The following is a 72,089-nucleotide window of genomic DNA, read 5'->3' as shown; positions in this document are numbered from 1 at the left end:
TCTTTATTTTGACTGTCCTTGAGGAACTTCTGCCATTGAGCTCCCTTTGGCAGAGGTATCTTAGCGGAGACTCATGTTCTGTACCCTGCTGTCCCACCACGCTTAACACGAGTCTGGGATTTGAGACTTGCCTCTATATACTTGTCCCAGACTGCATCCACTCTTGTCGTCTTGTCAATCGTACATCGCTGAATATGCTGGGGAAATCAAGCTTTCATCAATTTCAGATGGAACAGCCAGACCAGCTTTCACTAAGAACACTCGAGCAGGAGTGCCTGACGAAGCATGGCTAGACCATCTCCAAACGGTCCTGATAGAAATCAGTACATCAGGTATATCAGTACATCACTGACGAACTTCTGAAGACCACAGCTGGCTCAAAGTACCTCCTCCTCACAACAAAAGCTAACTTGGTCCTGAGCAACAAACCTACTGATCTAGAAGCATTTTCACCATGTCAGCAAGAGGAAGCAGACACACGAATGATGCTACATTTACGTCATGCTGCCGAACAGGGTCACACCAAGGCTTACCTATGGACAGTAGATAGTGATGTGGTTGTGCTGGCCATCAATCTGTTCCAGGAGTTAGGCCTCTCAGAGCTGTAGATTGGATTGGGATCTCAAAAATGCCAAGCACTGCCCCTCTTCCACGCATTCACAGGATGTGACGTTGTACCAGCAATGTATGGAATTGGCAAAAAAACTGCATGGAATGCAGGGGCAGCTTACCCAGAAGTCACCGACACCCTCATTGTGATCACCCAAGACCCAACCAGCCTCACACTGGAATCAGTGCATATGCGAGTTCTCGAACGCTGGACTGTACTCATGTATAGTAAGAACTGCGGTGTCAAGTCAGTCAATGAAGCCCAGAAGCTTCTTTTCACTCATGGCCTCAAGTCCCTGGATTCAATCCCCTCGACCCAGCATGCCTTATTCCAGCATGGGAAGCGTGCCCTGCACACTGCAGCTTTTGTCTGGAAGCAGTCCCTCTCCAAAACTCCAGAGATTCCAGACCCCAGTGAGTGGGGTTGGGAATGGAATGACAGAACCAAAGTCTGGGTGCCATATTGGACAGATCTGGAAGATGGCAGCAAGGGATGCTCACTCCTCCTCAACTGTGGTTGCCTGTAAGGGCAACTGTAAGTGCCAACGAGCTGGACTTCGCTGTACCACATTGTGCAACTGTGAGGGAGGCTGTACTAATAATGAAGAAGAATTATTTTATTTTTTTTGAATAAATACATGATGTTTAAGTATGTATTGTTTTTTTGTGTGTGTGTTATTTGACTAAAATGTAATATTGAAAAGCCTAATATAACTTTTTACTGTGGCATAGTTCTGAAGTTGTGTTAATTTAAAGCCTCAACAATGGTCCTTTTGGTCACAACATGTGATTTTTGACTCTATAGTGATAGTGACCTGTCCAATCAACAAAGAAAAGCATACCTTGGAGGTAAAAATATGGGTCTAGGGCCCTGAGTAATATTTCAATGTGACTTTTTCAGAGATATTGACAGTTTATTTGAGCTAAATATGACTATGATAATAGATTTAACATGGAAATGGACTTAAATAAGAAGAATATATCAGATTTCCTTGTATCAAACAAAGCAGAAAAAATTACATTATACAACAATTTAAGACTAAAGGAAGCTGAGATATAACCTTTTCTCTTTTCGGCGGGGGCCAATTTGGATTTTATGGATAACTGCCACTAGGGGGGCCACCCCAACTTGTATCCATGGATTTTTGAAAACCTTAGGCCCATAACTAACACCCTGCCAAAAATCAAAAACTTTTCCAGAAGTGCCCAATTTTCATGAATTGCATCCTAGCTATCTGAGCTTCCACGTTCGTCATATTACGTTGTGCGTCGGGTCAGGGGTTAGTCTTCCACCCTAAATCAATGCGTACGGCCATCAGGCGGAAGCTAGTGATTATAGTTTATAAAGTTTTAAATATGGGTATTTTCCTTACACAAACGCATGGAAGGCCTTTATTAACCTCCTGGAGTAAAAGTGGAGCACTTTTATCATGGATGGATGCACTTTTTTGGGCTTCAAATTTTTTCCAGCCATTCACTGCCATTATAAAGCTTGGAAGAGCCAGGACATTTTTTGGTAACACTTTAGAATAATGGTCCGTCATTAATAAGTAATGATATTGGCATCATTAAGAACTAATAGGTAATTATGACAAATTATAAAGAATTACTAATTAATTACTAATCACAACATTAACGTGTCTGAGACGTTAGCAATTGTCTTTTTTTTTTACTCTCAACGTGGTTATAAAATGCATCACTAACTACTCAAGGGCTACCTAGTCACTATGCAGGAACTACTTGTGATCTGGAGCATTTTTTTTAAAGTGAAAAACATCTTTTTTACTTTAAAATAATGGTCCAGATCACTGGTAGTTCCTGCAGAGTAACTAGGTAACACTTGAGTAATTAGTGATGCATTTTATTCAGAGTAAAAATGATGACTGATTACATCTCAGACACACTATAACATTATTAATAATTAGTCAGTTCGTTAATAGTTATTAATGAGGCTTATCTCATTAAGTAATTATTGATTAAATAATAATGAACTATCTCCTAAATTTGATATTACTTACTGATTAGTTAAACGTGTTTCCATATTTAATAGTAGTAGCTGAAGTGTTAATGTGCTACTCATTATTACTTAGTTACTTATTAATGACGGACCATTATTCTAAAGTGTTACCCATTTTTTTTTATATAACTCTGATTGAATTCGTCTAAAAGAAGAATGTCATATACACCAGGATGACTTGAGGGTGAGTAAATCATGGGCTAATTTTTCTTTTTGGGTGAACTATCCCTTTAAAGACATACATCATTCTTATGAAAATACCTGAGATAGCTTGATGAACACAGATAAATTATCGCTATCATCTGTTTGCCTTCATGTTTCATCAGTCAAAACGTCTCTTATTTGCATGTTATTATATCCATATATGAGGCATTTCCTGAAATGTCATAAGTTTAATACTTCTATGAATCTCACTTGTGGACTTTGTGCGCGGGGGATGAATCCGTACTGGGCTTCCAGTATGAATGAAACAGATATGACATGAGAGTGTTTAGCGCTCCATATCGCTATCATCTCCCCATTTTGGGTAAAAATAGAAAAATAATACTAAAGTAGTTTTTAAGCAAACTACTTATTTACTCTTACTTGAGTCATATTATTTTTCAGGAGGCCTACTTCTACTTGTACTCAAGTAAATTATTACTTAAGTAGCAAAACTTTTACTTAAGTACAATTTACTCTTTCCACCACTGAATATATTTCTAGTCACTATATAATTTCCATTCTTCCATTTGTGTTATTTTACAGTTTTGATGACTTCACTCTTAATCTAAAATGTGGGAAATAGCATTAATAGGCCTACATTATAATGGGTAAGAAGAAACAGGACTGGATGTAAATGTTCTAAAGGAGACTGTTTCAAGTAAATATTCAGCCATGGATGAGAACAGAATGACAGAATTAAAGGAAATAAATTCCTTTGCAAGACTTAAAGATTTAAAGAGCACTGCTTATGTCAGACAGCCCTGCCTTTCTTTATCTCTCTATATCCCTGGAGTGTCGACACTAGTCCAAATAAAAGCTGACCCTTTGTTCTTGAGAGAGTCGAGAGAGTCGCTGTCATCCACGCCCATGGACACCCACCATGCCATGTAGGGCTTTCCAGGGACAATCTGAGAGGAGACACTTTGATATCCGTCTGTTCCAGTGTCCATCCTGTCCTAATGATGTCAGCTGATCGTTTATCTGTGTTCCATGCACATGCGCACTGCAGCGGCCGTCAATACGCCAGCTGTCTAGCGCAGACAATACGTGAGGATATATGGTTCCTCTGCCCAATCAGGAAGCAACAATGTCACCGTGATTGCCTATATGCCTGAAAAATGCCCTCGACACGCCTGGACGATGCCTACGCTCACACGTGTGTCCCGCCCAAAGTGCCCCAATTACAGGAAATCACAGGAAGTTCATTAGCGTTATCGGTAAAGAGGGAGTCTGCAGCGGACCCCAGCGCAGTCACGTACGGCACAGGCCCTGGGGTGAAATGCCCTCAGAGGAGAAGAACTAGGCCTACGCTTTACCGGTTTCACATCACATACACTAGTCAGCACGTACACAACAACGCAAGTGCAAACTGAGCGCTTTCACATTAATGTCAATGCCAGTTTTACGTGCGCCGAATCTGACAACCAATCACAGTACGTCACAGGCTTCATTTGAATATTCTGGAACTGAATTAAATGAATGTGTTTGTTTACAATGAGTCCATTTCTTTGAAAGTGAAATATTCTGGCACAAAGCAGCTCAATCTCTGGAGGTGGTGATTGAAGAATAAAGCACTAAGCCAGGTTGCAATAAAATGATAACTGGTAAACACGGCCTTGAGTGGGTAATTGCTTTATTACAGTTGTCAGTTGCGCTGAAAAATAGCCTCCATTGTCTTTCCGTTTAATTTCACTGCTGTCCAAGAGAAACACTGTTAACAGATATCTTGTTTGTATTTTTTTCTGTCCTACTACAGGTAAATGCAGATATTTAAAGGATTAGTTCATTTCAAAATGAAAATTCTGTCATCATTTACTCACCCTCAAGTTGTTTGAAACCTGTATGAATTTCTTTCTTCTATTGAACACAAAAGAATATATTTTTATATATAACAGAATATATTAACAGTTGATGTACCCCATTGACTTCCAAGGAAGCCAAAAAACCTCATTAACAGAAATACATTGACAAGTCAAGAGGTTTTGTGCCCCTTTTGCTTTATATGCATTAAACTGCATATAAACATAGATCATAGGCCTATAAGCTCTTTTTATTGGGAATGATTATATGAAGGCATATTGAAACAAAACCAGCAGGAAACAGATGTTTGGACACTCTGATAAACTCAAGTGATAAATACAGTCCTTCTCAAAGATAGCAAGCTTAAAAATTCTTACTGACCCCAAACTTTTGAATTGTATTGTATAATGTTACAAAAGCTTTCTATTTCAGATAAATGCTGTTCTTTTGGACTTTTGATTCATCAGATACATTTTTTTTTTTACTGTTTTCAGCATTTTCAACATTGTCACCGCCATCAACGACCCCTTCATTGACCTGCAGTACATGGTGAGATTCGCTGAAGCACAAATGATCGGCATTGTGTAAAGCACCAGCCAAGTTAAACAAACATATAAACCTGCATGTAGTGTTTTTAGAGTGAGATTTTAGATGCTTTCAAACATGCAGCTTTTGCTGTGAATTTAATGGGATTTTTCAGCATCTACCATGAAATTGGACTTTTTTAAAGAATATTCCTGGTCTTATCAAGCACAATTTATTGGTGCACAACATTACTTTAAAACAAAAAGTAACATATAAAAATATCATGAATATATCAAAATTCTAATATATTGATAAAATAATTTCTGCCTCTGAAAGATGTCACAAACCCCTCTTTATAATTTTTTTACCATGACAAAATTAAATCCCAAAATGCATTTTTCCTGTTGTATATCCAGTTAAACATGTAAATATGTCAGATTACAATGTACACCGTTTATGTTTTGGGTCAGGAAGATCAATTTTAAAGAATTTAATAATTTATTATTCAGCAAAGATAAATTAAATTCGATCAAAAGTGATAGTAAAGACATTTATAATGTTGCAAAAAAAGAATCCTGAATAAATACTGTAAATATATATATATATATATATATATATATATATATATATATATATATATATATATATATTTATTTATTTATTTGATAAAAAACAATAAAAAAACTGTATTATTGTGAAATATTATGACAATTTAAAATGACTGTGGTATATATATATATATATATATATATATATATATATATATATATATATATATATGCTATATATCATGTGACACTGAAGACTGGAGTAATGATGTTGAAAATTCAGCTTTCATCGGAGGGATAAATTACATTTGAAAATATATTAAAATAGAAAACAGTCATAAATTGTCATTTAAATTGTCATAATATTTCACAATAATACTGTTTATATATATATGATAAAAAACAATGACTTAAAACAATGAATTAAAATGACTGTTTTCTATTTTAATAAATTATATATTTTATTTATATATATATATTATATATTTTTAATATATTTAATATATAATATATATATATATATTATATATTTTTAATATATATATATATATATATATATCATGTGACACTGAAGACTGGAGTAATGATGTTGAAAATTCAGCTTTCATCTGAGGAATAAATTACATTTTAAAATACATTAAAATAGAAAACAGTCATTTTAAATTGTCATAATATTTCACAATAATACTATATACAGTATATATATTGAAACTTATTAATTACTTAAAAATCATACAATATGATTTTCTGAATTTTTGTTTTAGATTCCGTCTCTCACAGTTGAAGTGTACCTATGATAAAAAATACAGACCTCTACATGCTTTGTAAGTAGGAAAATCTGCAAAATCAGCAGTGTATCAAATATTTGTTCTCCCCACTGTATATATATCCCCACAAATATTAAGCAGCACAACTGTTTTCAACATTGATAATAATAAGAAGAAGAAGAAATATTTGTTTAGCAGCAAATCAGCATATTAGAATGATTTATGAAGGATCATGTGACACTGAAGACTGGAGTAATGATGCTGAAAATTCAGCTTTGCATCACAGCAATAAATTACATTGAAAAAAAAAAATTCAAATAGAAAACAGTTATTTTAAATTGTATTTTTCCCCCCACAATACTGTTTTTGCTGTATTTTGGCTCAAATAACTGCAGCCTTGGTGAGACTTCTTTTAAAAACTTTAAAAATATTACCAATTTAAAACTATTTAATGGTAGTGTATATATATATACTTTTTGATTGTGAATAATTATATGAAAGTATATGGAAACATTTCTTATGCTTGGTGCAAATCCAACAGAAAATAGATGTTGGGATAACTCTGATTATCAAGTGATATTTCACTGTAAAAAAACAGTCCTTCTCAAAGATAAATCTCATTATTTTGCAGCAATACATGAATTAAATGTCAATGCAACTGACTACATTTCACTGTGTTAGTGCTTGCAACTTCACCCAGTGACACAAAGCAATGCAAACAGACGTCAGGATGTTGCATCCTCGGCGCCGTTATGTTGTAAAAACCAACACTGGTTTAACTGTCATAGACTTTAACATCTTATCATCTTAAGCAATCCCAACAGATCTTCAGGACAGCAGAGGACGTTGCAGCAATAACTCTTTCACGCTGTGCTGCCTGATGGGGAATGAAACCTTAAACTCGAATAAACAACATAGAAACCAAGTCAAGTAAACCATCACACATTGCAACTATGACTGTTTATTTTGATGTGCACTGAGATGCTATTACAAAAGATTCACTCATTTCTCATCCCATGGGAATCTGATGTTACTTCCTTTCATTTCCTCCTGAATTACAGCTGTGAATTTGGCATCAAGTTCAGGGCTGAAGTGATTCTTCCAGTCTCCAGCGATACCTTTAAATAAGCAGAATGGTTTCAGTCAAAAACATAAATGGGATGAACCAACGGAGCATGTATGTTAAGTTCATTATTAAAACTGTACATCTTTTTAAAGCTTTCAGTGTTTTAAAATGTGTCAGTACTGTTTAAATGCTTGTACCTTTTCTGAGGAAGTTTGACTTCTTCTTGTCCAAAACGACATCCGGCACCAGAGAGTAGTTTGACATGTTGTTTGTTTTCATATTTTTGAAAGTGCCGTTATTGACCACACGATCCAGAGCGTCTGCGCTGAGCTCCCGACCGAGGAACTTTAAAATCCGCTCCACGATTTCACGGAGGTCCTTTAATTACAAAAAGAAAGAACTGCAAGTCACTCATTCTCTCTGATACCTGAAGGAGTAATACTTTCCCTTCACTTTACCTGAAGCATTTCTTCATAGGTGATGTACAGAATTCTGTCCCCAAGCTCAGGGTTTCGCCAACTTTTCACATGGTCAGTCCACTTCCCAAAAAGAACTGTGCAAGCAATTGCAAATCAATTATTGCAATATTTATGACACACTCCATTCATTCATACTGTCTGATGTGTGATACTGTACTGTAAAATACTGAAATAAATATGCTTCAATAGTGATTTTAAAGCGGCAACATTAATATATCAAAACACACCAATGTTCAAGAACTAGTCAATAATAATCAGGATAGAACTGTTTTCAACATTGAAATAATCAGAAATGTTTCTTGTGCAGCAAATCAGCATTTTAGATCATGTGACACTGAAGACTGGAGTAATGATGCTGAAAATTCAGCTTTGCATCACAGGAATAAATTACATTTTAAAATAGATTAAAATAGAAAACAGTCATTTGTTTTACTGTGTTTTTAATCAAATAAATGCAGCATCGATGAGCAACTTCTTCATAAGAGAAGAATCAAAAAATTCATTATTTTTTATTTTATTAACGAGCTCAAAATTTTGCATGTTAGTGTATATTTGAATCCCTCACCTTTTCCTGACAGGAATTTGTCTGTGAATTCTTCAAATGTTCCAGGGTCTTCAAGGAAAGTTGCCATTTTATGAAAGTGGAAAGATGAGACAAGAACATCTTTAGGATTCCGAGCAACGTAGATTACCTAAGAGGAAAGAAAGATATCACGATTAGACGCATGCAACTGACTGACTGGCCGGACAACTTTCTGGATATGAAATCACCCAAAACACACACTGTGCAAAAATGCAAGGATATTGCCACTGATTCCTTATGATGCCATAATGTAATGAGAATTATACAGTGAAAGCAATGCAGACAAGGTCATTTTGCGTCATAACACACGCAATTGCTGTCAAGGATAACAATAATAAAACACTCTGTGATAATAGATTTGATAATAGGTTTAACTGTTGTGTTATTCATTTCTAATCACAATTATGGGGATTGTTTAGGTTTATAAGCTCAGTTTAGGGGTTGACTCTTAGGTCTGATTATAATTTTTAGTTTACACTATATGTGACAACAATGCACATTATAAAACAGAAATAATATATGATGTTTATAAACACTGTTGTGGTGAGCAGTGTAGTGTTCATCTTTGGTGAATGTTAAATATCACATCCATGCATGCACAGATATTACCTTTTATTTTCATCTCAAAATTCACAAATAGTCACAAAAACAAACAAAAAGACTAGTATCATCAGAAAGCTACAAAAAAAAAAAAAAATCTATAGAGTGACTTAGATGTGGCTGTCCTGCTGTTTACCTTGGCCTTGGAGTTGAAAAAGGAGGGAGGCATCAAATGACAAGGCATGTGGGAGACGATGGCTCGCGGTGAAGGGAATTTATCGAGGACCAGTGGAGCTCGGTTTTCCTCCAGCCATGGAACCCTCTCCCAGTTGGGGATGGTTTGCACTGAGGTCAGGTCTCCTCCATTCAGGAGCGGGGGAAGAATTTCCTGCATCCATGTGGTACCTGAAAAAAACAGGCAGGGGTTAATGAGGATGCACTGATCGCCTTCATGCATGTCACATTTATACTTGCATTTGATTTAGGAAACACATATCATCATGCATTATGCTGAATTTCTCAAAACATCTCTCCATAACATTTGCACAAGAGAATGCATTAGCCTGATGTTCAGTATTTAAATCTGAATGCTTATAATAGAGTTAGTGGAGTGATTTGCTGTCTGAGGAGGATCACAATGCAGACACTGTCATCCAAACAGTCAAAGGAAACAATTTATCAGTTCACAAGGAATCGAACTCATGATTGCTCTTTGTGGTTTCTGCATCGTTTCACTGCTGCACAATTTTAAGATGTTGATTTGTTTAGCAAACTGTGCAAGTAGATTAAGATGTGTTGCTGAATGCATAAGAGGAGAAATAAACATTATGCATTGAAAACAGTTGAACTTACCAGATTTTGGATAGGTTACAGCAAATATATCGTCATCTTTAACTTGAAAATTCTGGAGGTAGTTGAGACTTTCATCTGTGTGAGCAATCGTAGGCAGCATGAGACCATGGTAAAGCCGATACAAATCGCTGTCCGCCATCCTCTGCTGACCGGACTTTGGAAAACAAGGGCGTTTTGTTCACCGTGTTCTCTGTGAATTCAAATTCACTTGTGCTTGGAAGGGAGGAGAGAGAGTGAACGAGAGAGAGAGAGAGAGAGAGAGAGAGAGAGAGAGAGAGAGAGAGAGAGAGAGAGAGAGAGAGAGAGTTTGACGGTGAGAGCATTCATTAACTCAACAGGGAGCCGTATATTTGCTGCTGACATTCACAGGAGCGTTTGGGGGAAAGGTTACTTGGGTCCAAGTACACATACAAAGGAGGATTTTATGTGCACAAAACTGAAAGGAAAAAAGATAGCTGCAAAGTATTTTATAAGGACAGAAATAACAAGCAAACAAACAAACCATGGTACATATGCAATCAAATCGTTATATATATACTTTATGATTCCTATGCATAGGTATTTGTGTGATAGGCTACTTCAGGGAAATACATAGCATTTTAAAAAATATATTATAAAACTAAAAAAAAAAATTTTTAAATGGAGAAAGTATAAAACATTAGAAGAGAGTAAGAAAGAAAATTTGAGAAATAAAGTTCAAAAGAAAAAATGAAAGAGTCCAAAAGAGTTCAAAAGGAAGACGGAAAACATGTAAATTTCAAAGGACAAATCAAAAGAATCAAAGAATGTTTCAAAGAGTTTGAAGGACGAAAACTTTAAAAGGCAGTTTGAAAAAAAGTTCAATAAAACATTGTTTGAAAGAAAGATCATAAGAAGATTTAGAAGAAAGCTGGAAACCTGCCCTGCTAGATGAACGCATGTGAGACTAGAGAGAGTTTGATTGTTTATCAGCAGCATTGAGTCATCAGTCTGATAAAGAGTCTCTACTGTACAGGTAATGTAATACATGTGAGACAGTGACCCGTAATCCAAGAGTGAAACACCAACGGGTTTCGCTCTTTATTCAATTCTTTTCACAAATCGCACTCAGGTGTGCTTATGGGGAATAAAAACACTGCTCCTTGATTTTAAACCGACAGAACTGGTTTGTTAGTACGTGACTGTTATTGTTGCAGGTAGACTAACTTGCTAGATAGTCGATAAGAAGGCTCCGCCCACCTATGGGGGACAACAAGTTCAAGTTACCATAGTACACTTCCTATGACGACAAAATGAAGACAATGCACAGGTTTAAATCCACTTGATTGCATGCATCCACAATAGTCTTTTTTTTAAGGATTTTTTAATCAGTTAGCAGGCAGTTCTGGAGATTGAAAAATATAAAAACTTAAAATCTGAAAATAGCCAAATCTATTGGATATTTCACTTCATTTCCCCAAAATAACTGAATGTGTAATTATGGTAAATAAGTATAGCAGACTAGTATATAAAATCCTGACTGTATCTATGTGTTACAACCTAAAACCAGCATGCACGTGTCCAAAATACACCCTTATACTGGTCAAGAAGTCAGTTCTATGGCTATGAACATCATCAGTAGTGTTTTTCAGCAGAGGTAAATAAAAAACTGTGTACTAAGCCACTCCCTGTTCATTATGATTTGGATTTTTTATTTTATTTTTAGGATTCATCAAAACCCATTATTAAACCCAATATATTAGGAAATGTTGAGATTGACGAAGATTAATAAATGCTGTAGAAGTATTGTTCATTGTAGTTATTTAAAGTTAACAAATCATACTTCATTGGAGTGGTGGAAAGAGTACTAACAAATTGTTCTTAAGTAAAAGTTTTGCTACTTAAGTAATAATTTACTTGAGTACAAGTAGAAGTACTGAAAAATAATATGACTCAAGTAAGGGTAGATAAATAGTTTGCTTAAAAACTACTCAAGTAACTACGTTACAAAATACTTTAGTATTATTTTTCTATTTTTACCCAAGGAGATGATAGCGATATGGAGCGCTAAACACTCTCATGTCATATCTGTTTCATTCATACTGGAAGCCCAGTACGGATTCATCCCCCGCGCACAAAGTCCACAAGTGAGATTCATAGAAGTATTAAACTTATGACATTTCAGGAAATGCCTCATATATGGATATAATAACATGCAAATAGAGATGCTTTGACTGATGAAACATGAAGGCAAACAGATGATAGCGATAATTTATCTGTGTTCATCAAACTATCTCAGGTATTTTCATAAGAATGATGTATGTCTTTAAAGGGATAGTTCACCCAAAAAGAAAAATTAGCCCATGATTTACTCACCCTCAAGTCATCCTAGGTGTATATGACATTCTTCTTTCAGACGAATTCAATCAGAGTTATATACAGTGCTATGCATAAGTTTAGACACCCATGCTAAAGTTGATTAAAAGAGGAATAAAAAAACATCTTTTGGAAATTGAACTTAATGCCTTAATTAAAAAAATTAGGAAAAATCCAACCTTTGAGGACACCAATTTACTTTGTGAATGAATAATGTATCGTAAATAAATAAATGTTCTTCCTTAAAATACAGGGTGCATAAGTTTGGACACCCCTATGTTAAATTCCCATAGAGGCAAGCAGATTTTTATTTTTAAAGGCCAGTTACTTCATGGATCCAGGATACTATGCATCCTGATAAAGTTCCCTTGGCCTTTGGAATTAAAATAGCCCCACATCATCACACACCCTTCACCATACCTAGAGATTGGCATGGTTTTATTTCAGTTAGCCTAATAGCTGGTTTGATTTGCATTGAGAGATGATCTTATGGAAAGTACCCCATGCCAATCTCTAGGTATGGTGAAGGCTATGTGATGATGTGGGGCTATTTTAATTCCAAAGGCCAAGGGAACTTTATCAGGATGCATAGTATCCTGGATCCATGAAGTAACTGGCCTTTAAAAATAAAAAATCTGCCTGCCTTTATGGGAATTTAACATAGGGGTGTCCAAACTTATGCACCCTGTATTTTAAGGAAGAACATTTATTTATTTACAATACATTATTCATTCACAAAGAAAATTGGTGTCCTTAAAGGTTGGATTTTTCCAATTTTTTTTAATTAAGGCATTAAGTTCAATTTCCAAAAGATGATTTTTTATTCCTCTTTTTAGTCAACTTTAGCATGGGTGTCTAAACTTATGCATAGCACTGTATAAAAAAAAGTCCTGACTCTTCCAAGCTTTATAATGGCAGTGAATGGCTGGAGAAAATTTGAAGCCCAAAAAAGTGCATCCATCCATCCACGATAAAAGTGCTCCACTTTTACTCCAGGAGGTTAATAAAGGCCTTCTGAAGTGAATCCATGCGTTTGTGTAAGGAAAATACCCATATTTAAAACTTTATAAACGTGGAAGCTCAGAGGAAAGAGCTAAACAAAACCCTGGTCGTGAATTAGCAATTTTGGAGAGAAATGTCGGAGGGTTTCTGTATCATAAAAGAGGAGCTTCAGTTTGTTGCATAGACCTATTTGTTTAAACCGCGAGAGGCGTCTAAGCTTACGATACTCCTACATTCTACGTAAGAATCTACTCCAGTACTGTAACGAAAGTATTTGTAATTAGTTACCTTCCACCTCTGCTTCATTGTCAAATGTACCAATTAACATTTTTGTAGTCAATGCTTAAACATATTTAGTTCTTTACCAATGCTAGGTTTGGTTTGCTCAGAGAATATTTCATACTTGATATTTTATGATAACTAAATTCAATCATACAAAAACTTCAAAGGATTTTTGTCCCATCTGGTCTTTATTTATAAATTAGTTTGTGATTAAGAAGGTAAGTTTCACCATAACAGGTTTCTTTCCCAAAATCGTCCAAGCATTCCTTCGTATTGAAAGCATATGTTTATTTAGTTAATTGAGTTATGTAAAAACATGTTCACTAATAAAAGTTATACTATCACAGTCTCTTTGAGGCAGATACAAAAGTTCAATGTAGGAATGTGGAGTTGCTCTTTAAATACTTGAAATGCCCCGTGTGTGTGGTGGCACTGTACAGTACACAAAGCGATCAGTTGCTGTGAACGAGTGTGACGAACAGGAAGAGTGAACAGAGGGAGATGGCACCGGTGAGCAAGGCCTTCACGAGGAGAGCCGTCCAGCTGCCCAGGAGGAAGACATGTACGAACAGCCTGGAGGAGAGACACAAACGTGGAGTAAAGCCTCACAACAGAGTATAACAAGATTTTTTTAAGTGTCCCTATGATGCTATTTTAAAAGTTCCTCATGTTGTTTTGGAGGTCTCCTGCAACATGCTTACATGCATCCAAGGTTAAAAACACTTTGATTTTCTTTAAAATATACATTGCAAATCACCTCTTTTCTCACAGTGTCTGAAACGGTTCAATGAAGGATTCGGTCTCGCTAAACCCCTCCTTTAGGAGAGCCTACTCTGCTCTGATTGGTCAGATGATCCAGTCTGTTGTGCATGGTCTAGCGCACAGGTGTCAAACTCAGTTCCTGGAGGGCCACAGCCCTACACAGTTTTGTTCCAACCCTGCTTCAACACACACACACACACACCTGCAGTTTTCAAATAAGCCTGAAGGACTTGATTAGCTGATCAGGTGTGTTTAATTAGGGTTGAAGCTAAACTCTGCAGGGCTGTGGCCCTCCAGGAACTGAGTTTGACACCCCTGGTCTAGCGTTTACAGCCCATGTCTGAAATTGAACACCCATTACCATATCTGAATTTCAGCTCTGGAGTCTTCCTCAGCACTTGATACACAGTGATACAAACAGTAACAACGATGTTGGTTTTACCATATCAATTTGAGGCCAAGTCTTCACTTTTTTTGAAGTGCATGTAAAGTGGATTTGCTTTCTTAGCACAGAAAACAACGTCTTCTCAACGTTTCGACAACATGAACAAAACTCTTCCAGTCTCAGCTACAACTACAGTGTTTGAGGATGGGTCAAAGTAGACGTTGTTCGCGAGTAGCCAATGAAGACCATAGGCTGGCATTATGTAAATTTGTTACAAACCTACGTAAGTTTGTGCAGGAAGTGAGACTGAAGTTACTGACGACACGTTTCAGGCAATTAAGAATCGGTTCTTTCTTTTGGGAGACAATAACTCATTATCAGGCACTATTTTTCAGACATTTTACATTCACAAACAGCTATATTACACACTACATGTAATATAAACGAAAAATGTAGCCTATTTTCAAAAAAGGTAATATGAAAATACCAGTACTACACTAATACTGTATCCCAAAATGCAGATCACTCTACTTGACATTTTTAATGTCATAAACATAACTACTTTCATATTTTCAAAGAAAACTGAAAATGTGAAATAACTTGCATGCAAAATGAGAAAGTCATATTATAATAATACAGCATACTATTGTTTTGCCCTGTAATGTGTTCTGTTTCAGACACTATTTTTAGAAAACAGTAGGCAGTGTACATGGCATACTGTGCAGTATTCAGTAAGTAGTAAGATAGTATTTAATTCCAAACAGCCAGTAACTACAGCAAATTAAATCAAAATTATGGCAACAGTGCCATCTGGAGGAAGAACAAACAAGTGCATCAGTCTTAAGCAACAGCAGAAACTAGGCACCGGGGTGGCGGTGCCACCGGCTTGGGCCCGCAATCGCTGCTCGCAGCTATATTTATATATATATATATATGTATATACCGTTCAAAAGTTTGGGGTCAGGAAGATTTTTAATGTTTTTAGGAGAAGTCTCTTCTGCTCACCAAGGCTGCATTTATTTGATTAAAAATACAAACAAAAACAGTAATATTGTGAAATATTATTCTAATTTAAAAGAGCTGTTTTCTATTTTAAAATATTTTACACTGTAATTAATTTATGTGATCAAAGCTGAGTTTTCAGCATCATTACTCCCGTCTTCAGTGTCACATGATCCTTCAGAAATCATTCTAATATGATGATTGATGGTCAATAAATATTAATTATTATTTTCAATGTTGAAAACAGTTGTGTACAGATTTTTTTTCAAAATGCGTTGATGAATGTAAAGTTCAAAAGAACAGCATTTATTTCAAATATAATTTTTTTTTAACATTATAAATGTCTGTACTGTAACTTTTGATCAGTTTAACTCATTCTCGATGAATAAAAGTATTGATTTATTTTATTTCTTTCCCCCAAAATTAAAATTAAAATTATTACTGACCCCAAACTTCTGAACGGTAGTGTTTAATGTTACAAAAGCTTTAGATTTCAGATAAATGCTGTTCTTTTGAACTTTCTATTCATCAAAGACTGTACACAACTGTTTTCGACATTTAAAATAATAATGAATGTTTCTTGAGCATCAATCATCATATTAGAATAATTTCTGAAGGATCATGTGACAGTGACGACTGGAGTAATGATGCTGAAAACTCAGCTTTGATCACAGGAATAAATAACAGTTTAAAATATATTAAAATAGAAAGCAGCTGTTTTAAATTGGAATACTATTTTACAATATTACTGTTTTTGTTTGTATTTTTAATCAAATAAATGCAGCCTTGGTGAGCAGAAGAAACTTCGCTTAAAAATCTTACTGACCCCAAATTTTTTAACAGTAGTGTATATATATTATATAAAAATGTAAGGGATAAGACACAGATAATTTTACTTGCCTGACCTGATTAGAACAATGAAAAAACTTAAATGAAAAAATAACTTGGGAATCACTAAAACGAGGGCGCGATTGAACAGTGGACACATAAAAACATACTCTGTCATTTTGTTCAGAACATCATTCAAACTGCAAAGTGTTAACTTATATTTTTGTACAGTAGCAATAAAACACAACATTGTGCTTTTTTAAAATACATTCAAGCAATCCGCCCCGAAAATGAAACTAAAATGCTCACGGCTGCACAGGCATTCATAATGGTGCGCGTCCTCAGCGAGGAATGAGCAGAACAGAGTCAACGTTTTTTAGGTCATTCCTCCTTCCATAGGAATTTATTGAAAACGCTCGCTCTGCTCCGCACCATTATCAATGTCCGTGCGGACGAACATATTTTACTTTCGTTTTTAAGTTAGCGATTAAAAAGCCCCCAGCGGTGTCACACGTCAGTTAACCGGTGGTAAAATATTCTCACCGTCACATACCTAGTATATTTTTATATAGATATAATAGGCCTACCTGATTTTGAACACAAGAGGGCAGTATAGCACTATGTTTGACTTTATTTATTTATTGTTTAGACTAAACAACCATTCTGGCAGTTTTTAAACTTAAACTTCATTCTTAAATTGAAAAAAAGAATAAAATGAGTTAAGTTCTGATATTTGTATACTTTTATATAGTAATAAATGGTGTATAATTAAATTTTTAGAATATATGACCCTTTTAGTGTTTCCTTTTTAGACAATACTTTAATCCCTCGCCATAGCAAAACCGTTTGAGATATTCAATATCCGTTCACAATTTAGCATCTTTAATGTATTTTCATCATGTTGAAAAAGTTTGGTGTGAATAAAATAAACCACTTAGCAGGAGTGGGTAAAAATGCAGAGGCTGAATTTGCAAATAAATCCACATTCAAACCAAAATATCTGACTTCCTGTTGGTCAGAGCTAATAACTGTAAATTAGAAAGTTGTCCGGCTCGATGAGACCAATATACGTACTGATTTTTGTAATTGTGGGTAAAACTAACCCCCCCACTTTTGTCAAAAACATTTTGAAAATGACACACTTCCTGCTGCCAGTTGGTGGCGCTATAACTTTGACTCACAATAGTCACATCCATCTGATCGGCCTCTTACCACGAACACACTGCTGAAGTTTCATCAAGATCAGTTAATGTGTGCAGAAGTTATAACACTTCGTGTTTCTCTTTTCTCGCCATAAATTCGTGTCCTCGCCACGGCCAAACCGTTTGAGATATCAAAAATCCGTCCGCAATTTAGCATCCTCAATGTCTTGACTTCATGCACACCGAGTTTGGTGGCGATTTAATTAATTCTCTAGGAGAAGTGTTTCAAATTCCACAGCAAGCGTTCTCCAAACAACCCATAATTGCCGACTTCCTGTTGGGCTAGCGTAAAACTTAGAGCACGAAAGTTGTTCGGCCCGATGAGATCTATATGTGTACCGAGTTTCATATCATTACATGCAAGTGTGTTTGATTTATGGACAAGTGTTCGGATCCCGTTCCAGGGGGCGCTGTTGAGCCCCCCTGCCACGCCCGGGTAGCAGCTTCAGCCCGGCCCTGATGGCCGCGGTTTCTGACCTGTGTGCAAAGTTTCAAGAGTTTTCGAGCACGTTAAAGGCCCCAAAAGCCCCTGAAACCTTGAAAAACAGGAATTTTAAAGAAATCTCACTCAAAAGACAAATCCCCCCACCCCTCACACACACAGAGACGTAGAGGCAGAGAGAGAGAGGGAGAGAATTCTCCAAAAAATCACATTCAAACCAAAATATCTCTCTTCCTGTTGGTCACAGCTTATGACTATAAATTAGAAAGTTGTCCGGCTTGATGAGAACAATACACATAACGATTTTTGTGACTCTACTTAAAACTAAGCCCCCATTTTTGACTAAAGGTGGCGCTACTGAGCCCCTCACCACGCCCGTTTCTGAAACTTTGCACATGTCTACTGGATAATAAATGTGATGTGTCTGTCGAATTTCATCGAATTTCAAGTATGTTAGGAGTCTCAAAAGCATCTGAAAAGAATATTAAAGTTTGATGCGTTGCCACAGCAACAGTATCTAAGATATCAATAATCCTTTCACAGGTCTACATCTGCCGTGTGTCTACATTGTACACATAAAGTTTGAAGCAAATCGGGTAAAAATAAGACAGTGATTTCAAAGCATTTTGAAGGTGATGTACTTCCTGCTGCCTGTTGGTGGCGCTATAACTTTGACTCACAATAGTCACATCCATGTGATCGGCCTCTTACAACGAACACACTGCTGAAGTTTCATCAAGATCAGTTAATGTATGCAGAAGTTATAACACACTTCCTGTTTCATTTTTTCGCCATAAATTCGTTTCCTCGCCACAGCCAAACCGTTTGAGATATCAAAAATCCCCTGGCAATTTTTCATCCTCAATGTCTTGACTTCATGCACACCGAGTTTGGTTGTGATTGGACAAATATTATAATATAAAATAAGCACCTTTTAAGATAAATTAACATCAAATACAAAGACAAAATAAAAAAATATTATTAAATAATATCAAATTGACTCAGCTTTGATCTTTGTAGATTAATGTAGGTTTTAAATAGGGATTTGCGAGACTATCTGATTATTTATTTTGCCGCATTTAATGTTTTGCTATATATATTTACAAAAATAAATGTATGACTGCGATACTCACTCCATTAGAAATCCCTTATAAACACACAATCCCAGCAGGACGGTGACAGGGAGACGGAAGCTTTTGGGAAGGTCGTATCGAGTGAACATCCATACTACCGCCGCCATGGCAATATAATGTACCTGATATGATTAAAACAAACAAGTTCAGGCATAGGATAAAGAAACATGAGTGAGTAAAACTGACAAGAAACTGTCCCACTGACAAAAATAAAAATAAAATCACATTTACAATATTACAGAACAATAAGAAGAGAATCCGTTACAAAAAAAAAACAAAAAAAAAAAAGTGCGATGCAGACTTTGTGATGCAAGCAAACAAAAACAAAGTAAGCACATATCTTACCAGACTGATGTTTGAATCAAAGCTCATCTGGATGTATTTCCAGTCAAACTCAATGCCACGAGCTCCCACCCATAACGGTATACATCTGTTTAGAACAGCCAGACAGTTTTTTACAGTACTGATCATTTCTATAACCTGGGACTACAAGCTCATGTATTATAACTAAACAAAAATGCACAACTAAAACATATACATTCATTTCTATTGGTTTGTGCAGGTGAAAAATGGTCAAGATCTCTGTCAGGATGATCAGAATACCTTGACATGATGAGCTCCGCTGTGGCCCAGCCCATAGCTGCCACCATGATCTTATACTCGCCCTTCCCAGCATTCTTAGACATAACCAGATGAAGACCTAGAAGATCGGCCATGTCCACTGTGGCCTTCATGAACTCCTGGGGTTAACAGCACAAAATGAATGGAGTTAAAGAAGTCTGATGACTATATGATAAACATGGATTATTTGTACTGTCAGCAAGGCTGAAACAACAACACGTGAACAAATTGTGAAAGCAAAGCCTTAAAGCAGAGGTCTTTAACACTGTTCCTAGAGAACCACTGTCCTGCAAGGTTTATTTCCAACCTGCTACATAACACCTACATGTGATTTTCAAGCGATCCTGAAAAGCTTGATTTGCTAGTTCAGGAGTTTTTGATCAGGGTTGGAACTAAACTTTGCACGACAGGAGAGGGTTGAAGACCTCTGCCTTACAGGGATAGAAAAATGAACATTTTCTCATTTACTCAACCTCAATAGCTGTTTCCATCCAAAGTTGCGAATTTAACCTATGCGCAAAATTGCCATATTGCACAAAACATTTGCGAATAAAGCACCTTTTCCATCTAGTGAGTCGAAGAGAACAAAATCCTCACTTCCTGATAAACTGGCGATACGTTGATGCAGTAGGAGAAGGCACTGTATATAGTAATGTTTGTTATATATAACTCCTCAGAGGGTGCAGACGAGACGCAATAAACACGGTCATGTTATCCTGCTTTCTCAGGTGGATACCTGCTGTTTGGGAACGCAGTCGTATAAGACAGTTATAATACCGAACCACTTTGCTCAGGCATTTCAGACGCTGTGCAAGAGATCGATCTGCTGGTTGTTCCAGTTATACATGTGTTAATTTGATGCACATCAAAGAATGTGTTTCTATCGTAGATTATGTGCATGTTTTCTTTAACAAATGAAAAATGTATCCGACTCAAATGAGTGCATAAATGTGCATTTTTAGAATTTAAGCGCATCTTGGTGTTTCCATCCAGCATTTTTTTATGCGATTTCCCAAAATGTGCATAAAAATAGGTGGATGGAAACATAGCTAATGGAATTCCCGATAAAGACAAACAAAAAATTTTAGGAAAATAATCAATCTACGTATCCAATGCCATTGAATGGCTGCCACTCGGATGACACTTAAAAAAAAACACACGCAGCGATCGTGACGGTAATCCATACGACCCCAGTGAATGAATCAGATGCTTGTGAGGGGAAACAATAGGTGTGAAAATACTATTTTTTAACTATAAATCATTGCTTCCGGTCTACTCATACGAGTGTCGGTCCTCTGTGCTTCTGCGTAATTTCTCGCTTGTACTTCACATGTCACAAAATCCCTCTCATGAAGAGTGTTAATGAAGAGTGTACGACAGTAGACCTGAAGTAATGATTTATAGTTCAAGTAAAAAAATCTGAGTAATTTTCTTGCACACACCTATCGTTTCGCAACATTGATTTACCCACTAGGGTCGTATTAATTACCGTCACTATCGCTGTGTGTGGTTTTTCAAGCATCAACTAAGCGGCAGCCATTCAGTTGCATTATATGGACCAGGGGCGTAGCCACGGGTGTGCCAGGGTGTGCCGGTGCCACCCACAGTGGCAGCTGGCACACCTAAAAATGGATGCAGAATTATTTTTTATAGTCTTAATAAAAAATGTTTTACTAAACTTGGGCTACTGTTGTTTACCTAGAATACATTTTTTTTTTTTTTCTAAATCAACCCTTTCATGCGTAAGTTAAAAATATTTTAACCTGACCCCTTGTTTCCATGGCGACGCGTCATGATTGTCACGTGACAGACACACTGCAGCCACAATAACTAACAGCGTCCGTCTCTGGCTCATAGCTGTCAACATTGAACATTGAAAATAAGGGAGATTTCCCGGAATCCATCCCCAAAATAAGGGATTTTTTTTTTTAAACACGATTCTTACCCACAAACTTAAGAAAAAACAGTAATCATTAACAGTCTAAAGAGTTTATAACTACACAATATATATTACAGACCAATGGATATGTTTAAAGAGCTTTATAACAAAGTAAACATTCAGGGTTTCTGCAGGTTTCAGTAAGTCAAATTTAAGACCTTTTAAGACCATAAAGATTCAAATTTAAGACCCTACACGACGCATTATCCAAGTTAGAGATGGTTACCTCGGGATCATTAGAGTATCTATCTATCTTTCTATCTATCTAGGATTATCTGATGTGTGTGTGAGAGAGAGAGGGAGAGGTAGATATTTTTTTAATAGAAAATTGTACTTTTGCATATATTATACTGTAAAAACACAATTATTGTTGATTGTTGTTTTAGTTGATCATAACTAGAGGAAATGATGAGATGATTAAAGTGACCAAAATTATCACGGTTATCACAGAATCCTGTTCAAAAAGTACTAATACTACAGAATGAAGTCAATTCAACAGTTTTATGTCGAAAAACAGCAAATAACAAATTGATTAGCATCAATATGCACTTTTTGTTTACGTGAACATTAAAATACCATTAAAAATGATGGCCAGATTTTAAAAGAGTGTCTTGCAACAGGTTATCTACTAACATGTACAAGTTCAAATAAAGTTTTGACAAAAAAAGGTTTTATACAAAGATAAACCTCATATTTCAGCCTTTAAATATTTTTTTATAAAAAAAATGAGTCAAAAAAAGATAAATTACTGACATTAACACATTATAGCGTATATTTATTAGTAGTGTTTGGGTGTACCCCCATCCTTCATGTTGACTGAGCTTTCAATGTTGTTATGGAAAGGGGTGATTGGTTGGTTCCTGTCACATGACCTGCGGTGCGTTTGCGGCATTCTGAAAAGTTTCGATTTTTTTCATCTCGCTGCGCCTGGTAAAAAAATTTGCGCGTCGCTTCAATTATGAGCGCGCTAGCCGCGCGCCTACATTTGAACAAACTTGAGCGCGCAAAAGACGCGATATGTGAACGGCCTCTGGCGAGCTAGCTCATATCAAGCCACGAGCTATTGGTAGCACGCGAGCGACGTGTTGGAGACCCCTGCTAGAGCTCCGCTTTGTAGGCTACAACTCGATACTTTTTTGCTACTTTGTAATAACATTCTGCGGCCAGCGTTTCTGGAAATGAACGAGGGTAAACACTTTTTTAGACCTGTCATCTGACTAAATGAAATTTAAGACCTAGGATGAAAATCTGGCCGTTTTTAAGACTTTTAAAAATACGGGATATTTTACGGGAAAATACTAAAACGGGAAGACAGCGGGAAAAGAGTTAAAATACGTGAGAAACCCGGAAAAAACGGGAGGGTTGACAGCTATGCTCTGGCTCAGCGCCAGCCGAGCCAACGCGCGAAAGCAGTTTGAATCTGGCAGTTCTGTGACATCACTGAACATTCTAAAGTAACGCAAGTGTATTTCCCTCATATAAAACGCATGTGTACACTGATATTTTTCTAACGTCTGTACTCCTTTATTAAGGGAGTATGGATGTATAAACAGACGTTTCAATATATTAGTATTAAACGCATTTTCTGATCATTTATATTTCAAGTTTTGACTGCAAATGTAACGTCCATAACGCTGGAACTCCCCAATAGTAATGTAAAGATGTGGTAGCATTGGATCTGGACGGGAAGGATAACTCTGGGAGTTGGAAGCATAGGTTGGAAGGGGGGTGTGTCGCGATTCTGCCTTCTCACACCGCGACCAGTGTTGTGTGTAACTTATTACAAGTAACTTGAGTTACGTAATCAGATTACTTTTTCAAGTAACTAGTAAAGTAACGCATTACTTTTAAAATTTACAACAAAATATTTGAGTTACTTTTTCAAATAAGTAACGCAAGTTACTTTTGTTCCCATTTATTGACTGACAGCTCTCTTGTCGAGAGAGAGAGTGTGTGTAAACATGATGGTTATTGTAGTTCTAAACTAAATGTGAGCGTGCATTTACTCATCTCACTTGCACACAAAAAAGATTCAATACTCCTCAATATGAATAAAATCAGTGAAATGCAGAATCAGAATACTATGCAAACCTCCAATAACTAAATGTTACATAAAACAATTATTTATGCATTTAATCTCACTTTATTGACTAATATACTTCAGACATCCAGAATAACAGCAGATGAAAGGTTTGTTTGAGCTGTTCCTCTACTGTACACTGCTGTACTCTATCTCTACTGTACACACGTGAATCTGCATTTCCTTCAGCCTGAGGATTATTAATTCACTTTTGGTGTGAAAGGGTCTTTACATTTGGCCAAAAATATAACTTTTTTTGTTATAAAAAACAAAGCCAGCCCAGATGGAAAAAAAAAGTAACGCAAATGTAATGTAACACATTACTTTTCTAAAAAGTAACTAACACAATTAGTTACTTTTTAAGGGAATAACACAATATTGTAATGCATTACTTTTTTAAAGTAACTTTCCCCAACACTGACCGCGACACAGGTTCGTGGCCCTGAGTGTCGCGATTTCAGTTTCATTTCGCATATAGCCTACAGCCCTTATAATCATAGATGACGCCACGGGTTTTTATTTAAAATAAAGAGCGTAGCCTATGCTTGTATGTAGGTCTATGGGCAATTTCAATTCACAATACTTACTAAAATATAATGAATATCATTTTATTGCATTTGTATTAGCCTAGTTGTTTGTTGTTGTTGGTCTTAACACAAGTTTTATTGGATTATTGGGTCGGTCCTAAATTGACAGGGTCGGTCGGGTTACGGCAAACAAGAATATTTTCAAGGCTGGCCTAATCTGACAATAAATGTGGCACACCCAGATTTTCAGATGCACACCCAGAGTCTCTTTTCTGGCTACACTACTGATATGGACTGACAGTGATCGATTATTTCTATTATTTTTTTTGTTTAAATGAACTCTCTCTATAATTTGGGATATTTCGATTCAAAGCCCTCTGTTTATACTAATAATTGTCTGTAGAAAAATGCATAATGAAAATCTTCAAAATGAATGAAGAGTGTGAAATTCAGCTCAGAGACAGCTTACCCCAACAAAATCATACACGCCAGCTCCTCCCTCCCAGGTGGGGAAAAATGTGGCAAGAAACATCATCTGAAAGCGATATCACAGATTTACAGATGACATTCACTTTTACGAAACATCTTTGTGAGGACCAATCGACTCAATCACCTTGCACAGCTGCACGAAGAGGTATGTAGCACCTGCTTGGACACATCTCCAAAATGCATTATACTCCGATCTTCAAAAAAAAAACAAAGTGTGAAGATTAGAACAGTGATCACAGCTAGAAAGAAATGTTTTGATCTTTGAAGCATCCATCATCAACAGCTGAAAACAGTTGGATGATTGTACAGTAAGAAGAATCACAATGTTACATGTGCAAACATGTGGAAGGAACAAGAAGTCTCATATTGAACACATTAGTTTGGCATATGGCACATGACATAAGAAGATTACACTGTACACTTACTTCAGCATATAAAACAAACATCACGTCTTAAATAATACATACTGTAGCACCAATATTGAGGCGATAATTTCTATACAATTCCATCAACATATATATATTTTACTCCACAAACGAAAAAAAAAAAAAACCCGTTTAAATACTTACAATCCACTGCATTTGTAAGTAATGAAATATGGAAAATAGGCCAAGGAAAAACAGTTTCCGAAATGAAAGAGCGTCATGGTAGAGATTTTCCTCCTCAGATCCTAATATGGGGGAAAAAAAAACATCAGATTTATTCCAAATCAGGACTAAATAAACGTTTATGAAATGTTTTAATAAGGCGAATATTCCTGGTGTGACAAGTTTATAATTGTATCTACACAAATTACAGTATATATATAAAGTTATAGATATATTACATCGATTTATATGTTGATATTAAATGGTGTATTAAATCGTCAACATGTTAAAGCTCCACATCTAACGTTACTATGTATCGTCATCAGACAGCGTGCTCATATCGTGAGAAAATACTCGATATATAATTACAGTAAAACTTTTTGTAAAAGTATTTGTTTCTAGAACTAATTTAATACTTCTGCCATTAATGAGTAAAACGATTATTAGATTTTCTTACCAACAAAATCGCGATTTTAGAATGACAGGGGCAGGTCAAATAATCCTCCTGTGCATCACTGTTAAAGGTCCGAGCGGATGCGCTCTCTGTATTACTGTAGTTCCGCTGCTCATTCTACAGCAAATTAAACAAAATAGCAACTAGCGTGACACAGAACTATTAAAATGGATAGGTTTCATTCAATATCCTCCTGGGACCCAGGAATAGACATTTGTCCACTGTACTGGACATTATATTTTAGTGAATTTCTCTGACGCCATACAGTTTCAAGTCTGGATATCCTGTAGCACACCCAGCCAGGGCTTTCGAGAGATACCAAATGTTTTGGAGGTTTCACCAAAACAAAGGATTCGTAAAGGTTTTGAAGCTTGATGAAGCAGTGTTTCGAAATCGCCCATCACTACAACAAACACGAACAGTGTTCATTCAGACATGTACATTTCCCATGCGTTCTTCAGATCGTGAAACAATCTCGTTCACAAGAGGAGAAAAAGGACGGGATATAATTACGAATTATGTTAACATGACTGAACACCATAAACGATTAAATAACTAAAATTCACAATTTATTTAGTCAATTGTTGTTGTCTTGATTCCCCCAAATCAGCTAATCTATATTTGTGGAGGAGTAAAAGGGAACGCGTTAGTGTTTGCCTATTTAATTTGATATTTTAGGCTTTATTGCATGTTTTATATTTTAGGCTGTATTACTTTATTCCATATACCCCATGTTGTTTAGTTACATTTGTAGTGAGATTCATCTCTCTGAGGCGTCATGCACGCGCCGCCTGGAGGACGACTTCACAGAAAACAGTTATAGCGTTTTTATTTTTAAAATAGGCTATTAGTATTTTTAATCTTTTAAAAAATTGCGTAAAAAAGTGTTTTATGCTTTATATAATATGTATCAGTTTTTTAAGGCTCATATAGTATGATATAGTGAAAATGGGACTCATAATTGAGGGCCACTTCACTTTCATTTAGAACCCCAAACTGAGTACAAATATGCAATTTGGCGCAGCTGCTATATGGCAAAACAATAAGAAATTCAGATAGTAATGTAAATCAATGAGATATAGTATAACAGACAACTTATAATGCACATTTGTATACAGGGCTTGACATTAGGCTAGTGAGCAAAAAAGTTAATGTCAAGCCCTGTATACAAGTGATATATATACACAGTGCATTTTAAGTAAGTCGTCTGTTGCAGTATACTATATATCATTGATTTACATTACACATCTCCCCAATAATGTCTAATTAATTTGATATTTAAATGTTTTAAGATAAAAGCTCTGTAGTTTTTATTGTGGAAGGCAAAGCATATAATGCAATAAAATACAATGATTGAGAGATGAACAAATAAACGTTAATCAAAAGCATGCTGTATAATTTTTGACTTGATTTTAATATATATATATATATATATATATAAATGGATAATTAAGTACCGCTAATTTGCTTCAGTCCAGTAAGTGTTCATCTTAGCATATTGCTAACAATATAAAAGTTATTGTTACATTTAATTAATAGTAAGATTTCACAGCAAAATAACACGTAGCACATCCTGGAGGGTGACGTTTTTAGAATTATACAAAAAGGACTTTTACTTACTAAAAAGTATGAACTATCAATCAGATTGTGATTAAACTATCAGAAGATTGTGCACAACAGGTTTTCAATATGTTGATAAATTAGAGGCATTCATGCATTAATTATGATACAGTAAACTATTACCATGATGGAAAATAAGTACACCGTATAAGAGACAAAATGACTGGAACACATTTGTTTTTTTCAAACAGTTTAATTAGTTTCTTTTTAAACTGCATTACAGTAGCCTCATGTAACATTTTTATCAGTTATTCTCTTTACACCAACACAACGTGATTACACCCAAAATGGCAACAACTACAGCAATGCCTGTGGAGCGACACTGACACAAATACTGTCAAAAGAAACTAACACGCACACACAGACGTCTACAGAGACGAAAAGTCTCGTAGGTGGGAACAGGAATGCTAAGGCGTGTAAACTATGGCTTCAGCTATGAATTGAGTGTGTTGAGAAGAAGGAATGGTAGGGCCTTTCTGCTGTCGCAAAACTTGGCGAGTTACTCTTTGGAGTGCATGTACACTAACAGGTCAGCAACACGGTGGCTGTAGCCATATTCATTGTCATACCTGTGAGAAAGAAAGACAAAAGAATATTAGAGCACTGCTTTTTCTGCTGACTGGAATATAACACAGCCACACTTAAGTTATAACTTCAAATAGCTTTGAATAGCAATCTTAAAAAAATCTCATTATGTTTCTGCCATTTGACCTCAGTATTTTTATACTGTGTTTTCTCTGAAACAACTTCAAATAATAATAATAATAAAAATAATAATGATAATTTAGGCCTAGCAGTCATTGTAGCGAAATACATAGAACATGTTTAATGCAAAAAATGTAATACAGTAAAATAGTCAAGGTCAAGGCATGTTTTTCACAGATTGAATAAAATGAATGAATAAAAAGTCATTATTTTTTACTTTAATGTATCAATAAAAACACTGTAAAAGTATTATTCAATATATAGCTTATGCCCAACCCTAGTTACATCTATTTTAAGCTATATTTTTTTTTAGCTTACCAGGAGATAAGTTTGACAAAGTTGTCATTGAGGGAGATGCCGGCACCAGCATCAAAGATTGAAGAGTGAGTGTCACCAATGAAGTCAGCAGAAACAACCTAAAAGAAAACAAAAATGAATGAACAAAACACCCATTTCTGTCCCTTATATGTGAAAATATGCATGCGAGTTGTGGTATTCTAAAATATTTTTTCTGTTAACACTTACTGAATCCTCTGTGTATCCCAGAATTCCCTTCATTGGTCCATGAGCGGCCTTCTTGACAGACTCCTTGATGGCAGCATAGCTGGCGGGCCTTGTGAGGCGGCAGGTGAGGTCAACAACGGACACATCGGCGACTGGCACACGGAACGCCATTCCGGTCAGTTTGCTACAAAATAAAGAGAGAAGGTAAACTTCTCCAATCGATATCAAACTCAATCAATTGATCTTTCTTGTACTACTGACCCGTTAAGCTCAGGAATGACTTTGCCCACAGCCTTGGCAGCGCCAGTAGAAGCAGGGATGATGTTCTGGTGGGCACCACGTCCATCGCGCCAGGCCTTAGCAGAGGGCCCATCCACAGTCTTCTGTGTGGCGGTGTAGGCATGGACTGTGGTCTGTGAAGAGGTAAAGAAAAGAAACAATGAGAAAGACGCATACACTTACACTACCATTCAAAAGTTTGGAGTAAATTAGATTTTTCTTTGAAAGAAGTCTCTTATGCCCAACAAGGCTGCATTTATTTGATCAAAAACACAGTAAAAACAGTAATATTGTAAAATATGATTACAATTTAAAATAAATGTTTTGTCTATTCTAATATATTTATAAAATGTAAATTATTCCTGTGACGGCAAAGCTGAATTTTCAGCATCATTACTCCAGTCTTCAGTGTCCTTCAGAAATCATTCTGATATGATGATTTGCTGGTCAAGAAACATTTCCTATTACTATTAATGTTGAAAGCAGTTGTGCTGAAAATCGAAATCGTTTGTAACATTATAAGTGCCTTTACTGTCACTTTTGATCAATTTAATGCAAAAACAAAAACACTGATCCCAAACTTCTGAATGTAAGTAATGAGTAAATACACAAATGCAGAACAATTAAGCAAAATTAAATCCTGATATGTCCTAGTGTGATTATTAAACCACAAATGGCTAAGTTTTAAGCACATTTAAAGTGAATAGGCAGGGCTTCAAGTCAAAATGTGAATTTTACACATTATGTTATCCGTAAGCACTGATATCTTGACTTAATTTTTTAAGCAGCAGCAAAGTGTCATAATAATAGAAATCAATGTCATAATAGATGCAAAATGAGTTTTTGCCAATTTTTCATGCAGCCCATTTTTTTATATATTTTAAAATAAAATGTTTTTCAATGGAATATTGCAGTATTTATTATAAATGTTTTGTCCATGCACATTTTTATTTGATTGTATTCATATCCCCTCATAATCTTTAATCAGAATAAATTCCCCTCCCTCAGGGACAACCTGTCACTCACATGAGATCAACCAATAGCAAACCACAACCATCCAATGATCCATCCATTCCAGATGGTCAAAATCAAGATCAAATTCAAAATGCTGTTTCACTCGATTATAGAGCTCACAAAAGGGAAGAAAAGACTATCACAACTTCTGTTTCATGTCAACTCAAATAAGGACTCACGTCACACCAGGCATCAACTTACCATGAGGGCCTCCTCAATACCAAAGTTGTCATTAATAACTTTAGCCAGGGGAGCCAAGCAGTTAGTGGTGCAGGATGCATTGCTGTGATGTTTTCAACAAGAAAAACACACTTGTTACTTTTGTTATTTGCTAATGTTGCACCAAAACAGAAATGAGGTCATTAACTTAAACATGCATGCATTAAATAACTCATTTACATGCATAGTGCTTAGTTTGCTCACCTGACAATGGTCATACTGGAGGGGTCATACTTGTCTTGGTTGACTCCCATCACAAACATGGGAGCATCAGGTGATGGGGCGGACACAACCACGCGTTTGGCGCCGCCCTGGATGTGAAGCTATGGGGAACGAATTTTAGAATATATCAGTATTATAATAACATTGGATGCTACATATTATCATTCCAGATCTTGCAGAAAGGCAGACTTACTGAGGCCTTCTCAATGCTGAGGAAGACTCCGGTAGACTCAACTACATACAGGGCACCAGCATCACCCCATGGGATCTCAGCAGGCTTCATGCTAAGTACAAATAAGTCAGAGAATTAGCACAACACTACAGGATATGCTTGAAATAGCATACTATCATGCTCCTTGTACTATTTCTGCAGTATGCATAACATTTTTTTTATATGCATAAAATAAGCACGAGTTACGAGTTGCCGAAACAGTACTATATCCCACAATGCACTACTTCCAGTGTGATGAATACCATATTAACTGCAAATTTTGTTTAAAATTGGATTAAAAATGCAAAATAATTGCAATGAATTAAACATGCAATGTTTGAAACTTTTATTGGTGCATTACTCCATACTGTTAATAATATTTTTTTAATAGTATCCAGTATGCAGTATATACTGTGGGCAGGATGATGTACATTGCCTAAGTTTCCTAATATGACAGTATTTACTCTGAACTTCAACATATTTGCTGTCTATGTGTCAAGGTTGTAGTTATATCCTTACATTCCTATGATATATAAGACTAATAAAACTTACCACTGGAACACAGAGATGGAGTGACCATCAACGATCAGTTTTCCATCCTCATGGTGCACTTCTCCCTTGTAACGGCCGTGAGTGGAGTCATACTTGAACATGTAGACCTGTAGGGAAAGATTTATTAATTTTCTTGACTTTTGAAGTCATTGAAGATACTATAGTCGTATAATATATTATGATTCATTTCATTCAAATTTATTTTGGAGCTAAGCATAACCTAAAATGTACATTCACTTAAGAAAATGTGTAATATTTACTTTTTTTTTTTTGCTAATACACTCTAGTGTTTTCAGCATCATTACTCCAGTCTTCAGTGTCACATGATCCTTCAGAAATCATTCTAATATGCTGATTTGCTGTTCAAGAAACATTTCTTATTATTATTATCAATGTTGAAAACAGTTGCTGCTTAATATTGATGGAAACCATGATTTTTTTTTTTTTCAGGATTCTTTGATGAACAGAAAGTTGAAAAGAACAGCATTTATTTTAAATATAAATCTTTTGCAACATTATAAATGTCTCTACTGTCACTTTTGATCAATTTAATGCATCCTTGCTGAATAAAAGTATGAAATTCTTTAAAGATAATCTTACTGACTCCAAACATTTGAACGGTGTACATTGTAATCTGAAGTATTTCCACGTTTAACCGGATATACAACAGGAAAAATGCATTTTGGGAATTAATTTTGTCTACTGGGAATTGACTGGATCATGAAAATGGGTAGAAAAATAAGAGGGGTTTCTGACATCTTCCGAAAGTCATTTCAGAGGTAGAAATTATTTGATCAATTATGATATTTTTATACATTACATATTTTTTCTTTGAACTGTTCAATAAAATGTGCACAATAAGACCAGGTATATTCTTCAAAAAATTGACACAAGTCCAATTTCATGGTAGCTTTAATAATAGATGCTGAAAAATCCCATTAAATTCACAGCAAAAGCTGCATGTTTGAAAGCATCTAAAATCTCACTCTAAAAACACTACATGCAGGTTTATATGTTTCTTTAACTTGGCTGGCGCTTTACACAATGCCGATCATTTGAGCTCCAGCGAATCTCACCATGTACTGCAGGTCAATGAAGGGGTCGTTGATGGCGGTGACTTTAATTCCCTTCTGCAGACAGGCCCTGAGGACCAGACGGCCAATGCGGCCAAATCTACACAAACAGAGAGCAGAGTTATTTACGATGTTTCATAATCACACAATCTGTGATTCACAGATTCTTCTGCATCTGTCTGTCCGCAGGAAACATGATGGAACATTCCACTGAAGGACTGTGCAAGGAATATCTACATGGCTTTATTTAAATATATCAACATATGAAAGGTAAGAGGAATAATTCATGTTTGTCAGTTGAAATCTGACTGGTAAGACACATTGCCTGCATAACTATACAGCAGATGTGTGTGTGTGTGTGTGTGTGCTGAAGTGGATGGAGACTATAAACTCATCCTGGGTAATCCTGTCCTTGTAATCATTCTGATTCAGGCCATTTGCTCTCTCTCTCTCTCTCTCTCTCTCTCTCTCTGTCTATCTGCATTTTTATGATCTCTATTTATGAAATTATTAGCTCTGTTCCAAAACCTAGTGAGCTTCCTCGCTGCCTCCGGCCTTAAAGCAGTGTCCCAAGTGAAGTGCCAATGAGGTTCGTAAAAGTTGTGGAAGTAGTTTTTTCATACAATTAAAACATTTCCAATAGTATGACTTTTATGAATACTTTATTGAATTAAGAAAATTCCAAGTATATTTATTATAATGCAATCAAATTTTTTTATATTTTGTCATGTTGAATGTCATATGTTAAAGCCTTCAAATGTCATGACAGATCAGATCAGTGAACTTACCCATTGATTCCAACGCAAAGCTCAGACATTATTGCAAGAGTGTGGATTGTGGTTTTGAACCTGAAATAAGAGAAGACAAAAACAACGGAGGCTTTTAGAACAACAGCATCAACTTTGCACTTATCTGTCAGGCTGTTTTGGTACTGAATTGTCATTCGTTTTGAATAGTCCCATCTTGTGATTTGTGCTCATCAACTTCCACAGATAAAGAGAAAATAATAAAATAAGATGGAGTACATTTAATTTGTAAATAGTATTTTAATAAAATAATAACTTGAACTAATTTAACTATTTCATGATTTACAGTATTACTCTGATATTGATTTACTTGGAATTTTTATTTTATTTCCTTAATGTAAGATTTTAATCATATATTGTAAAACTTTGTACCTTATGACTAAAATATGCATATTAGTGCCTTAAAAGTAGTAGGGGAAAAAAGGTACAAAGAAGACCTTTTTAGGGTACTGTCCCAGTGACAAACTGTTTGCATATTGTATCTTCATTTTAGGAGTGTACCGCCCACCCTTACTAGCAGCTTAGTGGTCTGTCCGCTTGTGGGATTCGAGAACTTTCTCTGAGCCAGTGTGGTGTTCTGGATGGTGGGTGGAGGCTTGAACTGTTCTCAAGTTTGTATTGTTTTCGGGTCCATTGGCATTCTGTCTGGGAAATGTCCAAACCTCGTGCTCACTGGACCTGCATACTTTATTAGCCTGCTAGAGCAGAAGGTCCATTGTGTTTTGACATGTCTTTTATTCTCCTTTTTCCATGCAGAACAAGGGGTGGCAAGTCATGCATTCTACAATTTGTCCTTAAAGGATAACTGTTTCCAAATTGCAACCTAGGGTCTTTTTGTTAATCTACCCGAGGCAAACTCTCGTTTAAAAGCATAATTAGAATGGAATGGAACTGCCGGCATTTTGACAGTCAAAAATAGTCGATCTCCGAATGCAACGTGACAGGGAGGAGAGTAAAGATGGAAAGCTCCAAAAGCTTAGTTCCATATAAATTCACGGATAATTTGTTGTTTTGTCGTTAGTGAAAATCAATATTGACCTTGTATTTGAAAAAGGATGCTCATATAAGAAGCAATACTAAAATTCAGAGTCAGTTCATTCACATTCGGAGATTGACTATTTTTGACTGTCAAAATGCCGGCGAACACAGCTACAGTGAGTTGTTCAAAATCTTTCTTTTTAGTAAACTCTGTGTTCACAAACAATGTTCTCAATGCTCAGTTCATGTGTAGAGTCCCTGGTGATACTTCGAGCAAAGTTTCATGTTGTGTCGAGCATTCTTAACATTTTAAAAAATAGTGATTTTTGATGCTATCATAGAAGTGCCCCAAGCACTCCCATTCAAAATTTGACCGAAAACGAAAATACGTTGGCATACGTTGGAAAAAAAGTGGCATTTCCATTCTAATTATGCTTTTAAACGAAAGTTTGCCTTAGGTAGATTAAAAAAAAGACCCTAGGTTGCATTTTGGCGACAGTTATCCTTTAAACTTCCTCATATGTACACAGGAAGTTCAGAAATCTGCTGAAATATTGGCAGTGCGGTGGAAGGGGGAATGTACATGCATTGCCAAACAATCTTCACTGTGGGTTTCAAAAACCAGCAAGTTGTCACATGCCTGACATCCTTTGCAATTTTCTCTATTATTAGAGTGAAAAGCATGGCATGGTGTGTGAGGACGGATCTTATGTAATCTGAGCCTGACAACTGGACCAGAACCAAATATTTTTACATCATGCCATATATGGATAATGACTGTTAAGCAAAAAAGGGATAAGGAGAAGTTAAACGCAACAGGGAATGGATATATTTGCATTTGATGTGACTCACTCATTTAAAATATAATGAAAAAGAAAAAAGTTAACAAATATAAATGCAGATAAAAATATAAGTGACTTTCAATTTATTTAGTTGTGCCTTTTCACACAAACTGGAAATCTAAATCTGTAACGTCTTTACTTTAGAAATGTTTAGAATAAGTTGATTTCTGCCGTCACTGTTTTTACAGCTAGACGTAAAGTAACACCCTAATGACTTACTTTATTGCTGTATTTTAAACACTATATGCCTGTTTACAAAATAACTCCAAAGAAATGCATTTGGCATTACACTTTGTTTGACATTTTAAGATTTATGTCTACTGTATACGAGTACTCATGACAAAATATAGCTCTCTAAAAGCCCATAGATGTGGATAGTTGATGTAAAATGTCTGGTCTGTTGGGTTTTAGTGAGCTATGGTTTGTTTTGAGTCCACATGTTTATACTTTCATCAAGACAAGTAGTGCACAACCATGCACACTGTCATTAATGAGACAAATGAACAGGTTTTCCATAGACACCATTGATTTGACCTCATCTACCCTCCTGATTTCTGTCTCTGTGCACCATTGAAATGGCCACAAATGACCTTCACGGTCTGCTTGAAAAGACAGTCTGGGATATGGTTCACGGTTTGCAATGGATATAAAATCAATCCTTCCTAAATTGCATAAGTTGGAAAATTTACGTTTTTTCATAGCATGAATGCGGAAGAATAATACAAATGCTGTTCCGTGCATGTAAAGTTTCATTGCTAAATCCAAAGGGACAAATGTCCATGAGATTATGAGGTTATGATCTTGAGATGGACACTACAGCAGCAGCTTTTATAGAGAAGAACTGCATGGGAAAGTCATTCACTATCGAGCACGGAGCAATTAATTTCCCAACGGCAATGGCATTTTCCATGAAAACTGAAAAATCCCCCTCAGGCTCAGAATACAGCAACCAATCAAAGTGACACCTTGATCGATCAACCCAAAGTGAACATCTGGCCAATTGCCTGAAACCATCTCACTCAGATGGATCAAACTCAGTTCAGTTAGTGTAAAACACCCTTTGAATTAAGAATCAGTTGCTTTTTGATTTGTCCTTGTTTGTGTAATGCTGGCTGTACAAGATGAGCACTGACCCTAAACTCAAATGTGAGCTAATGCACCACAACCAACGCCCCACATCGCCAGACTGGATGAAATCAGGTCATTTATCTCAAACAACACAAGGGCACTGTGAAATGAGACAAGGGCTGATGTCTATCTAGACATAGGGTGACTTATTTTGATGCCAATGTCCTTGTAAATGTCAGTCTTAAAAGCTTGCATAAAATTCTGTGTAAAAATATATATATACATTTATTGTTCAAACTATTTTAGTATTTATTTAATTTTTCAGTGTATTATAGTCACATCTAGATTAGGTCTCTACTTCATCTACAGCAATAAAAATAGGAAAAGTACTAGCTACAATACAATGGCAATGTTACATAATTCAGGAAATGTGCTGATGTTAGTGATGATGAAAGAAGGAAGCTCAGTCAGTCTATCATAGCATGCATAAAGACAGAGCGTCCTTGCATCTGGCTGTGCGAAACTGAAGACATCCCTGTAATCTCCTAATCTGCCCATGTGTGTGTGAACCATGTGCTGCACCTGACCGGCCTGAGTAATCCTAATCCAAGCCCCCTATTCAATGCGGTTAAGGACTCCCAGGATGCACTGCACTAAAATCGACAGACCGACTAGCAGATTCAGCCTCAAGATAAAATGGTACATTTAATATGCAAGTGCTGCTGGTGCAGAAATTATTTATCTTTTTGCAAATACTGTTTGACAAAGTGGCCTTTGCTTAGTTTAGAAATTAATCTTTTAGACCCATGCATGGAGGTCAAGCAAATAAATCATCAATAAATTAATCAAAGTCAAATGATCTGATGAAATTCCAGAGACTGATCACATGACGTTGACAAGGTCATTCAGTGCCTGAAAACAATGTCCATGTCGGCATCTTTGGTTTCCCTTCCTCTTCTCTGACTTCTTTTCTTTGGATTTTTGATTTTAGTGATTGATTTTGGTGATTGGTTGTGTGATTCATTTGATTCACAGCAAATTGTGTCACTATGCATTTTTGTCAATAGATGAGTATAACCCTCTTTTGTCTTCTTAGAAAATTTGAATGGCAAAAAGAACAGTGGAACAGAGTCAATGATGGAAACTGGTTTCCTGCCAAAAGCCTGCTGTCTCCAATTAGACCTGGATCAAATGACACACCCACCTCTGAACTGACCCTAAATTCAATTCCCCCACTGTTCTGTTTAGAGTCTCTCAGTCTTACCAACGCTGTCACGTGCATATCATGTGTAACATGATGCTAAACATTAAATGCAAATTTTCTAATTATTATTCATTCTGGCTCCATAATATGATTGGATAAATACCCTATGCAAACACCTGTGATCACACATCATCACCAGACTGCAACAGTCAAGTAAATATCCCATTCATTTTCAACATAGAAAAATTTATAAATCTATTAGACAGACCTTCTATAAGTTCGAGATATAAGTTGGCATGAAATGGAAATTCACCCTATCTCTTTTATAAATGGATGTTATTGATCTAACGCTGCATTCGCACAGAGCGTCTGCGTTAACGTTTCTTATTTACTTTGAATGGGCGACGTTGTGAGTTGCCGAACTGAATTGTGGGTTCAGTTGCGTCGCATCACTGGCGTTGCTTGCGGAAGAATCGCCAACACAGGCGTCAGCCAATTAGAACGCCTATGCAAATACCTTAGTGCAGACGCTAGCCAATTGCGTTCATGCAACACCAGAAAAGTAATGTCATTGGCTGTTGTCACTATGACAGTTGCGTCAGCACCACGCTTCAAACACGCCCTCCATCAAGCGTCGACGCCCCCGTGTAAATGCACCTTTATTGGGAATGATTTATCATGTTTAAAATTTTTATTTTTAATCAAAATGTCACAACTCGATCTTTCGGTGAAACAAATTTTCTGGTAATGTATGCCGGACTTCTCCAATCATTTAGTCCACTTAAACCCCACCCCTTTCTTGCAATCGACTGCAAACCCGCCCTACATTTTTTTCTCTTTCGATAATTTGTTTCACTGTCACAATATGGAGGAAAAGATCTGTCCCTACTTCTGTAACATTACGACTTAAAGCAAAGGCATTAGCTTTTGTAGAAGCCGTTAAATCAGCTACAATTGTTTTGTTTAAAAATATGTTTAATTGCTGAATTCATGGTGTAGATCTAAAGTAACCATAATGCTCTTGCCTACCATAAAATGCCTACAATAAACTATGTTATTTGACTGAATAATTGTTTATAGTCATTACTGTGATTATGTTACAATATCGTTTTTATAAGTGTCTTTTATTATGTTGTTTTAGTCTCTCTCTGTATTCATTTTGCTCTATTTGACAGGATTGCTCAATCTCCGGATGCAGTAGGAAGCACGTCTTGGCTAACCACACTGCCACACCTTCTCTTTTAGAAACAAGAGGACAGCATTTAATCTGACCCAGCATGTTGCCATTTTCTCTGACCAAAAACACCCTGAGTGACAGAACAAGGACACGAGGACGAGTGTAACCAGGACAGTTTTTCTGGGACACACATACAGTCATTTAAGTTGAAAATTCTAATGCTGTGTGGCACAAAATGAAACAGGAACTTCAAAATGTCACTTCAGAAAAAATAGCAAGCAACTAATGACAAAAGAAAAGGGTTTTGGACCCTCGTTTTTATTATTAAAATGACCAATATTAAGATATTGAGTAGAGTAGTATTGTATTACTGGTGGTGTGCCTATAAGGCATCCTGAGGAAGTGCTGTGTCATTCCAGCCAGACAATAGAAGCAGAGGAACACATGTTTCCAGAGAACAGATAAGCACTTTAACTAGTCTAGTACATAAATGTCTAACATTAGGGGTATATTTGTGTGCCAATTGTCACATTTGGCTTTAGTAGCATTTGGTATGATGTAAGAAAATTAAATTACCCCACACTGCAACCCACTGTTCCCCTTCTTGGCTCTGTTTTAGGACATGTTTGAGAAGGGAATGGTATTTTACTGTAAACTCCAAGGGCGCTAATTAGACCCTGTAAAACCCTTGAGGAAAAAAACAACCAATGCACAGTCTGCATGACTGTACTGTAGCGCATTCCTGTAATATTAAACATTTTCTAAAACTATTTTAGACTATTCATTGTATGACAATGCACAAATCAAGAATTTTTTGTTAAATCATTGCTCTTTGTACATTTGTCTGACCTGTGCGCCATCTGGACAATTTTGATGAGGCAGACACAAGTGTCAAACCAGTGAACATCAATGCCACTTGAGATGTCATGATGAATAAATCAGCGCAATGGGCCATCAAATGCCCAGTTAAATTTATATAGGCTTCTTTTTCACATCATAGTATGAACACCCAAGTTTGCCTGGTATAAGGCAACATCCACTATAAGTGACATAAATTGCCAGCTGAAGGCCCTTCTTGTTGCCAATGGCAACTGCAGAGTCAGACTGCAGAAGGTCAATAAGGAGGGATGGAGACTCCTCGCATACACATAATATAGCCTATTTCATCCTACAGTCTTCAAATTGCACGAGCATTATGAGTAACATAATTTATGATAAATGATCACAGCATAATAGTGAATAAAATGCATAACTTACTGAAACACATCTTAAACCAGCCTAAACCTGTTCAGATGGGTCTACTGGTTGGTTTAACAGCTGGGAAACCACCTTAAACCAGCTAAAACTAGCAAACCACCGGAGGCTGGTTTAATGTGTTTTATTCATCAGAGCATGTCCAGGAAATGACTATAAAAGCCAATAGTGAAGTTCAGTTTTACTCATGATAGGTTTTCAGATCTGAGTCATGTTCGCCACTGCAGCATCGAAACACGACTCCAGTCACGTACATGAGGGAGACAACCTCCCATGATTCTCACCGTGCCAACTGTGTCCTGTGCAAATTTACTTTAAAATACTGGTAAAAGCCCTGGCATATTTATATTCTCGTACAAAACATTCACAACGCCACTGTTATGAGAAAGACATGTTGATTAATCGCAAGACGTTATATCATATTTGACCTTGACGGCTCATGTAACCTTCATGATGCGAGTGATGTCCTTTGAGTCGGACATCATTTCTGTTTATCTGCTTTTATATGCATTAGAGCGCAAACAGTTACTTTTATGTTCAAAAAAAGGGGGAGTGCGTTTCCATCTTCATTCATTATTTGTTAATATCAGTATGTTGAATAAATATAACTAACTATTGACTCAAATAAGACCTCCAAAAATGCGCTCGAACGACACAGTCGCGTTTCGAGAAGAAAAAAAACGAATTAAATGATTTCCTCCCCCTATTTCGCAGCATCTTTAGCAGATGGTACATTCTGGAAAGATGTGACGCAATGAGACCATCGCGAGCGCAAGGTACGTCATTTTTCAACATTTATTTGCTACAAAAGATCCTAAAACTTATTATGAATGAAATTTATTTTTTATATTTTGTAATACAATTCTGGAACATGTGCATAATGTCGGATGCAATGTATGAATGCACCACGCCTAAGGCCTCCCTATATTCGTGCATCACGCAGAAACGGAAGGATTATGTAACCGCTTTCCCAAACGCAGTAAACAACATCCTGAAAATCTAAACGTCATCTTGAAAAAGTTTAATAAGTGTAAGACATTTCACAATCAAATAATTCGACCTAATAATGGCGTAGACCTATGAGGAAGAACTCACCTCCTTCAGTGATGCTGCTGCGGCTTCTGCTCAGTTTCCGCGTAATGCCGCACCATTTTATACCAGACACGTGCCACCGAGGGTGGTTGCCATGGCAACCTGACGTCACGTCGTGTTCGTATAATAAGCGTATACGAGCCATCTATCACGAATGCTATGGAAATGCTAATGGGAGACTGGGTAATACGATGCTATACAAGGACATACAGCGGATACTTGCATGCCTGAATCATATGCGCAATTCGGAGATGTATAGATCTGATAGACTTCCAAAATGCGAAATAAAACGGTAGAAAATGCATGAACTGTATTATCTGACCATCACACGATGTTACTTATAATTGACGTTTTCCCCTCTGAAAGCTGAATTCTGAAAGCTTAATGAAAGGAAGGACAACAGACCCAGTATTAAAGATCATAGGCTACATTATGCTCAGTAATAATAATAACAACTTGTGTAATAACTTGTTGATTCATACTTTCAAAGCATTGCTAAATTAAATGTACGTTTATGTTTGGTAAAATAATTTTCATATCTTTTGAAATGACTGGCCAACAGCAATTTGGTCAACCAAGGTTGTTTTAAATGTGCTATAGAAATAAATGTGAACTTGAACTTTTAGATACTAAGGATAGATAGATAGATAGATAGATAGAAATTCTGGAAAATTCTGTTTCACTCTGCTTACAGTCGTGCCAAGGAAAAAAATCACATACTTTGTCTTTGACTAAGTTGACAAAAAAAAAAAAAATTACATCCAGTTTGTTTTCATTTAATTATCAAAAAATGAAAAAACGTGCTCACATGGCATGCATTTGGGATTAATTTGTTTAACATAAACCTCATTGTCTCCTATTGGATATTATGGCGAACGTCCGTAGTCACTATGAAAAATCAGAAATGAGCGTTCATGAATGTAACGTCAGGATGAGGAAAGTGTGGAATTCCGCACGCACGCCACGCAGTAACACGTGACCTTGACAATGGTGGCGAGCGGATGCAGAATCAATGCAGATACGTGAGAGTCGGCGCGTGCTGCAGAGAGAGGGACGGTGGGCGGGGTGTCTATACAACTGAAAAATATCAAATTAAACATACAAACTAAACAAAAATTGGTGTTCCATATTTGCTTATTTACGCGTTTGGTCTTTTTATGGTTGAAAGAGAACGAACGTCATGGCGACCTCGTGTGGTGAACATGTGAACTTGTTACAAAAGGAAATATAGTTGGATGGATTATTACAGGTTTGCATCACTTAGTAGTGATGATGATGACTCTATGTTGTTGTCTCTAAAATCGCGCACTCATTCACTAATCCATGGTGGATGAGTTGAGTGCACTATCAGCATGGAGTGAACCAAATAGTAGCCTACACCGCATGAGAGCTAACCAAGCTGTCGCATTAAATATAACGCCATAGGCTATTTTACCCTAATTGTAGCTTACTTTAGTAAAAAGTAATAGCTGTATTATTTTTACATTGCAGGCCTAATTATAGCCTTCATAACCTTACCTCAATGCCAGCTTTGCTGTTTCATAGACGTTTTATTAATACAATACATGTTAATGTGGTTTACACTGGTTGCGTTTATAATAATTAAACTAATCATCATTTTTAAAAGAATTAATAAATATAGGCCTACACGTTAATAATTATACATTATGTACAACCCCATTTCCAGAAAAGTTGTTACATTTTGTAAAACGAAATAAAATCAAGAATCTGATTTGTCACTTTAACCTTTATTTAACTGACAAAAGAACAAATAAAATATTTCCAATGTTTTCACCAACCAGCTTAATTGTTTTTTTATATAAAAAAATTACAACAATATTAATAAATGTAGGCTATACATTCCTTTTTTCTTTTTTTACAGCTACTAAGGGTGGACACAAACATGAACAGTCATAACCCTCAGTGAGATTTAGAAGACTTCCAGTGCAATACAATTCGACTGCGAGCTATCAATGAGGCGAAGGCAAGAACATTAGCATATTTTTTTTGTATAGCCAACTCATTCAAAACTGCTGGGACTTCTTTTACTGTTCGGCAGGAATCAAGCGCATCTCCTCTGGAATTCTTAGACAAGTCTGCCACTTATCAGCCAATCAAAAAAAAGAAAGATGAGCTCGGGCCCAGAGAACTCGGCAGCATCTCTGCATTGAACAGATGTATAGCTTTCTCCTTGTGTAACAGAGATTCAAGTTGCATTTCTTGATGCAGCGTCAGACAGTGTTAAGTGAAAACGTACTCCAAAGTACTCCTGAGCCCACGTGGCTTAGCCGACTTTGTTGGCCAAAACTACTGTTTGAATTTTGGTACCTTAACTTGTGCATTCTGCTTTTTGTGAACAAATATTTGGTTAATATTAAAGTATTTTATACTTACAGACAGTCTGAGAGACAGACGGATGCACTTTTATTGTAAAGACTGCCACCCTTGGATTAAAAATGGTTATAATTGTAATAAGAACAAGAAGTGGAAGAAAAATATAAAACTGAACTAAAGACAGTAGAACATGTACCGTAAGTGTGGAAAACTTACTGATTATATTTGTACTTTCAGATACTTTTTAAAGTTTGATAAAATACGACATCAGACTCATAATGTTACATTTATTATTGATTACCAAAGTTTTATGATATAACATAAAAATGTTAATGTTAACAAATGTTTTATCTGATGATACATTTACAGTCAAAGCTTTCATTGTTTTAAAAATACAATAATAAACTTTAAAAAAACATTATGTAAATAAAATAAGGCAGATGAGTTGCATGAAATCTATGAATCATTCCTCACTGGCCCTATAGATGGAGCTCCTTACACATTTGGAGTCTTACACCTCTCATACCAATAACTTGAGCAACACTAACATTTAAAAGCAGACCACCAAATGCCTGTGTATTCAAAAAATTATGTGTTCACGTTTGTATAACTTTCTTTTGTCCTACCATAATATTTCTTACACTTATGGTCTATAGTTACGGAGGTTTGAAACTGCGATGACAGCAAGAATGACATAGATGACAACGATCAACCAGAAGAGGAGGCCAATAGCAACATTGACATGGTTAAGGATGCGAGCCATTCTGGAGTTTCTGCTTGCTATTGGTTGGTGTCCAAACGTGTTAGCATCCCGAGTCTGTGAAAGTAAAATACAATAATATTACAAATCTTGATATAGAACCTTTCTTAAATGACATGCATAAAATCAAATCAAAGTTCTACACAGGTCAGAATATAAACACAATAAGAAAACACAAAAGCAACTCTAACAGTGAACAACTAAGAATAAAATGTGAAACCAAATATATTACTGAAAAAAAAAAAAAAAATCACAAAACATATCAGAGTTTTTAAACATCAGTGATTGGTGTGCATTATAGCATTTCCACTAGATTTTGCTACCTTCAAGTCTGTTTTTAAAAGTTTCTACAACTAGATTAACTGGCCAAAATAATAAAATAACTAAAACCAAGATAATAAATATAGCTGCAAGCAGCGATGACAGGCCCAAGCCCCAGTGCCACCACCACCCCAGTGGCTTTAGGACAACTGTGCATGGTGGGCAATGTGCATTTAAAGCGGGTAAATCTAAAATAACTATGTGAAAAACATTTGAATATTAGCTGATAATATTATCATTTACTGTAGCGAGCTGGTGCAACTATGACCATGAACCACAACAGCCACATCCATGAGATCATTTAAATTTAGATTAATTTCATGTCATAATTTTGAGCTGCAAATGATAACTTCACACTCATTTGAAAGTCACCAATGACAAAAGTCTTGTAATGATCAGGCAAAACCACACAGCAATGAAAGGCTTAAACTCTGAACTATCAAGAGTGTAAAATAAAAGTGGTTATACTGTATATTACATTTTGTTTTATTTATTTATTTCAACTAGATATCATGAAATCTGCATATCTTTAACTTGCACATAATACATTATAAAAAAAAAGATTCAAATGTGTGTGTTTTTTTTTTTTACTTTTTATTTGTATCATTTTATATAGGAATAAATGGTATATCATTTATTATTTAGAAGATATGAGAAACTTCCAGTTTCCCTTTTTGTCATTCCTTTAATCCCTTGCCATGTCAACACCATTTGAGATTTCCAATACCCATTCGCAATTTAGCATCTTCAATATATTGGAATCATGTTGAGAAAGTTTGGTGTGAATCGTATGACATCTATTGGAGCAGGCAGTAGTTAAAATAGAGCCATTTTTTCGCCTTATATTCATTGCCTAGCCATGGCCAAACCATTCGAGATATCAAAAATCCGCTCGCAATTTAGCATTGAACAGAGCATGCGTTTTTCAAACATTCAAGTGTGTGGCCAGCCTAAGGAAAACAATAGTGCCCCTCGCCCCTTAGGGCTTGGGCCCTAAATATACTATTGAGTGAACAATAGCAAATGAGACATTTAAATTGAATCTCCTTCAGGCATTCTGATTCATGGAAAACAAAAAACTGGCTTTATTTAATGTTCATGTATCTGTTCTAATGCAAACCAGTGGATATTTAAAGCCTCATTTGAAACTTTCTGAAAACGATTGTCTTTACTGTGATTAATCAATTGGTGGCATTTTTACCCCTATTCACGTGTGGTGCCTTCACTGCCTTGCCTTAAGTGGGGAATTTACAAAAACACATTTATTTTGGCACAGCTGATAGGCCTACAGACAAAACCCTTTGTGATGACAGGCTGGGCATTAAATCATTCTCATACTGTCACTGTCCCTTACTTATTTTCACTGAATATCCAGTTTCACTATGAAATATAAAACATTAAATTGATGTGTTTTTTAAGGGTTTATTTTTTTAAAAATTTTTTTACTTTAACATCCACACATAGCTAAGACCTCAGTCTAATGTCTCATAATCTGAAGGACAGAGTTTTTTACAATGGCAGTGCGCCCCCTGGTTGAATCCAGTAGTAACCTCAGTTTTAGTAACGGTAGCAGTGTCAGGACTGGAGTCCTATGCTGCGTTCCAGTCCACTTTTAGACACGCACTTGCGAACTTCCCTAAGCACTTCCCCTCGGGGGAATCCCTGCCGCCATTTTGAAGTGCGTTCCACTTCGTGAAGTGGACGAGGGAAGTTTATATGGACAGACCCTCGTTCCCTCGATTTTGACCGAGGGAGCGAGTCTACTTCAAAAGTAGGCTACACTTCAGGCACCTATATGTCCCACAATGCAGTATGATTGTGACGTCCCCACAGATCTCATCTAATCATCACCACAACAAACAACTCTATGATATATTAATTATATATTTTTTTTTTATTTAAAACAACCCAAACACACCTATAAACATTTGTATGCTGCATTACACAAATTCTTAAAGGAAAAAAAAAATGCAAATAATAAATCAACTCCATAGCTGATTCCAAGTGATCAAGGGCTTTTCTTTTACTGTCTATGCTTAGGACATTCCAGTTCAGCCCGCCGCAGTTTCCGCCAGTAGTTGGCACTCGTGCAACGTAAGCAATGACGTACATCCGAGTGAACGAGACGGAGGGAAGATAGCGAGTGAAGGGCATGACAATATTGGACTGGAACGCAGCTTAGGAAGGTTTTTTTTTTTTTTTACTTATAAGGGAGAAAGGACCTAAGGAGTAAATTTACAGCGATTCCAAAGTTGCTTTGATCCAGCGAGCCACACCGTTCCTTTAGAAATGATATAACTGGAAGCCGTAAAACATAATTTAATAAATAGGCCTAGATGTAAAAACGTTAACAGCATAGGCTACTAAAAATACAACGCTGAAATTTTAAACAGAGGTTCAAACAACGTCACAATATCAATGTTGATTCGAAAGGCAAACTCGGAATGAGATTTGAATTCAACCTTGATCCATGACGTTAAACGATCATTAAAAACACAGGATGTAAACAATAAAGACTTTTTGAAGTATTTTAACACTGAAATATAAACCTTGGTAAATATTCTACAACAATTGCCTCATTATTTTGACTGTCTTGTCTGTATCAGTTTCACTTTGATTCTTTTGAGTTCTACAAACACTTTAATTAAACAATATATGTCCTTATATAATTTTAACAAGTATTTATTTATTTTGAAGAGTAGGCCTATCATTTGTAAATGTGCTAAGCGAGGTGAGACAGGTGTATGAACCAATACTTACTGTGATGGAGTAAACAAGAGCAGCCGATCCCAGAGGTATGCAGCAGCACAGCAGGGTAAAGATGGAATAGCACAGGTAATCTGGCTCTGGATTGGTCAGTGGAGTGAAGGACACATTAACTGGAGGCTGCACAGTGACCACAGTCTGCCCTGGATATGGCCCTTGTATGTACTGGCCAGATGCTGCCGGAGCTCCATAATGCTGCACTGGTTGACCTGAAGTGCTGTTATAACTCTCAGAGGGAGGGAATCCAATGGAGTATTCTGGAGGGTCCTGCTCCAGTGGAAGTAAAGGCTGCCCTACTTCCATTGGAGACTTTTTGGGATCCATGTTTCTCTTTGATATTTTTCCTGCAGCCCTGAAGGAATAAGAAGGATCTGTACGTCTGTCCCTGGTGTGTAGTAGGGTGAAGATTGACTTGTTATGTGTGTCAAGCTCCTCTTCTGGTTACTGGTAGCTGGGTTGTGTTGTACTGTAAGGGGAGGAGTGAGAGAATTTTGGCACAGAATTCCTGTTTACTGGAACTTTTCTAGTTTGACTGCAGACGCCACTTGCTGGAATCAACATGTAGCTTCATGAGTTCAGGAAAATGAATACCAGGAGACATATGGAGATGATTTAATGAATCCTGAGCATGTTTTTATAAATTCTTTTTTAAATCTTTCCTTATGTTTCTGGTTCCTCCTGTCAGGTTCCTGTTCATCAAATCCCGATTTGGGTATTTGACTAAGTTTTTTACTTATGTTGAAGTTGATTGATCACTGGGAACTAACAATCATTGTGGTATTTTTGGTTGTTTGCTTGTCTGACGAAATTCACTTCTCATAAATTCTCAAGTAGGTGTAGGTGTTAAACTGTCTGAGACACCACACAAGAGAGACGCTGCAATCCGCTGTAACTTTAACCCCTGGTGTCGCTGTCAAACAGTGTCACTTTAGAAAATGAGTGATTTACACACTTTTTAATGTCATATTTTTCAATTGTTTTATTTTTGCACTGTGGATTCTTTTCTCATCCAATTCTTTTGAATAAGCACTGCCTTGCCTCCTCAGATGAACGGCCCCTGATAGATAGATCAGCCTGGTCTCATTAATATGTAGGTATTAATACGTAACATTTACAGGTACAAAACATACATTTTTGTATGTTTGGATAGATGATGAAACGTACAATATGGACGTATTGACAAAAGTTTAACTTAAACATTAGGTATTTACAGCAAAAAAAAAAAAAGTAAAATAAATCAAAATAAATACATTTTAGATCCCTTACGGTGGCCCAGTAGTACACAACACAACGGAATTTAAAAAGCAAACATAAGTTCACAACACGACGAAATTAAGCCACAACACAACGGAAACAAGCCACAACACAACGGAAAATCTACAACACAACGAAATAAAGCCACAACACAACGGAAATAAGCCACAACACAACGGAAAATCTACAACACAACGAAATAAAGCCACAACACAACGGAAATTCTCCCGACCACTAGAGGGCTCTCGGAGCCCGGTAAAGTTAGTTTTCCTAGCCATTGTTCTATAGATGGATCTATCTCTTAATATATCAATACCACGATTAGTTCTCTTACGAGAGATTCTCTCGTACTGCGTAGAATACGCTAGGGGAAAATCCTTTTCTATGAGAATACTGAAGCCAAAAAATTATCCTTAATTTTGTATTAATGTAAAACGCGTTGCTGCAGCATACAGGCATAGGCGAGACAGCTCGCGCGCCTATTGGCTGGTCTGCTGGCAACTGCTTGAGCCTATCGAGCGAGACCTAGAGTGACGTCATACCCAATGAGGGCGCTTCGCTTCCTTCAGTGAAGCAACTCACATCGCTGGATCCGAGAAGAAGCCGCGCTGTTCGAAGAAGCATCTCAGCGGGACGAGTCGAGAAGCTGCTGGCCGCGCCGCCTTCATCGCCTTCCTGCTGCGCTATCCGGCGCCTATATCCTTTTTCTCTGCACTGTGTGTGTGTTCGCCGGCGCGACACACACTGACTAAAAGAGCTCGCGTCTTTTTAAAGATACCTTCCTGCGGCTCGTGCAGAGCCACACTCAGCGACGGGGACCGCCACGTGGTTTGCGTTTCCTGCCTGGGTGAAGAACATGCAGCTCTCGCGCTCGCTGACGGCGGCTGCCCTCACTGCGAGCCGTTGCCCATAGCGACTCTGAGGACTCGCTTGGCATTTTTCAACGAGACTGCGCCCACACCTGCTGTAGTGCCGCGCCGTAAAAAGCGCCGCGCTCAACGAATCCCGGAACCTTCTCCCAGCCGCCAAAGCTCGCAGGGTCTCGCGCCCCCTGCCCGTGCTTGGACGGGAAAGAGAGCGAGCATTGAGGCGGAGCTCATACGCGTACTCACTCAGGCCACGGCGAGCCTCGGCCTCGATTGGGTTACGCCTGAGCAGCCCGCTCACAACTGGCTGGACGGCTACTTCCTGCCCGGGGAGCGCACTTCGCCTGCATCCAAGCCAGCGCCCTTTCTTCCTGAGCTTCACGAAGAAGTCGCTAAGTCTTGGAGCTCCCCTTTTTCGGCCAGGACACGATCTTCTGTTTCTCTGGCGTTCTCCACTGTCGACGACGCCAAGAACAGAGGATACCACTCCCTGCCGCCGGTCGAAGAGGCTATTGCAGTGCACTTATGCCCGCCCTCCACTGGACGGTGTGCTAAGATGGCGCTGCCCTCAAAAGCCTGCCGCACGACGTCATCCCTGCTCCGCCGCGCTTTCTCCGCCGCCGGGCAGGCTGCGTCAGCGTTGCACACCATGGCCACGCTCCAGATTTACCAGGCTGATCTCCTCCGCTAGCTGGACGAGAAAGGACCTGACGCAATCTGCATGCCAGACCTGAGGAGCGCTACAGACCTCGCTCTCCGCGCTACCAAGTCTGCGGCACAGGCCATAGGACGGAGCATGGCCTCGCTCAGCGTGTCTGAGAGACATCTCTGGCTAACGCTCTCGGACATGTCTGAGTCGGAGCGCACCGCGTTCCTCGACGCGCCGCTTTCCCCTGCCGGCCTCTTCGGAACCTCGGTCAAAGACTTCACCGACAGGTTCGCTGAGGTACAGAAAGCGACCCAGGCCATGAAGCACTTCCTCCCGAAGCGCTCCAGCTCTGCAGCAGGCCGTGCGAAACCGTCTGCTCAGAGCTCACAGCCTAAGCCTCCGCCCGCCGCCTCCTCTTCACAACGCCGCCAGGCCCAGAGCTCGAGACCGCGCTCTCGCTCTTCCAGCTGCCGCCCCGCCCCGCGGCCAAAGATTGCGTTGAAGCCAGAGGCCCCGAAGTCGTCCTAGCACGCCTAGGAAAGCGACGGTGTCCAAGTCCCGCTGCGGCCGGACTTCCACCAAAGCTTGCCGCTCGTCCAGTTCCAAGAGATGTAACTGGTCCAGCGTATTTAGCAGCCAACAAGCCGGTTCCATTGCCCGCTTGCCTGCACACAAAAGCCGTTTTTATGGCTACCCAGATAAATCCCTTAAAGAGTGTATTTTCTGGTGTCCCGGCCACGGCCGATGGTGTTTCATGTGTAGAAAAAATGCCCACTGCTCAGTGCCCATTCCTACACACAAGCACAGCCCCTCACACAGGGCTCGCACACATAAAATCGACTCAGATTGATTGCGCATTAAACGTAGCAAACGTGCCCACGACCCAGTGCCCACAAACGCTACTTCCTACATGTCTCATGGTTTCTGTAAAAACGAAACCAGTATGCAGGCGCTCTGCTCAGGCGAGCGATGCTATGAAGGTGGTAAATGTGCCCGCTACCCTGCGCCCACGTCCACACACAGACATGACAGTTCCAATCGAACTCGCCCAGCCCTCCCCCTCTCGGTTAACCACCACAGAGGAGTCGAGCGCGGGCATTCTGCCCGCTGTTATCAGCGCGCCCCCTGCCTCAGATGTCATGAGCGCGACGCTTATGTCACAGCTCACCGAAGCCGTTGTATCGCGAGCCGATCAGAGCGCGCTTCGCACCCAGCCCCTAGCTACCCGTGCAGACGCGTGGACAAAGCTTCCCGGGGTGTCGAAATGGGTGCTAAACATCATAAAAGAAGGCTATTCGCTACAGTTTCGCCGACGCCCTCGCCGCCACACGGCGCGCGTCGAGACCACGGTAGAATCGAAAGTAGCACATCTACTTCGAGCCGAAATTCTGAAACTACTGAGCAAAGGGGCTATAGAACCCTTATCTCAAGCTCAAAGCGAAGGGGGGCTTTATAGCAGATACTTCCTGGTACCCAAGAAAGACGGGGGTCTCAGACCCATACTAGATCTGCGGCAGCTGAACAGAGCGCTTATGAAACGTCAGTTCAGGATGCTCACGACCAGAAAAATCCTTGCGCATGTTCGCCGAGGGGACTGGTTTGCTTCAATAGATCTAAAGGACGCGTATTTTCAAATACAGATAGCGTCACGTCACAGGCGATTTTTGAGATTCGCCTTCGAGGGCCAGGCATATCAGTACACAGTCCTGCCTTTCGGCTTGTCCCTGGCACCCCGTACATTTACGAAGTGCATGGACGCAGCGCTCGTACCCCTCAGACTCCTGGGCATACGAGTGCTGAACTATTTGGACGACTGGCTGATTCTAGCCCACTCTCACTCAGAGATAGTGGAGCACAGAACCATTTTACTCGATCACCTCGAGAATCTCGGTCTCACAGTAAACTGGGAAAAGAGTTCGCTATTCCCCAGACAGATTATATCTTTTCTGGGAATAGAACTGAACTCGCTGTCAATGACAGCACGCCTGTCATCTCAGCACACACTGGACATTCAGCGCGCAGTCGGCTCCTTTCGCTGCGGCGCTGTAGTCCCTCTCAAGAAATTTCAAAGGATGCTAGGTCTGATGGCCTCAGCATCATCAGTTCTCCAGTTGGGCCTGCTGCGCATGTGCCCACTGCAGTTCTGGCTCAGAGAGAGAGTGCCTCACAGAGCGTGGGCCTCCGGTCGGCTTCGCCTCAAGGTCAATCAAGCGTGTATTGCAGCTTTGAACCCTTGGGGGGCAAAAGACTGGTACCATTCAGGTGTAAGCCTGGGGACTTCCTCGAGACTGATGGTGGTGTCCACGGACGCATCCGCCTCAGGATGGGGAGCGCTGCTCGAGGGCAGACCGCTCTTTGGCCAATGGTCAAGACGGGAAAAGCTCCTTCATATAAATTGCCTCGAGATGTTAGCAGTGAGCAAAGCGCTCACGCACTTTCGTCCCCTGATAAAGGGGTACCACGTCCTAGTACGTTCAGACAACGTGTCGGTGGTATCCTACATAAATCGCCAGGGCAGCCTCAGGTCCCTGACCCTGTACAGGCTAACCAGACGCCTCCTGATATGGGCTCGCAGCAACCTGCTCTCGCTGAAAGCAGCGCACGTGCCAGGGCTCCTGAATGTAGGACCAGACAGACTGTCCAGGAACCACGTTCCGACAGGAGAATGGTCTTTGCACCCACAGACAGTACAGCTGCTATGGAAGAAATTCGGCAGAGCGGAAGTAGACCTGTTCGCGTCTCAGGAAAACGCTCACTGTCCAGAATTTTTCTCAAAAAGCAAGGACGCGCTGACCCACATGTGGCCTCGCCGTCCTCTCTACGCTTTTCCCCCTGTCTCCCTCCTGACCCAGGTGGTAGAACGGATCAGGGAAGAAGGATGTTCAGTGCTGCTTGTAGCACCGCTCTGGACGAGCCAACCTTGGTTCCCAGTGGTGATGCAGTTAGCAAGCACCGCCCCGTGGCCAGTGCCTCTGAGAAAGGATCTCCTTTCTCAAGCCAACGGCTCGATCTGGCATCCTCACCCAGAGCTGTGGTCCCTTCACGGGTGTGGACCATCAATGGGTACCCGCTGACCTCCCACAGGGAGTGTTAAACACGATCACGCAGGCCAGAGCTCCGTCTACGTGACGTCTCTACGCCTCCAAATGGTCGGTGTTTTCTGGCTGGTGCACAGCTCGTGGCGTGTCACCCCTGAATTGCGGAGTGACGGAGGTTCTCTCCTTCCTACAGGAGCTGCTGGATAAGGGCAGGTCCCCTTCCACGCTCAAAGTCTATGTGGCGGCCATAGCAGTGTTCTCTGCGACAACGCTTGGCCAGTCTAAGGAACGATTTAGTCATTCGCTTCCTTAGAGGAGCTAAGAGACTGAATCCTCCCAGACCTCCCACAGTCCCTATATGGGACCTTTCTACGGTACTGGAAGCCATGAAAGGTCATCCTTTTGAGCCCTTGCAGAAGATTGATCTTAAACACCTGTCGTTCTTCTGGCTCTCGCTTCAGTGAAGCGCATAGCGGCATAGCGCGACGTGCATGGAATTTGGGCCTAATGACTCTAGGGTTATACTCAAACCTAAGCACGGTTATGTTCCTAAATCCCTAAATACACCGTTTAGGGCACAGGTCATTTCCCTGTCTGCCCTACCGGTCACTGAAGGAAATGAGGACGAAAGCTTCCTCTGCCCAGTCAGGGCATTAAGAGCTTATGTGTCTCGCTCGTCTGCCTTCAGACAGACGGAGCAGCTCTTTGTTTCATTCAGCGGGCGTTCTAAGGGACTAGCCGCTTCGAAACAGAGCCTATCGAGATGGATAGTGGACGCAATAGCGCTAGCTTACACAACCAAGGGCATGCAATGCCCATTGGGTGTCAGGGCGCACTCCACGAGGAGCATGGCTTCATCGTGAGCCTGGTCAAGTGGGATTGCCTTGCAAGATATTTGTATGGCGGCAGGCTGGGCCTCTCCATCTACATTTATAAGGTTTTACAACCTAGAGGTTCCCGCACTACAAGCCAGGCTACTGTCGGTCTAGTACGGCCAAATCTCTTAAACTGACACTGTCAGTCTTGAGTTATACGGCTATTGTGAATAGCAGTGCTGCTCTAAGCTGCCATATACGGAAGATAGTGGCTAAACCCCTCTTCTTCCAGGATTCCCTGTGAGTCCCCTAGGTGATTGTGCACTATATGAACTCCGGGCTGTCGCCCTTTGAGTCTATGGTGTCAGATCCCAGCACACACGGCGTTTTACATTAGGTTCCCCTACTCGTTCCCAGTACTCGTTCCTCTCTCTAGAGAGAACCGAGGTTACGTTAGTAACCGAGTACGTTTTAACAGTGTATATCGACATAAAATATTACTTCAAAATAACGTACATGAATTATAGTTGTGTATTTATACTCGAGAATGCTTGGATGCGCTACCACAGCGCATGATCCATAAGGGAACGTCTGGCAATTCCACCAAGTGGTTAAAATGTATCATTTATTATAATATAATTTGATAAATAAAAATAAAAACCATTTGGTGAAATAGGGAGGTATTGGCACAATTCCACCTGTAATAAGTCAGCCTGGTCACTAGGAACCACAAGCTTTGTGACATGAAAAAAAAAACTTGATTTAGGCCTAATGTTTGTATAAAAAACAAATCTTGTACTGTGCATACAGGGAGCTATTGGCACAATTTCACCTGTTGTAAGTCAGTCTGGTTAATAGGAACTACAACCTTTGAAACATGATAAAAGAAAAAAAAAACTTTTACAGAAATTTCCTGAAAAAAAAAGATTGTTACTGTAATTGTACTGTAAATACATGAAGGGTGTTGGAAAAAAGTCACCTGTATTAAGTCAGTCTACTATCAAATACAATCAAGCTTTGGATTTTGAACATGTCTGTTTTTGAATGTTAAAAGTAATTTTAATTAATACAAATTATACGTTTTAACAACTTAAATTGGCAGGAGGAATTGGCAGACGTTCCCTCAGGGATCATGCGCTGTGGAAGCGCGTCAAAGCATTCTAGAGTATAAATATGCAGCTATAATGCACGTAGGTGATTTTGAATTAATAAATGTCGATATACAATGGTTAGCTACATACTGTTAAAACTAATCGGGGTGTTGATATATTTTTATAGACTGCTGACTCTCTAATGAACAATGGCAAGGAAAACTAACTTTATCGCGCTCCGAGAGCCCTCTAGTGGTCGGGAGCATTTCCGTTGTGTTGCGGCTTTATTTCGTTGTGCTGCGGCTTTATTTCGTTGTGTTGTAGATTTTCCGTTGTGTTGTGGCTTATTTCCGTTGTGTTGCGGCTTTATTTCGTTGTGTTGTAGATTTTCCGTTGTGTTGTGGCTCATTTCCGTTGTGTTGTGGCTTAATTTCGTTGTGTTGTGGCTTAATTTCGTTGTGTTGTGAACTAAGGGTGTCACGATTCTCCAAATCCTCGATTCGATTACATTTTCGATTGTAAAGTCACGGTTCGATTCGATTCTCGATTTGTTTGATTGTAAAAAAATGTTTGCATCACAATAAGTGTATTGTGATTGTCGCTAACATTTTTCACTAACACTAACACTAACATTCAAAACTGAATTTTATTAGATTTAGTGACATGTTACAATGTTTACATGGTAGGCTACAACTGGTATGCTACGCTTTTTTATTATTTCAATTCAATTCAATTATTGTGATTTGATTTAATATTGACTCATTTGGATAAATATTAGGTAGGCTACACAAGATAGGCGTTAATTTGTCTAAAAACAACAACAACAACAACAACTCACCTAATGCTGTAAACATACAGAGAGCCCTATCAGCTGGTAGTAGGCTATTATTTAAGGTTAAAAATAATTAAATATAATGCATTTTTTTATTATAATAACAACTTTATTTAATGATATAAGTAAAAAAAATATAATATGTAATATAGAACACATATTTAGCAAAATACTCTCTATAGCTATTTTTTTTTTTCTTGCCAACTACGTAGCCTATTTATGGTCATTGAATGGCTTTCCTGAGGTAAATGTGACATAATTGTTCTCCAGCTATGTTATTGACCTCTTCACGCTGATGAAAAACACTGATTGATCGATATTATGTATGAGGAATATACATTTCGGAAGTTGTACTGTATCTTTCAACAGTGTTCGTGATTTTTTTTTTACTATTAGCGCACGTGAACCGATCATCTCTACTAGCTAGTAGAGATGATCGGTTCTCGTGCTATAGGGATCTGTCACGTTACGTAACATTTACAAGCGCCAAAACGGTATTTATTGTTTGAATTTCGTAATAAAATTGACAGAATCTGAGAGCTGAGAGCCGATTTTTTTTATATCATAAAGTAACCTGCTCTAGTCTGTAGGTCTCCGTGTCCTCTTTGCTTCGCGATTTTTCTGTGCGTGAGAGCATGTGAAAAGTGTCAATTGCGCGTGTCACACGGTGAATGCGTGAGAGTTGACAGCTCTGACTCGCAGCACTTGTCCTCAACACGTGTTTTTTTTTTCTTTTTTTTTCCCGCTTGGCAAGACGAGCTGACGTGACACGGGGGCGTGACAGCATCGACGATTCCATTTTTTGATTCGATAATCGAGATTGAGCATTAATTTAGATTCAACGAAATCGTGACACCCTTAGAACTTATGTTTGCTTTTTAAATTTCGTTGTGTTGTGCACTACTGGGCCACCGTACTTAACCCTACCCCAATCATAATCATTAAAAATAATATGAAATGTAGGCTAATGGACAGAAATGTGTAAGTAAAATTAAAATTTTATTAACATTATAAAATTAAAAAATATATTTTGAGCCGCTAATCCAACTCTTACCTCTAAATCTACCCATAACAGTTTCTTAAAAAATATGCACAGTAATAAAGAAAAACATAACAGACAAGTGTATAAAAACTGTTTTTCATGATAAAATTTAATTGGCCAATCAAAGCTTACATTGTTTTAAACATACCATAATCAGCGTATGTTTTAATGGTTCATTGAGCAAATAACATTTCAAATGCAGAAAACCAAATCTATTTGTAATCTGCATCCAAACATGACAGCTCTAATAGTTGATATTCTTAAAAAAAAAAAACCTGGTAGACAATCACAAATACAGTGACAACAAGCCCAATAGCAAGGGCGACATGATTCAGGGTGCGTGCCATTTTGGAGTTTTCTCTGCTAATGCTTGTTGTCCTGAGATGCTGGCATCTCGAGCCTGTGAAAACAATAGTAAAACATAATGTTAACCTCTGTTCTCATTCTGAATTTCAATGGCACAGGGGGGAATTCTTAATTAATGCTGAATAATTCAAATTATTCTGTTCATATGACTTTTAAAGGTGACTGAGGCGATCACGAATTAGTATACAGTTAATAGAACATTTTTAGGTGGGCTGGGTGGAAATTTAGGGGGGTTAAAGCCCTCCTAAAATCTTTAACGAGCATCATCATTAGCTGATGTTTTATCTGAACTCTGACTGCTAGGGTATGGCAACTGTCTCTGCCATACGCAAACGCCGCCCCTGCCCACCACTGCTGTAAGGATTTGAAAGAAGATTTTGTAGTTCTAAATATATTCCAGAATTCTTTAAAAATATCTTTAAAATGGTAATCACATAATAAATTATTATTAAAATGCCAGTTAGCACTTTTTGGCTTAATGGAGTTCAAAGACACAACACATCAAGCTATGATCAGAAAAACTTACTGGAACAATTGAACAGCTTCTGAAAAAAACTAAGCTGGTGTTTATCTATCCAACCTTGCTAAAGAAATTAAGTTATCGTAAGCATGAGTCCATATATATTGCCTCTGATTACCATGAACATTTCTCCAAACATCAACAATCTCATGTGATTTCAATATCTGAATGAGCCGCTTTCGTGTAAGCATATATGCGGTTCAACATGATTTCTATCTAAAATGTGCTCAGTGCAATTAAAATCCCCTCCTAATAATAAATCCTCAGGATTGTAATGACATAAAACATCTCTCAGTGTATCTAGAAAAATCTGGAACATACACACAGATAAAAACAAAAGAATGATTTTCTTAAGAACAAAGAAATGTGCATCAGGTGTGCTTTGTTTTTAAAAAAAATGTTTTTAATTAATTTATGAAGCCACGTGCAAACTTTATCGTTACATTTTACATTGTATAATATCGCCATCATATTCTGTGCAGGCAATTAACTTACTTCGCTGTAAATAGAAAAGTCTAGCAATATCACTGCTAAATACCTTTAAGTATTGTGGTTTTCCGCCATGTTTCTAAAAGACCTAAAAAACACAACCACATCATCATTACACCCATGCTCTAGTTTACTTTTCCTATAATGTAAATCACCAGTTTAGCTGTTCCAAGAATAAAATTCAGTAATTGAAACTTAATGCATTTTTTCTTAAAAAGATGAAAGTTTCAGGATAAAAACTCATTGAACTTGTCACACATTTCTTGAACCAACACAAATTACATGAAAGCATGAAAGATGGTCTCTTTTTGAGACAGAAAGGACAACCAGAGTTGGTTTTAGAATCTGGGACAGAAATAAAAGAATTGACCGCAATGGCTCCATGAAGAGTTCTCCATTGCAACTTTCCCGTTTAAAAAAAAAAAAAATTTAAATTTTTTTTTAAATAATGGTGGCTTATATAACTCTCCATTCAGGTTTTTCTATGTTTTTACATTACAATTATTTTGTCAAATATATATTTTTTTAGAATAAGAACACAATTTTATACAGATCTTTTACACAGGAAAAGAAGTCAACTGAAAGGGAATTGCTTTGTTTTAATAAAATACATGAGCACTCTTCAAAGTTCGGCTTGTCAAACATGGGAACGGGGAACAATTGTAAAGGTTTCCATTAGTTTGGTTTAAAAAAATGAGCAATTGAGGGAATAGATGGAAGGCAGGCAGTACTTTCCAGTAATTTATCAAGGAAGGGTATTGAAATAGGACGATAATTAGATAGAACTGAGGGGTCAAGATGAAGTTTCTTAAGAACAGGGGTAAATGCAGCAGTTTTGAGTGGCAGAGGGAATGAAGCACGGGCAAGAGATGCGTTGATGAAGTTGTCACGTTTTGTTTTTGTTTTATGTTCTTGTTTCATGTCTGTCATGTGATCCCGTTATAGTCATGTGATCCTGCCATGTGTTCCCCATGTGAATGTGTCATGTTGTCATTGGTTGATTGTCTTGATTATGTTCACAGGTATCCCTTGTCTAGTCATTAGTCTTGTGTATTTAAGCCCTCATGTTTGCTATTTGCCTCTGTCAAGTATTGTACTGTTGCCAGGATTCTCCATTCACTGCATGGACAGGATGGAGAACTCTGGGAAAACCCAGGATAGAGGAGTGTATATCGTGGTTAATGAGAAATGGTGCTACACAGAAAGCACCTGTCGTCTTAAGGAGCTATACATCAGATCTGGAATACCTTGACATCAAATGCCAACATTTTTATTTAGCCAGAGAGTTTACATCAGCCATCATTGTGACTGTTTACATTTCACCTCAGGCTTGTATACAGAGCCGTAGCAAGAGCTGTGTGAAGTGTGCGACCGCACAGGGCCTCGCGCTTTAGGAGGCCTCGCAAAATTGGATGAAGGAATCATGAATTCACCGTGGGCCAGGATTTAAAGGGATTTCAGTGAATAAAATAACAAAAGAACTAGAATTTATTGTAATGCATTTGAATATATTTGCAAATAATACTTTTTATTTTAAAATATGCACACATTCACTCAAATCATATGGCTAATACCGAAAATGCCTCTGTTAATGTTATTTGTCTTGTCACATAATTTATATATATATATATATATATATATATATATGCTTATTAATTTCAAAATCAAAATGGCAACATTTGACAAAAATGTAGATCACTGGATTCCTGTTGGCCGTTTAACATTTCTATCGTAAAACAGTTGATCTATTATGTTTAGCTAACCTATACCTTATCTTGAACTCTTGCTCCATTAAAGCCTTGCGCTGGAGTTCGCTCTGGTAAATTCGTCGAAGCGGACCAGCCTAAAAATTTAACATTTCATTTTTTTTCTAACAACATACGAGAGTGCTACAGTGCAACATCAAGAATATAAAATAGTTTTTGATAGGCTTATTGGTGACGTTTGTAAAAAGAATAAAGAATAGCCTACAGTTCAAAAAGAATAACCTACAGTGTGTAATAATGACAAAATCTTGAATTCTTATTGCTGATCCTGTTTTGATTTACAGAAAATGGAGTAAATGGAGGCTGTGGCTCAGTGGGTAGCACTGTCCCCTCACAGCAAGAAGGTCTCCGGTTTGAGTCCTGGTTTATCCCGGAGGCCTCTCTTTGTGGAGTTTGCATGTTCTTCCTGTGTCTGCGTTGGTTTTCTCCAGGTGATCTGGGTTCCTAAATTGATGCTGAATTGTCTGTGCCTGTGGCCCAAAATGCTGGGATAGGCTCCAGCCTCCCACGGCCCTGGATAATGGATGGAGAAAATGTTGAAGTTTGATTTCTCATTTTCATTTAGTTTAACTTGATGTAGCCTACTAAAACTAAATAATAACTGCTAAATAGGCCTAGACATATTTAAAAACAAACTAATAAAATGACAAAAAATATTGCTGAACTGAAAATATAAAAATAAAAACGAATTAAAAATAATAAAAACTACAATAGTATCTCAATGATCCTATCGAATAACACCGTGATTAATGCCTTGTCACCCATATGTGTACATTTAAATAATGGTTGTGTGAGTATTTGCTAGTTTCTCTATGTTTGCATTATGAGCATTGGCAGCACATGTTGTCAAACTGATGAATTTCTTTCATGTCGCATTTTTATTAATCCTGAAAACTTGTGCTTTTTCTGGGTGATTTAGAGTAAACTGCGGTGCTAATAGAGTCACATGAACGTGAACGTCGCGCAGCTGTGCACAGAAGACCAATGGCCAACACTAAAAAAAAATCCCGTAAAAAAACGGTAAATCTCTGGCAGCAAAGTTTCCAGACGGGTTCTGTTAAATTACAGCAAATTACCATTTCACAAAATTACAGGCAAAAACCGTAAAAATACAGAATTGACTTTACGGGCAAAATTAATTAAATTACAGTACATTACTGTTAATAATGGCTTATTAAACCGTGGAAAAACAGATAAATTATGTCAAATTACATAAAAAGAACATTTAACTTTAAGGTTAAACTGTAAATTTAGGGTTTTATAAAGTTATTTTATAATAATGCTCTGTCTATCTACAGTAATTATCTTTTAATATATAGTTTTTCTGTGTAAAATAACTATGAAGTTATGTATAAAAATGTAATAAGTCCATAAATTCAAATACAAAGTTTGTATATTTACAGTTTTTATTTTTTTGCAGATCCAGTTTCACAACTTTGACCAATCTCTAATTAAGCACTTAATAGCAAATGTAGTCAATTTCTGTTAAATTAACTAAACGTACAAGTACGGAATACCTGCACATTTACAGTATTACTCATTAAACAAACACTGAACATCAATATACGTGAATGATAGGAAATACAGGCTTAGTATATCATTTAGAACATGTAAAAATATCCACATTAAAAGACTTTATATTTATATTAAGAGAACAATAGAAGCAACAAGTGCAGTGACAAGTCCCAGTAGCACAGTGCACAATTTTTTTTTTTTTTTTATTAAAACAAAGATTTAGTATTATTGGGTCAAGTGTTTATGAAAAGATGGATCTTTAGCAGTTTCTTGAAAATGTGTTGAGTTGGGCTGGTCATCCCACCAGCAGGGAACAGTCCAGGGAAAGGTCTAGGGCTGTACTGTCCTAGTCGATTAGTCGATTAGTTGGTCGATACGTTCTGGTTCGACCAAAATTCTGATTGGTCGATTTTCTGTTTATTTCATCAGTTTTGCCGCGCTGAGGCGCGCTCATTTCATCAGGTGGAAAGCACTAACTGCTAATGGGGGTGTTTTCAGAGTACCCTTGTTTCACTGTAACAGTCTGTCTTCAAAACACCCCCCTTGTTTTCACCTTTTTTGGATTAGTTCAACCCAAGAGAGAGCGTCGAGCGTAGAAGGTTTGATGCTGAATATTATTTATTTAATTGTGAGAGCGTTTAATAGTCAGTCCTCTTCTAACATGTCAACAACAAAGAAATCGACAGTGTGGCAGCATTTTGTTAAAATTGATAACAGGAAAAAGGTTGAATGCAAAGTTTGCAAGCAACAGTTTTCCACAGCTTGACGACAAACATGACATATCATCTAAAAGTGGTAAGCTCACTTGTCTGCGTTAGCTTGCCCTGTCTGTTTTGAGTAGGCTATGAACATATCAGAATTTGCATATTTCAATGTTTTAGTGTGATAACCTAACTTTTTTATTTTTTATTTGGAGCCTAATGCGCAATTGCGCTGTGCTGTTGGTTGTGTTAGTTTTGAGCCTAGGATGCTTTATTTTTCAGTTATGCACTTTATTTCGTTTCTGCTCTTGATCTGGTTTGTTTAATAAATATTATTTTTTTATTAAAGTGGACGTGCCTTTTGTGTTTATTAAGAGTAAAAGCTTTAAGTTAATAGTCTATTCGTGTCTCAGCTGCGAAGCTGAGCTCATGTTCAGCCTCGCTCGGTGCGAGGACATGCACGGTGAAATTATAGTGTCTGACAGTTATAACTTATTATTATAACATATGACAAAAATAATTGTCTAAATTATGTTGCATATTCCTCAACAGTTCTTGTGATGATATCACTAGTTGACAACATAGTACTATTTTCGGAAATCATAAGCTATGATATTGCGCAGGTGCACGTGATGCAGCGCTGTCAGAGCCGACAGACTCGAGTGTCAGACTAATTTCAGTGCAAAATAATTAGGTCAAAAACGATTTAATATACTGCAAATAGCCTACTTGTTGTTTATGTTTATTTATAATTCATTTAGGCGGACAACAAGGCTACCAAGTACTGCGCACAGTGCGCATCTAATTAATTTAACGTTTTTTTTTTTCTAACGTCATTTTTAGTCGATTTTTAGTCGAAAATTTCAGGACTTCAGTCGACCAAGATTTTCTTTGGTTGAGTACAGCCCTAGAAAGGTCAGTGAAAGTGATTTTGTCTCTTTGGAATGATGGCACCACAAGGCGCCGTTCACTTGCAGAACACAAGCTTCTGGAGACACACATAGATCTGAAGCAGTGAGTTTAGGTCTTGCTGCAGCATCTGGATCAGTTGCAGAGGTTTGACTGATGCTGGAAGAGCTGCCAGGAGAGCATTACAATAGTCCAGTCTGGATAGAACAAGAGCTTAGACAAGGAGTTGTGTGGCTCAGATAGGAAGGGCCGGATCTTTCTGGTGTTGTATAAGGCAAATCAGCAGGATCGCACAGCAAGGATGGTTTGGCTGAAACCATAAGCAGGTCTGTCTTGGCAAGGTTGAGTTGAAGGTGAAGGTCCTTTATCCAGCAAGAATTTTCCATCAGGTAGGCTGAGATGCGAGCAGCAACCATCAGATCCTCTGGCTAGAATGAAAGGTAGAGATATGTGTCATTAAGTGATAGGAAAAGTCTTGTTTCTAAATGACAGAGCCTAGTTACACTACAAAAAAAAAAAAAAAAAAAACTAATAATAATAAATAAATAGATGGGTGGAATCTAACACAATCGTGGTCTTACTGTAGTAAAACCAAACATTGTGCAGCTCCAGTGGCCTCACAATGATCAAATGAATATTCACATGGGAAAATACAGTATAAAACAAATTAAATGTTCTGCCAATTTTAGTGCAATCATATGGAATCAGATGTCTCAGCCATAACAATATTTTAAATTACTTCTTCCCATACCTTGTTTGCCATGATCATTCTGCTTTCCACTTGACCTGAAATCACAAAAAAAAAAAAAAAAAAAAATTAACAACTCAGTATTACATTTACACATGTCAGAATATGTTCCACTGGGACAATGCAAAACCTCAACTGACTATGATCTGGAAGCTGAGCAGGAAAGGCTAATAGTGAAGGTTTGAGCTGAGACACCTAGGGGTGTAAGTTAACTTGCTGTTCATCTGGATCAATGCAATTTTCATAACCAATGATCAAAAGTATCCTATGAAAAAGGCTACTATGATGAACCCAGTTCATCCAAAATGTAGATAAGTTCATTTCTTCATCAGAACACAAACATTCTATCAACTTTTATTTTATAAGCCTAATATATGCACATGTATGCATTCTATAGCTAACGTTACGTGTTGGCAAGCATATTCTAGTTATGTGCTTTCCTGTATCAAGTACAGTATTTACTGAATTCGTTAACAGTCTTGATAGCCACGTCAACCCTTACGAAAATTAACTATGGTTTAACCACAAAGAAACAAAAAAACAAACAAACATGGTAGGCCTATTTGTAGTAACTGTGGTTATTAAAAATAGTAATAAAAATCTGCCAAAAACGTGGTTAATATAATTTTACTATAATTAAAACTAAGGATATTTTTTAAGAGAAGCGTTTTCAGCTTCCAGACAGTGTTTCAAAATGTCCCGCCATTTAAGAGATCGATTTACTGACAGATAGTATCGTGTATTAACGAAGATTTTATATACAATTAAACGGACTTTAATATGTATAACAAGTCTACGAAAGCTCGTTTTAGGTCTTTTGAGGTGTGGGTTCAACAGATCTTTCTTAAAACAGATGGAAAATGTACGTTAAAGACGCATGATGCTAACGTTACATTTTCAGTGTTTTGCCCTCCAGCTCTCGCCAGTTAACTGAACATCATTTAAAAATGCTAACGTTAGCTTGAAAACTGTAAACTTAACACAAATGTAATATAAAATATCGTTCACATGTAACGTTAGTATAATGAGACTCTTACCTCAGCCGGTGATCGGTTGGCATGATGTCCGCTCGCTGTGACGAACAAGGCTCACTGAAAAGGTCGTTATTTCCGAAGAATCCAAACGGACTGACTAAAAACATAGCTCCTGCTCACGGCTGCTCTTGACGAATACGATTGCTTTGAACCCCTGTTGATCTCACAATCCACTTCACGAGAGTAACGTTAGACTGAATTCAAATCTCCCGCTTGCCCAAACTCGACTGATCAGCTAACGTTAACCGTTGTGGGCGGGAGTAAACAGCGGAAATGAATTTGAACCTGCGTCATCGCGCGCGCTCACTCAAACACACACACACACACACAAAGCCCTGAATGTGAAGCAACGGAGATTTGGAAAAATATTCATAAAATATACATGAAATTATGGGAGAATAAGACAATGAAATAATGATCAAAATGAGTATAAAATAAAATAATTCAGGCCTACTGTAGTCTATGTAGGGTACTGTATGTACAAATCACAGTCTATGGTATAAATACTTTTATTTAACCTTAAAAAAAAAAACTCACTTTAGCCCCCACATGCTTAATAATCTGTAAGGAAAACATATTGAATAGATGCTGATTTCCGCAGTTATACCTTCTTTTCTTTGTTTTCTAATTTCACAGAAAAAATCTGTAAAATATTACTTAATAATTTCTGTAAAATTACACATAACTCTGTAAAAACACAGACAAGTTCCTTTTAAAAAACGTAAAATTGCTGTAAAACCAAAATACAAGCAATTACCTGTAAATTTAACAATGGACCTTTAAATTACAGCAAATGCCTTTTATTTTACAGATATTTGCTGTATAATGACAAAACGGTAAAATTCTGTAAAAAAATACAGACAATTACCTGTAAAATTACACTTTTTTTTTACAGTGAAGGTCAGGATTTTCTTAAAATAATAATACAGTACATTCAGTTTTTTGTTTTTTTTACCAAACCCTGTCGTATAGGCTTACCCCCAGAACACGTGTAATGTATAACACGTCACATGGGATCATTCTGTGATACTATTGCTTATTTTTTTTAAAAGCTTGATGCTGGTCACTCGCTAGCACTAGGGAAGGTGCACACAACAAAAATGACGTCATCACGGTGTGGGTGGTCGTCCTCATTGAGTGCCCTTTTAGCATGCTGGTGTGCACGACATTTTTTTGTTTGCACGTGGCTCAATTTTCAAAGATGCAAAGAGCAGGATTTGAACTGGCGTTTCAGGCATGGGTGTTGGGCGCGCTAACAAGGACTCTAAAGACTGCATCCTCTAGCATCAGTCGCCGCAGTGCGCCTCCTGTGGCCAGAGGAGTGAGGTTTATTCGCACAGCTCTTACTATCTGGCCTCCGTATAACCAGAGCCCGTCTACGGAGAGCCTTGGCACTTCCTATTAGCCCCATTGTATCGATCTTGACCCATGTTGAACTTGCAAAACCTACAATAAAATCTGAGATTTCTCAACGGCAATCGGGTGAAAGAGACACATTTAGCCGTCTAGCCCCATAGACTCCCATTCAGTCTGCACTCGCCCGCGATCACCTCCAGTGGAATTCTAATGGAACTGCAACCGGTCGTACGCATAGACTGTAAAAAATACGATGTCGTACGATGTGTATGACGTCATTGACATTTTAAAAGACTTTTTAAAGCAAATAAGTGACTCTAAAAAATCTAACATCCAGCAATGTGTAATTTCTTTGCATCTCCTTTCAAATACAACATTCAAATTACTAGACAAAAAATTATATCCTGAGAAAAGTGGATTTTGATGGGTATTTCGCCATAGACCTCCATTCATTCTGCACTCGCCTGCGAGCGCCCCCGCATGGACAGAGACGTGTTACTGCAGCCAGTCCAGAAACCGGAAGTAAGCAGAGAGTGCCAATTCTCTTGCTATTAGACATTCTCTGGTATAACTTACCCTAAACCTCACTCCCATTCGGGTCACTACGGCCCCGTTCACACCGCAAGTCTTAATGCTCAATTCTGATTTTTTGCTCAGATCCGATTTTTTGATTGGCTGTGCACATTACCTTTTAAAATGTGACCTATATCTGATTGCAGTGTGAACTGTTTGAGGTTTCAAACTAACCCGCATGCGCAAAAGTACAATAACAATGACATCAGACGCAGCACGCGGTTGCACTAAGTTTCGGGAGGTTATGGAGGAAGTAAGCATATTCGCATTTATTTCAAAATGTTTGTGTAATGGAAGCCGTAACATTAATGAGCAGGTGCTGAGGAGGAGAAGAACGAAGAGAAAGAGAGCAAAATTGGCTATTTTTGCCTTTTGTGGGTTTATGGCTGCAAATTCACTACAGAGGTCTGTGTGGATGCGTAGACGAAGCCAGGAGTGGTGGGAATGTGATGTGAATAGTTTCACTGAGACGCTGTTCTCCTGTGTCCCTGTTCTTCCATTTCGTGTGCAATTTTTTCAAAAACGGAGCGGTTACGGTAGGATCCTTCTAGTTTAGCTTGAATTGAAGTATCTCCTCATATACTAATTAGGTCTAACACCTCACTCTCCCTCCATTGACTCGCTCCATCGCTGTTCTCCATATCTTACCCAGGGGGCAAAGGGGGTTTAGCAGACATGGGCTGCTGTAAAAGGTTGTCATATAAAAATGAAATCTATGATGTCTGAGGATCACAACCTGGGTGGCCAACCCGGTCAACAAGCTGCTGGAAACTTGTAATTAGGGTCAAAACAATGTTACCTCAAATTCGGCTTTAACTCCCAGAATCACCCAAACATGCTAAAACGGTTTAATTATATTCATGAATCGTGAGCCATATCTCCCTGATACTTTATGCTAGAAACAAACTGAGCACACCTTTAGAAAGAGTGGAAGATAAGCTTTCATCTGATGCCTTGATTGTACATGTAATTAGAATGTAAGAGTTAACAATGCCTCTTAATTCATAGGTAGGCAAAAAAAAAAAAAAAAAAAAAAAATATTGAACATTCCATTTGTAATCGGTAGCATTCTTTTCCCTTTGTTGTTGTTACAATAAACAAATTACCATGTAAAGTTAACTTTTACTGGATGAAATCATATTTTGATTTTTTTTTACTAACCAGACAGTCCTCATGGCCCATAACACATTTAGAGGGAATTCAATTTCAAACCTATAATAGCCTGTCAATTCAAACAAGATCCAAGAAAGAAGTTTACCATTAACTGGTGTTAATTGTATACTGCTCTGTTTCTGTATGTACAGTATATCGTTTGCATATTTATGCAATATCAATTATTTGTATTGCAATGTCTATTTCTAATATTCTTTCACAAGTGGGATAGCTTTATTTATTCTATTAAAATAAAAAAAGGGATTTGAGGATTTTGGGTTAGGCTGGTTAGTGTTCAATCCTGGTGTTTGGAGTGTGAGACAAAGGTACTGACAACTAAATGCTGAAAGACTAAAACACACAGGAGTCATGTGTGGAGTAGGTTTAAAAGTATTTACTGATTAAAACTGTTACATTAAGTAGCAATTTGTACCAAAAAAACAAACAAAAAAAACGAAACAGACAAACAGATTACAATTCAGGGTGATAACTAATTTCTGTAATAATGTTTATACAATTTGTTTAGCTGTTTCGGAATCACCGCTGCTGTCGCTGCTCTCTAGTGTTTCAGCATGCTGTGTCCTGCTACATTTGGTTGCCAACCCCTAGCAACGGCATCCTATGTAGCATGGAGCAGTTCTTCTGACAACCTTTAACCAGAGATGGGCACAAATACATCAAAAAGTATTTAATTAAAATACAAGTAATTTGTAATTTGAAAATACAAAAATATATTTTTTACAGTCTTCTGTAGTGTAAGTGTGGCGTTAGGTACATGTAAGAGTCTAGAATATTGCAATATTATTGTTTAGTGCAGAAGATGCGCTTTTAACGTACATGTTGCCACATACTGTCATAATAAAATATAATTACGCATATAACACTATATTTGTATTATTTACACAAAAACTAGTTAACGCTGCTGTGAGGGTGTTTCTAATAGCGCGGCTGTGACAAAGTTGACAACTTTCTCTCTTCCGACTGCCATTATCTATTTTTTTACTCTTTTTGAAAGTTGTGAAAACACTGTTGTGGCCTTTTTCTTTTGCTATTTGAGCAAATTGGAACACAAAAATATATATTTAATGTAGTCTTTCATTCACTGCTATAGAAGTTAACCCAACTATGATGCCTTACACTTCTGAGAAACCCAGAAATGTGAACAGGGTCAATAGGATGTGTCACATCACGTGATTTACTTGCCAAAAACTGTGATAGGCAATTTGGTAGTCCTATTTGTATTTTATGTCTATGGTCCTAGGGATAGTTCACCCAAAAAGGAAAATTAGCCCATGATTTACTCACCCTGATGTCATCCTAGGTGTATATTACTTTCTTCTTTCAGAAGAATACAATCAGAGTTATATTAAAAAGTGTCGTGGCTCTTCCAAGCTTTATAATGACAGTCAATGGGTATATTTTTCATCAAAGTGCATCTATCCATCATAAAAGTGCATCTGTCCATCATAAAAGTGCATCTGTCCATCATAAAAGTGTATCTATCCATCATAAAAGTACATCTATCCATCATAAAACTGCATCTGTCCATCATAAAAGTGCATCTATCCATCATAAAAGTACATCTATCCATCATAAAAGTGCATCTGTCCATCATAAAAGTGCATCTGTCCATCATAAAAGCATATCTATCCATCATAAAAGTACATATCCATCATAAAAGCATATCTATCCATCATAAAAGTACATCTATCCATCATAAAAGTGCATCTATCCATCATAAAAGTGCATCTATCCATCATAAAAGTGCACGTGTCAATCATAAAAGTGCATCTACCCATCATAAAAGTGCGTCTATCCATCATAAAAGTGCATCTGTCCATCATAAAAGTGCACCTATCCATCATAAAAGTGCATCTATCCATCACAAAAGTGCATCTATCCATCATAAAAGTGCATCTATCCATCATAAAAGTGCATGTGTCAATCATAAAAGTGCGTCTACCCATCATAAAAGTGCATCTATCCATCATAAAAGTGCATCTGTCCATCATAAAAGTGCGTCTATCCATCATAAAAGTGCATCTATCCATCATAAAAGTGCATCTATCCATCATAAAAGTGCATCTATCCATCATAAAAGTGCATCTGTCCATCATAAAAGTGCATCTGTCCATCATAAAAGCATATCTATCCATCATAAAAGTGCATGTGTCCATCATAAAAGTGCATCTATCTATCATAAAAGTGTGTCTATCCATCATAGATGTACTTTTATGCATGGATAGATGCACTTTTATGATGGATAGACGCACTTTTATGATCGATAGATGCACTTTTATGATTGACACATGCACTTTTATGATGGATAGATGCACTTTTATGATGGATAGATGTACTTTTATGATGGATAGATGCACTTTTATGATGGATAGACGCACTTTTATGATTGACACATGCACTTTTATGATGGATAGATGCACTTTTATGATGGATAGATGCACTTTTATGATGGATAGATGTACTTTTATGATGGATAGATGCACTTTTATGATGGATAGATGCACCTTTATGATGGACAGATGCACTTTTATGATGGATAGATGCACTTTTATGATGGATAGACGCACTTTTCTGATTGACACATGCACTTTTATGATGGATAGATGCACTTTTATGATGGATAGATGTACTTTTATGATTGACACATGCACTTTTATGATGGATAGATGCACTTTTATGATTGACACATGCACTTTTATGATGGATAGATGCACTTTTATGATGGATAGATGCACTTTTATGATGGATAGATGTACTTTTATGATGGATAGATATGCTTTTATGATGGATAGATGTACTTTTATGATGGATAGATATGCTTTTATGATGGACAGATGCACTTTTATGATGGACAGATGCACTTTTATGATGGATAGATGCACTTTGATGAAAAATATACCCATTGACTGTCATTATAAAGCTTGGAAGAGCCACGACACATTTTAATATAACTCTGATTGTATTCTTCTGAAAGAAGAAAGTAATATACACCTAGGATGACGTCAGGGTGAATAAATCATGGGCTAATTTTCCTTTTTGGGTGAACTATCCCTAGGACCATAGACATAAAATACAAATAGGACTACCAAATTGCCTATCACAGTTTTTGGCAAGTAAATCACGTGATGTGACACATCCTATTGACCCTGTTCACATTTCTGGGTTTCTCAGAAGTGTAAGGCATCATAGTTGGGTTAACTTCTATAGCAGTGAATGAAAGACTACATTAAATATATATTTTTGTGTTCCAATTTGCTCAAATAGCAAAAGAAAAAGGCCACAACAGTGTTTTCACAACTTTCAAAAAGAGTAAAAAAATAGATAATGGCAGTCGGAAGAGAGAAAGTTGTCAACTTTGTCACAGCCGCGCTATTAGAAACACCCTCACAGCAGCGTTAACTAGTTTTTGTGTAAATAATACAAATATAGTGTTATATGCGTAATTATATTTTATTATGACAGTATGTGGCAACATGTACGTTAAAAGCGCATCTTCTGCACTAAACAATAATATTGCAATATTCTAGACTCTTACATGTACCTAACGCCACACTTACACTACAGAAGACTGTAAAAAATATATTTTTGTATTTTCAAATTACAAATTACTTGTATTTTAATTAAATACTTTTTGATGTATTTGTGCCCATCTCTGGTTAAAGGTTGTCAGAAGAACTGCTCCATGCTACATAGGATGCCGTTGCTAGGGGTTGGCAACCAAATGTAGCAGGACACAGCATGCTGAAACACTAGAGAGCAGCGACAGCAGCGGTGATTCCGAAACAGCTAAACAAATTGTATAAACATTATTACAGAAATTAGTTATCACCCTGAATTGTAATCTGTTTGTCTGTTTCGTTTTTTTTGTTTTTTTTTTTGGTACAAATTGCTACTTAATGTAACAGTTTTAATCAGTAAATACTTTTAAACCTACTCCACACATGACTCCTGTGTGTTTTAGTCTTTCAGCATTTAGTTGTCAGTACCTTTGTCTCACACTCCAAACACCAGGATTGAACACTAACCAGCCTAACCCAAAATCCTCAAATCCCTTTTTTTATTTTAATAGAATAAATAAAGCTATCCCACTTGTGAAAGAATATTAGAAATAGACATTGCAATACAAATAATTGATATTGCATAAATATGCAAACGATATACTGTACATACAGAAACAGAGCAGTATACAATTAACACCAGTTAATGGTAAACTTCTTTCTTGGATCTTGTTTGAATTGACAGGCTATTATAGGTTTGAAATTGAATTCCCTCTAAATGTGTTATGGGCCATG

At 37.6% G+C, this 72,089-nt stretch overlaps 3 protein-coding genes and 1 long non-coding RNA gene across 4 annotated transcripts; all 4 read right to left on the bottom strand.

Annotated features, from left to right (window-relative positions):
- Positions 1 to 6,674: 6,674 nt before the first annotated feature.
- On the bottom strand, positions 6,675 to 10,321 carry sult2st3 (sulfotransferase family 2, cytosolic sulfotransferase 3). Its single transcript, XM_079893822.1, has 6 exons — positions 9,991 to 10,321; positions 9,335 to 9,543; positions 8,581 to 8,707; positions 7,995 to 8,089; positions 7,734 to 7,914; positions 6,675 to 7,588 (listed from the first exon to the last, which is right to left on the bottom strand). The coding sequence occupies exons 1-6, from the start codon at positions 10,127 to 10,129 to the stop codon at positions 7,473 to 7,475; spliced, it is 867 nt and encodes a 288-aa protein (XP_079749948.1). The 5' UTR covers positions 10,130 to 10,321; the 3' UTR covers positions 6,675 to 7,472.
- A 2,698-nt stretch (positions 10,322 to 13,019) lies between these two features.
- tmem147 (transmembrane protein 147) lies at positions 13,020 to 26,139 on the bottom strand. The gene is made up of 8 exons (XM_079895846.1): positions 26,063 to 26,139; positions 25,588 to 25,688; positions 25,143 to 25,212; positions 24,999 to 25,064; positions 19,966 to 20,102; positions 19,708 to 19,792; positions 19,363 to 19,484; positions 13,020 to 14,181 (listed from the first exon to the last, which is right to left on the bottom strand). The coding sequence occupies exons 2-8, from the start codon at positions 25,662 to 25,664 to the stop codon at positions 14,061 to 14,063; spliced, it is 678 nt and encodes a 225-aa protein (XP_079751972.1). The 5' UTR covers positions 25,665 to 25,688; positions 26,063 to 26,139; the 3' UTR covers positions 13,020 to 14,060.
- Positions 26,140 to 27,852: 1,713 nt separating this feature from the next.
- Positions 27,853 to 41,317, bottom strand: gapdhs (glyceraldehyde-3-phosphate dehydrogenase, spermatogenic). The gene is made up of 11 exons (XM_079893847.1): positions 40,883 to 41,317; positions 33,247 to 33,306; positions 32,462 to 32,558; positions 31,386 to 31,492; positions 30,816 to 30,906; positions 30,605 to 30,723; positions 30,383 to 30,464; positions 29,150 to 29,301; positions 28,910 to 29,072; positions 28,703 to 28,800; positions 27,853 to 28,248 (listed from the first exon to the last, which is right to left on the bottom strand). Exons 2-11 carry the CDS (start codon positions 33,273 to 33,275, stop codon positions 28,179 to 28,181), a joined length of 1,008 nt encoding a protein of 335 aa, XP_079749973.1. The 5' UTR covers positions 33,276 to 33,306; positions 40,883 to 41,317; the 3' UTR covers positions 27,853 to 28,178.
- Positions 41,318 to 43,990: 2,673 nt separating this feature from the next.
- Positions 43,991 to 48,267, bottom strand: LOC307171914. Its single transcript, XR_013823619.1, has 2 exons — positions 47,055 to 48,267; positions 43,991 to 44,030 (listed from the first exon to the last, which is right to left on the bottom strand). It is a non-coding gene; the product is annotated as an uncharacterized lncRNA (long non-coding RNA).
- Positions 48,268 to 72,089: the final 23,822 nt, after the last annotated feature.

The sequence above is a fragment of the Squalius cephalus genome (assembly GCF_949319135.1).
Source record: "Squalius cephalus genome assembly, chromosome: 15".
Taxonomy (NCBI): domain Eukaryota; kingdom Metazoa; phylum Chordata; class Actinopteri; order Cypriniformes; family Leuciscidae; genus Squalius; species Squalius cephalus.
Note: the sequence above shows the minus strand (reverse complement) of the source record. Positions and strands in the feature narration are given on the sequence as shown.

What these genes read in the sequence shown, in the direction of transcription:
- sult2st3 (XM_079893822.1), bottom strand. Translation starts at nt 10,129, where the DNA reads ATGGCGGACAGCGATTTGTATCGGCTTTACCATGGTCTCATGCTGCCT. An exon ending in CAAATTCCTGTCAGGAAAAG is followed by an intron (nt 8,090 to 8,580) that starts GTGAGGGATTCA and finishes TTGCTTGCACAG; the next exon opens with TTCTTTTTGGGAAGTGGACT. An exon ending in CCTATGAAGAAATGCTTCAG is followed by an intron (nt 7,915 to 7,994) that starts GTAAAGTGAAGG and finishes TTGTAATTAAAG; the next exon opens with GACCTCCGTGAAATCGTGGA.
- tmem147 (XM_079895846.1), bottom strand. Translation starts at nt 25,664, where the DNA reads ATGACGCTCTTTCATTTCGGAAACTGTTTTTCCTTGGCCTATTTTCCA. An exon ending in GCGTGTATGATTTTGTTGGG is followed by an intron (nt 20,103 to 24,998) that starts GTAAGCTGTCTC and finishes TGTTAACCCCAG; the next exon opens with GAGTTCATGAAGGCCACAGT. An exon ending in TATAAGGGATTTCTAATGGA is followed by an intron (nt 14,182 to 19,362) that starts GTGAGTATCGCA and finishes TCTCTCCTCCAG; the next exon opens with GCTGTTCGTACATGTCTTCC.
- gapdhs (XM_079893847.1), bottom strand. Translation starts at nt 33,275, where the DNA reads ATGTCTGAGCTTTGCGTTGGAATCAATGG. An exon ending in TCATTGACCTGCAGTACATG is followed by an intron (nt 31,493 to 32,461) that starts GTGAGATTCGCT and finishes CTTTCCCTACAG; the next exon opens with GTCTACATGTTCAAGTATGA. An exon ending in GTCATTCCTGAGCTTAACGG is followed by an intron (nt 29,073 to 29,149) that starts GTCAGTAGTACA and finishes TTTATTTTGTAG; the next exon opens with CAAACTGACCGGAATGGCGT.